This window comes from Leucopleurus acutus (assembly GCF_964270905.1).
Source record: "Leucopleurus acutus genome assembly, chromosome: 16".
In the NCBI taxonomy this organism is placed as follows: domain Eukaryota; kingdom Metazoa; phylum Chordata; class Mammalia; order Artiodactyla; family Delphinidae; genus Leucopleurus; species Leucopleurus acutus.
Window position 1 is genome coordinate 38,201,766 of NC_139158.1, and position 71,161 is coordinate 38,272,926.

The 71,161-nt window shown below is 53.1% G+C and overlaps 1 protein-coding gene across 1 annotated transcript; it reads left to right on the forward strand.

Moving 5' to 3' along the window:
* Positions 1-5,449: 5,449 nt before the first annotated feature.
* LOC309972637 (lipase maturation factor 1) lies at positions 5,450-41,568 on the forward strand. Its single transcript, XM_082856420.1, has 8 exons — positions 5,450-5,570; positions 23,563-23,628; positions 26,421-26,588; positions 39,219-39,402; positions 39,722-39,875; positions 40,027-40,210; positions 40,855-40,967; positions 41,352-41,568. The coding sequence occupies exons 1-8, from the start codon at positions 5,559-5,561 to the stop codon at positions 41,524-41,526; spliced, it is 1,056 nt and encodes a 351-aa protein (XP_082712546.1). The 5' UTR covers positions 5,450-5,558; the 3' UTR covers positions 41,527-41,568.
* The last annotated feature ends 29,593 nt before the right edge of the window (positions 41,569-71,161 follow it).

The window sequence follows — 71,161 nt, forward strand, 5'->3', positions numbered from 1 at the left end:
GGCAAGGGCAGCTCTGCCAGGTGGTTCTTATGGCCGGAAGGGGTTGGTGCACCTGGGCAAGGCCCCGTGCACCGTGGTGACTGCAGGAGGGGGTGTGAGGTGGATGTAAGGTGTGAGCAGGCTGGGCGGGGCTCTTGACCTCGCTGGACAGGTGCACACAATCACCAGGCGCCCCGTCCAGATGGGGAACAGAGAGAGAGGCATGTTCCCCGTGACGTGCTGGACAGCGGGCGGCTATTTCTAAACACCAGCAAGAGTTTTCCTTCAAGTTTTGTTGTAGCCTCCCTTGTGTTTTTTACCTGATCTCATTTTATATTGTGTCTCAACAAAAGAGGAAAGTGTGTTAGCCAGTCATTGGGCAGGGCGTGCTGGTCTGGACTGCAGTGTTTGCAGCAGTCACCAGCAGCATGCAGCTCTCCCTAGTCCCTTCTGGGTGACGGGCGGGCAGACGGTTCAGGGACAGTGTCAGTGGAACCTCCCCCCGATTTCCCGGCTGCCATGCAGCCCCCACTCCCCAAGGCCCGACACCACACAGTGAGGCCTGCCCTTTGCTCAATACCCCGTGGCTCCACTCTGGTGAGCATCGGGGCTCCAGCTGGCCCACAAGAGCCCATGCAACACAGGAGTTCCTCTGCCTGCACCTGGCTGGCACTCTGCCCTCAAAACACCAAATCCCTCCAGTGGAGTCTGCGTCACACATGCCAAGCAGCCATGATAAAAACTCGCAAGCATGGCTTTGCAGATCAGAAATGTGGAGGAGAACACAGGAGTTCAGCCCCGGGCGGCCTGGACCCCTGGGCCGCCTCTGACACTCTGCTGAGAAGAGGGGCTTTTTCTCCACCTGCCGCTCAGGCCATTCCAGGGTTGCCCACTTCTGTGAAACTCGTACTTTGCAGGCGTTGAGCACGGAAGTCACCAGAGTCAAAGACGCAGGGAGGAGTGGGGTCTGCAGACTGTGCTCCTGGACCACGCCAGCTGGACATGTCCCATGACTCAGGCCCCATGTTCTGGACACAGGCCCGGGTGGCCCTCTAGCTTATTAGCCTCAGAGTCTGAGCACCTCTCCTGCTGCCTGAGGTCAGCGAGGGGGCCCAGGGCACGTGGCAAGCAGCAGCCAGTGTCACAGCAAATGGATTCGGGGCTGCCCACTTTGTCCTGCCACCTTTCCGACCATGGTCTCTGCCTGGGCCACCCCCCACCCAGGAGCCACTGTGCCTATTGCGAGGCCCCCAGTAGGGCTGTGAGCGAGACCCAGAGCTACCCCCACCAATGCCAAAGTGACATCCTCCCACCGGATGGGGCCAAGGACAGTGGACCAGGCACTCCCCCAGCTGGCCCGTCACCCTATGTCTCGAGCTTTGGCCTCTGAACCCCACCTGCCCATCACAGTGGGCTCTGACTGCACTTGTAGGAGGCATGGGGCTCTGTGGCAGAGCGAGCATTGGCACCTGGGGGGACAGGGTGGCCCCAGAACTGTCCCCAAGGTGTAAAAACAGCCCTTCTTTGCCGTCAGAAGCTGCAGAACGGGCTACTGTGCCCGTGAAGACTGGGAGTGACTTACAGCTCCGAGTGCTCCCAGGGTGGGCGGCTCAGGCAGGAGTGACAGCCCGTCAGGAGGGAAGCGCTTTCCCCTTCTCCCGCTTTTAACCATGAAGCTAATGGGTTTCCTACTCATAACGTGGATGGTGCTGTCATCTTTGAAGGATCCATGCCTGCGACATTTAATTACTCTAAGTAACTGTAATAGTTTCGAGGAGGTTGTGAGGCCTCAGTTGCTTTCAGAGCCATCGGGTGGCCTCTGCCACTGAAACCTTGCTTTAGGCCACATTTCCTTTCTGGTTGGTGGCTTAGCCTGTGCCATCCTGACCTTGACTCTGGGTGACCACAGTGCCTGGCGAGCCCCCTCTGAGCCCCCTTGACGGTCAGCAAGAATCCCCCACGAGGAGCCGCCCGGCCCCATCCTCATCCATCCTGGAGTGCCATGCCCACTCTGCGGTGGCCGTGTGTTCTGCATCACCAGGCCCATGCCAGGCTGCCCAGTGGTGGATTATCCAGTCTTCGATAGAAGAGCATCTTTGCTCTTCACAGGCCCAAGAGGACAAAGCCAGAAGTCAGCACCACATCCACATCGGAGCTGTTTGGGGAGCAGGTGCCCCATGTGGCGAAGGAGTGAGGGACCCACGGGTCACAGGTCAGGCCAGGAGACTGAGGGGCCGGATTTAACATTTGTAGGCCTTCCTCAGACTCGTGTGCAGCTCTGGCAGACATGGGCTGGGTGATTCAGAAGCACAAGTCGGGAGGAGGGGAGCATGGAGAGCATCAACTTCCTCTGACCACCAGTCAGGCTGCAGCCGGTCCAGCCCACAGGCGCCCAGACTGCCCAGAGCCTGCAAGGCAAGGGGCTGTGTCTGCTCTCAGACCTGGAGGCCACCGACTACGGCTGGCCCTGAGCTCTGGTCAGGACAGGGCTGGACGACCCTGCAAGTCCCTGTCAGAGCCGTCCCCAGAGACAGTGGGCAAGCGGCTCCTTGGGAAGGCCACCGCCACCACACCTCACCCAGCATGGAGGGTGGGCGCCGACCCTCAGTCTCATGAGGATGCCTCCCAAACGTGGCTGGACGCTGCGCCGCATTCCTGGAAACCAGCCAGTAGCTGCCGAGGTGAAAGTTCTAGCAGCAGGTGGTGCAGCCCACGGAGACTCCCCTGGTCACTTGCTCACTGTCACCCCAAAGCCACTGGTGGGATGTCCCATGCTGTGGGCAAAACCTTCCAGGCCCCCATGAAGGGGCTGTCGCCTTGCCCTCCTGAGGGGTCTGCGCATAGGCTGGGGTGCACATCTGGGAGGAGGGCTTGTCTTTCTGGGGCCACGGAGAACAGTGGTGTTCCTTGTGCCAGCAGCATAGCTGCTGACCACCGGCGGGACCCCAGCAAAGGAAGCGGAGCAGGTGGGTGTAGGCCACCCTCTCCTCCTAGCGGTGCCAGTGAGCACTAATGGCTGGAGTGGCGGCCAGCGAGCAGGCAGCCTCAGCTTCGGCCTGGAAAATGGCTATGCCGAGATGGGGGGCGGGGGTGGCCCCACGCACCCAGCAGGATGAGGGAGGTTCCGAGTTCAGGAGGAGGCAGGAGGGCCAGGTGACACGTACATCCCTAGGGTGATAGCGGGTCCCCGTCACCTGCTTCCTGGCACTTAGGAGGGTCTCTGGGCTCTGCCATTTGCATTTCGCTTTGATTGGTGTCACTCAAACTGCACATTAAAATTCCGTTCGTCGCGTCTGTGCAGAGCGAGGTGACAGAGAAGGCAGACCCGGGCTCTGGGGACCGCTCTGCCCGCCCACGTGAGGTCTGCAAGCTGCTGAGGGGCTTCCAGGGAGCATGAGCAAGGCCGGGTCCCCACTCCTGGGCGGGTACATGGGCTGTTCCAGCCGTGCTTCCTCTGGGGCCTGCCCAGCTCAGCCTGGAACACCGTGTCCGCCTGCCCTGCTTGCGGGGCCACATTGAGGAGGGGTGGGGACAGTGTCCTTTGAGGTCCCTTCTCAGATCTGAAGCGTCTGCAGATAAGTCCTCCCAGAGCCGTGTCATCACTCCCATGTTCTGCCGTCATAAAACCACACGTTTTAAAATGCCCCCATGTGGAAGGAGTCCAAGCTTAATAAAAACGACTTCTCAAGATAAAACCAGAGAAGGTGTCGCATAAGGAACAGAGTCCGCTGCTTCCTGTTGAGACAAGAAGGGGGTTTGAAGCACATTGTGAAGCAGAGGTCATCATGTCCACGAGCAGAAGGACGAGACCTGCACCCAAAATGAGCGACGCTCAGTGTCCGGAACCTCGTAGAGCAGATGAGCACGAGGGCTTCCTGCTTTCTTCCTTTGAGGCATCTGGGGGAAGCCGGGTGTGTGCCCTGGAGGCCAGCTCAGCCCACGTGGGCATCCCACACACTGGGTCCCCAGAGGAGGGTGGCACCGATGTCCCCATCTCGGCCTTGGCCAGAGCGCCCTGTGCTCTGCCTTCCTCTTCCGTCGGTGACAGCTGTGCCGACAGGCCCACCGTCTCCATTGGTCATGGCCTGGCCACAGCCTGGTGGCGCTCTGGGCTCCAGTCGCCTGCCTCACTCGGCTCCCTCCCCCGGGCACCCCTCCCCAGCACTGTCCAGGCTTCTTTCTGCTTCTGGAATCATCTCCAGACAGTGCAGGGCGCATGCTGGTGGCCCCAGATCCCCCAGCACAGGTGGCTCAGCCGATGCAGTGAGCCCACAGAGACCCTAGGCAGTGACGGCCCACCCGTCGGTGCCGCCCTGGTGTTGGCACTGCTGCCTTTGGGCAAACTCACCTGTTTGTCTTCCAGAGAAGAACCGATGTGGAACTGAGCTTCAGAAATCCAGAGCATATGAGAGTCAGTGGGATTTCTCCCTCCACATTTTACTATGAAAAATTTCAAGCCACAGAAAGTTTCAAACAGTTGTACAGTAAAAACCCTCAAACCCACCACCTACATTTGGCCGTGGCTGGTCCTTGGCTCTATTGGCATCATCACACATCTGTTCATGCCTCATCTTAACGTTCAGTGTGTTTCAGAGTGGGGTTCAAAATTCATTTAGGTTTGTCTGTTTTTTTGAGAAGTTTACAAACATTGAAAGGCACAGACCTTAAGGTGCTTTTGGTAAGTCTTGGCCAGTGCACCACCATGACCAGCACTCCCACCCCCAGGGCGCAGACCCCCCAGGCAGCCAGGTTCTAATTTCTCTCACCTGCATGGGGGCAGCTTGTTCTGGAACCTACATCAGTGGAACTGTAGAGTGTTTGCCCTTGTCTGAAGCGTCTCTGACGCAGCAGAATGTTTTTGAGGTTCATCAGTGTGGGGTGAAAGGGAAATCGTGCAGCCCACAAAGCGCAGCGCAGGCTCCTTTTGATGCAGCCCAAGACCAGCTCCATGTTGCGGGTGTCCCGGAGACGCAGTGTGAGGGGCCGTCTCCACGATAGGAGCGAGAACTCAGGTGTGCTGCTCACACCTGCATTTCTCACATGGGCTCCCCAGCAGGAAGAATGACTGATGCCCCCCATCCAGCGGTGCCAGGCTGAGCCACGCAGGGCCTGTACTTGCTACTCCCCTGGCTCCGTCCCTCACCTGGGCAGATGGGAGCACAGTCTGCTCCGCATTTAGCAACTCACTTCCAGGTCGTCCAGCCTGCTCGGTGCCTGTGTCCACCCTGGTGACTCCTCAGGGGCTGCGCCGTGTCTGTGGGTGCCCTGCGAAGGGCAGGAGCCATGGCCTGAGCAGCTAGGCTCAGCCAGGAGCTGTGTCTCGGTTGCTCTTTGTCCTGTTTGAAGGACTGTCTGGGTTAAGCCGGGTTTGGTGCAGTTGCTTCCTCGGAAAGTGTCCACTGCTGCTTACTCGTCCTTTGTGTTCTGTTGCCCTCATTTCAGGATGGGAGTCCCAGCTTCTGGAGACGGGCTTCCTGGGGATTTTCCTGTGCCCTCTCTGGACTCTGTCTCCATTGCCCAGGGGGACCCCCACGTCCCGGATCGTCCTGTGGGGCTATCGGTGGCTGATTTTCAGAATCATGCTCGGAGCGGTAAGTAGAACTTTTATTTGTTATACTTGGAAGGAAACGTACTAAAAACGAGTGGCTGCCTAGCTGCTTTCCCGCCGGCCAGGCCAGCCGTGCCCCTTCCACCACTTTCCATGATGTCCGAGGCCTGTTTCTGAGCACTCGATGCTCCACTGGCCCCTCTGGCATGGCCATTTTCTATGGGAAACAACCAGGACTTGAGTCATTCCACGGGGACACTCAGGGGAGGGCCCCCTGCTCACCCCTTCACCCCCAGTCTTCCTGGTGTGTATGGAGCATCTGAAATGTCGGGAAACGTGTTAGCGGGTCACACGACATTGTCTGTGACCCCGGCCTCACGCCCTCCTGTCTCTCTGCCGGTGGAGCCCCTTCTCCCAATGCCTCCCCGTGTGGTTGCGGTGGTGCTCAGCTATCCCGCTTCCCTGCCACGTCCTCTCCGCCTCACGCCCTCCTGCTGCGCCCTGGGACCAGGCTCCTCGACTCCCACCTGCCATGCAGCTGTGGAAAGTGCACGTCTCAGTTTTAATTACACCTTCGAGTTTTCAGAAACTTAAAATCAGGAGTAAGGTGGTTCACCAGGCAGAAGTCTGGGCGACTTCGTGTACTTTCCCTTCCGCCTCTGCCCTGCTTGTTAACGCTAAAATGTAAAATACCCATTTCTTTGACATCGTCCAGACAGTCTAGTGTCTGTTTGCTCTAAGTTGTTCCTCGTGGGGGAAAATACAAGCCTGCAGTCGGGTGGGGGCCGGCGCTGGTTCTCCTGCAAAGTCGCTGTCCTCCACTGCACCATGCTGCCCCTTCCTTGTCAAATGTTCGGTTTACTCATGGGCTTCTTACGTGAGGGGGGCCACGTCCCCCAGGCAGCACAGCGCCACCTTGCCCTATGCGGCTCTCTGTATTTGAAGCCCCCGTCGCCCCACGTCCTGACTGGTGCCACAGTCTGCTGGGAAGACTGAACTAGCAAGTGATGGCATCTGCTGTCTAGGGGGACGGGCCAGTCCTCAAGCAGGACCGTGGGTTCCCGCTCCCACAGGCTCCCCTCCTGGACTCCCAGGGTGTTGGCCGTCACGCCGTGGTGGTTCAGGTAGCTGCCACGTCTGCACCGTCTGGCCAGGCTCCGGGGGCACTGCAGGCAGCTGGGTGCAGAGGGATGAGCTCTGTGGCAGGGGGGTGGGGGTGGGGGGTGGGAGACAGGCCAGGGTGGTTGGCCGGTTCCCGACCCAGCGGGGTATGAGCAGCTACAGACACTTGGAAACACCGTGTTGGGTGATTGTGTGGGTCCAGATTCCACGGCAAAGTGTGATGCTTTCCCTAAACTCATTTTTCCATTTAATTAGAAAGATGAGCATGGTTTTCATAGGTCCCTTTGATGAAACACGAAACCGTGAGCGGTCTCGCCACCGCACAGGTGTTCTTAGCCTCAAGGCTGCTGTTCCTTGTCCGTCTAGGACTCAATTGTAGATTCTCTCTCAGCTGGCTTTAAAAAGCATAAAAACATATGCATTGTTTCTAAGGACTTTATCAGGACCCTCCTGGGACAGTAGCTTCGGCTGCAGAGCTCTGGGTGGCGGAGCTGTCAGGTTGCTCTGAGCACGGTTCGCGGCTGCACAAACTCCCACGATGCCTCACAGGGGCGGCGAGTCATTAGCATGTTGTAAAGCACCTTTTATGGCATTTTGATTGACTGTTAGCACCAGCTGGATAAAAAATTATCAGGTGCACTAAAAGGTGTAATTACTTGATTCCGTCTGTACGTTGGATATTATTAACCTCCCTTCGTAGGAAAGCAGAACGACAGAGTTGACTTGATAAAAAGGAGTGACAGCAGCAAGTTGTCCAGTCCGTAGGAGCTGAGCAGACGCTGCCCGGGATGAGCCCGGCCCCGATTTTCTGCTGCTCGATCAGAACTGGCGACTGTCCCGGACGCTCAGACCCGCTTGTGGTTCTGTAGTCTGGCCATGCTTCACATGCCCCAGAGGACAGATTGGTCCTTTCAGAGCTCAGCCTCAGAGGGGACCCCAAGTCGTGTGGGTGGGGGTGTCCGAGCAGAAGGAAGGAAACCTCTCTGCCCGCTGATGGCCTGGTCCCCCCAGGTGCCCGGGGTGCAGTCGGTGCGGCCACTCCATCCTTGGGTGTCTGGAGAGGTGGCACCAGGCTGCCCTTCTCTGGAAGCAGCTGGAAACTGGACACATGGTGACACAAATGTTTTCACACCCGACGATAGCCAGGTGGGCCGGGGTCCAGAGGGAAACTCTCGAGCCGAGCCCTTAACTGCCTGGCTCTTCGGGGAGGCCGGGGTCCTTGCCGCGGGGAGGCAGTGATGGCCGGAGGGCTTCCTGCTGGAGGCAGCGGCCAGGGCACAGAGGGGAGGAATCTGTGCAGAGGATGCAGCTCCAAGGACAAAGCATCAATTCTGTCCAAAATGCATCCTCTGATCTAACCATGAGGAAGCATCAGACATGCCCCAACTGCGGGACGTTCTGCACAGCTTCTGACCAGCATCTCAAGTATCCAAGTCATACCTTAATTAAAGTCTAAGGAGCCGTCAGCCAGGACGTTAGTGGGAAGCTGGTGAAACTCAAGTAGGGTTGAAGTAGTAGTGACACGTGTACAGAGTCTCCTTGTCATTTTTACAGCTTTTCTGAAGTCTAAGATCTTCTTCAAAATAAAAGGTTAAAGAGAAGTAGTATGGGCAACTTTATGCACGTGAAGTGGGCAGTTAGAGGACATAGAGGCAGGTAGGTTTCTGACACTGACACAAGAGGGTCAGCACAGCTGAATCATTTTATAAACTGAGTCATTAAACATACAAAAGGTACCTCCCACAGAAAACTCCAGGCCCAGACGACTCCACTGATGAGATTTATCAAATATTTAAGGAAGAAGTGATAGCAAATCTACACACACTCATTCAGAAAACGGGAGAGGGGACCCTTCCCAGCTCACTCTCCTGAGGCCGGTGAAGACAAGGACATTTCAAAAAGGGAAGTTACAGAATACTGTTCTTCAAGAGCACAAACAAAAATTATCAAGGAATTATTCGCAAATGAATCCAGAGTACATAAAGGTGTCAAGTCCACGTGGGATTTTCCCCAGAATGCAAGGCTGGTAGGACATGAATAAATAGATGTAATTCACCAAGTTACCAGATATAAGGAAGAAAGAGATCAAATGATATGTTCATCTCATTCTAGGTACAAAAAGCATTAGACAATGTTAAACACTTATTCACAATAACCAAAAAAATTCTCAGCAAACTAGAAATAGAAGGAAACTTCTTCAACCTGATAAAAGATAACTATACAAACTACCTACAGCTAACATCATACTAAATGGTGAAAGACTGAACACTTTTCCTCTAAGACTGGGAACAGGGCAGTGGTGGCCAACCTCCTCATGGCTAGTCAACAGTGTGTTGAAGATCTTAGCTTGTGCATTAAAGCAAGAAAAAGTGGTGAAGGCCCTGAAGATTGGAACAGAGGAAGTAAAATTATCTCTGTTCATCACGTATGTGGAAGATCACAAGGGCCGTAGAACTAGGGATTGAAGTCGACCAGTGTGCAGGACTCAGGGCCAGTATTTCCATGAGCTGGCAAAAACTGTCAAAAACATGAAAGTGTAAAATATACCCCTAACATCCACAACCATAAAATACTTAGGAAGTTTTCACAGAAGTGCAACACTTGTGCTCTGAAAACCACCAAACGTCACTGAGAGGAGACTTGGGCAAGTAGGTCTTCCACGTTTGTGGTCAGAAGGCTCGTTACCAGCCAAGGGTCAGTTGTCCCCAAACTGGTCGATAGATTTCGTGCAGCCCCAAACATAATCCTAGAAGGGTTTTCTTTTTAGAAATTAACGAACCGAGTCTTAGGTGTGTGTGGAAATGCGCAGGACCTAGTCTTGAATGAGAGCAAAGTTGTCGGCATCACACTGCTTGTGGGTTCAGGCCTTCCCAGAGGATGTGGCCCTCGAGGCGCCAGGGGAGGTGAGAGGCCAAGAGCCGTATTGACGGGGTTGGTCAGTCTGGAAGTAGTCCCACACTGAAGTCACGGTCAAGTGACCTCTGGACAAGACAGCAAGTCAGTTCAGCTGAGAAAGAAAAGTGTCTCCCCCGCCAGTGCTGGGTATCCACACGGGCACACGGACCCCACCCCCCACCACACCACACATGACAGTCAGTTCGAGGCGGACGCAAACATAAAACCAAGACACTCCTCGCAGATAACTTAGAATGTTCACAGTCTCGGAGAGGCAAAGATTGCTTACAGCACAGAAACCATTAACCATAAGAGAAAAAAATGGGTAAACTCTACGTCAAAACGATGAAAATCTTGGGTTCTTCAAAAGATACCATGAAAAAACGGCAAGCCACAGGTTGCAGGGAGCACTCACAACACACACCTGGCAGAACCTCCGTGTGGAGTATGTGAAGAACTCATGCATGTCACTAACGGACAGTTCACTCTGAAAAAGGGAGAGGTCTCGTCAGGCACGCGCGTGGCCGTCCCAGCACTTGCACGAAACACACATGGATGGACACTGAGGTCCCACCCCCGCAAGAGGACAGAACTTAGCAGCTGACCAAACCAAATACTGGCTCACTCAAGTTGCTGTAACAAAACACCACAGCCCAGGTGGCTTAAACCACATTTATTTTCTCACAGTTCTGGAGGCTGGAAGTCCGGGGTCAGTGTTGCAGCCAATTCTGTTCCCAGCGAGGACTCTTCCTGGCTTGCAGATGCCACCCTCACACTGTGTCCTCACCTGTTGGGTCAGCTGTCCCCCCCCACATGACCTCCTTGACCCTGCGTGACTCCCTTGGTCCAGACGCAGCCACACTGGGGGTCAGGGCCTCGATATACGAATGTTGAGGGGCGCGAGCAAGAGGGACTCCCTGCGTGCTCTCCTGTGGGCGTGTAAAACAGTGCAGCCACTTGGGGAGGCAGTTTGGCATTTACTTTCTGAGTTGACCCCACGCCCACCCTGTCCCCCAGAGTTTCCACTCGATACGTAACCCAGGAGAAGTGGAAACGTGGTCACAGAGGCCTTTTACACAAACACTCGCGGCAGCATTATCCACACGCACCAAGAACTAGAAACCAACCACAGTCCACCAGCAGGAGGATGGGGGCAAACTGGCCCAAATCCCCCAAAGGCAAACCACCCAGCCGGACAGGGACCCAATGCCGAGCCCACAGGCATCATGTGGCTGAAAGCACTAGCCAGGAAGGGGTCCCGCGTGAGTCCTTGTGAAGGTTCTGGAATCGGCGGAGCCAGCAGGCGGCCACAGACCCAGAGGCTCTGTCACATCTGGGATGTGGGGTGGGGATTGATGGGCGTGCAGGAACTCTCGGGGCAATGGGGTGAGGCTCCACGGGCATGCACATCCACACAAGCCCCTCAGCTGCAGCTTCAGGACAGGACATAAGTCATTTCCTGCAACCTAACAAGAGGTCACCGTAAGGGGAGCCTCGGGAGGTGGTCCATCAGCCCCACAAAGAGCAGAGTTGTGCACATCCATCCGAGCAGGGTTTTCCTGGGCTGAGCACCAGTTGACACAACATGCCTTCAAGCCCTGGAAAGACCATCAGCCCCGCCAGGCACTGCACCTCGAGACAGGCTCCGAGACGCTGCTTCCTACCTGTTGCCCAAGCCAACCGCGGGCCTGGCCTGTGCGGCATGAGTTCTCGTTATTCGTTCCCGCTGATACAGAGGTGACTTGACGGCCCCAAACTGTCGCCACACGGGCCGGGGGGGCAGGGTGGCCACCCCACGTTGGTGTGATTGGAACTGGAATTCAGGCCGTCCCACGCTGGGGCTTCACAGCTGTGCGGCAGTTCTGTGCGTTGGCATCCTGGGGCCAGACCGAAGCAGCGAGGAGCTGCCAGTTCCTCACAGGAGAGGGCAGACCAGGCCCAGATGCACTCCTTCCTTTTCCGTCCTCAGAGCAAAGAGTGGAGACTCTCTCACCTGCAGGAAATGGTAGATGGTGTAGATGTTCAAGTCACTGTGGTTAAGCCCTTTAATTATGCTTTAAAGATAAAGGTTTTCACTTTTGGACTTCCCTGGTGGCACACTGGTTAAGAATCCACCTGCCAATGCAGAGGACACGGGTTCGAACCCTGGTCTGGGAAGATCCCACATGCCGCAGAGCAACTAAGCCCGTGTGCCACAACTAGTGAGCCTGTGCTCTAGAGTCCCAGAGCCACAACTACTGAAGCCCACGCGCCTAGAGCCCGTGCTCCACAACAAGAGAAGTCACCGCAATGAGAAGCCCTCGCGCTGCAATGAAGAGTAGCCCCCACTCGCCGCAACTAGAGAAAGCTGCCGTACAGCAACGAAGACCCAACAAGCCAAAAACTAAATAAGTAAACAAACAAAAAACCATTTAAAAAATTTTTTTTCACTTTTATGTCAATCTGTTTTTGTAGCTGAGTTCATACTGGCCGAAGTTTTCAGCTGGGCCATGTTAAACACCTGTCGTGGAAGCCAGAGCCCTTGGCTCCTGGTCCCTGTGCTTATTCCATGGGAAGTGGGCGGGGATGTTCCACACGGGCGTCCTCAATGGTTCCAGCCCGTGCTGGGCCCGAGAACCGTGCTCACTCGATGGCTGACATTCTGGAAACTGAGCCAGTATCCGTGCTACTGGGAGTTCTCATACCTGGACAACGCCAAGGGGATACCAGTTGGGTCAGTCTGACCCCCGGGAAGTCGAAGAATGAAACCTGTCTCTTTTCTGCACCTCCCTCCCTGCAGCCTGGCCCCCGGGGGTGTGTACACGTGGCCGTCGGGTGGCAGTGGCTGGCATCTCCCTCTTCCCATAGGAGCCTTGCTTGGTGTGAGGGCTGCCTCACAGGGGTGTCCTGGGCCCACGGGGAGAGTGGCAGTGAGAAGAGGCGGTGCCCGGATGTTCAGAGTCATCAAACAAGGGAAGTAGGAACCTGTCCTGCTGCTAGATGTCTGGCAGTGGGGGGAACCCATCCTGCTGCTGGATGTCTGGAGTGGGTAAACCGGTCTGGCTGCTGGATGTCTAGGTGGGTGGGGAAGGCTGTCCTGCTACTGGATGTCTGGAGCGGGGGTGGGGGGACCCGTCCTGCTGCTGGATGTCTGGGGGTGGTGGGGGTAAATGTCTCCTGGACGGCTGCTTCCACTTGCATTAACTAGGCTGTTAGCGTGGCTTTTATTTTCCTGTATATTCTCTCTACAGTTCTTCCAATGTCTTTTACTACCTTTCTCCTGATACTAAATTGTTTTTACTTTATTGCTTCACATTTTGAGTTAAGAACTTAATTCCCTAAGATGACATGATACTATACATAGAGAATCCTAAAGATGCTACCAGAAAACTACTAGAGCTAATCAATGAATTGGGTAAAGTAGCAGGATACAAAATTAATGCACAGAAATCTCTGGCATTCCTATACACTAATGATGAAAAACCTGAAAGTGAAATTAAGGAAACACTCCCATTTACCATTGCAACAAAAAGAATAAAATACCTAGGAATAAACCTACCTAAGGAGGCAAAAGACCTGTATGCAGAAAACTGTAAGACACTGATGAAAGAAATTAAAGATGATACAAATAGGTGGAGAGATATACCATGTTCTTGGATTGGAAGAATCAACATTGTGAAAATGACTCTACTACCCAAAGCAATCTACAGATTCAATGCAATACCTAACAAACTACCACTGGCATTTTTCACAGAACTAGAACAAAAAATTTCACAATTTGTGTGGAAACACAAAAGACCCCGAATAGCCAAAGCAATCTTGAGAACGAAAAACGGAGCTGGAGGAATCAGGCTCCCTGATTTCAGACTATACTACAAAGCTACGGTAATCAAGACAGTATGGTACTGGCACAAAAACAGAAAGATAGATCAATGGAACAGGATAGAAAGCCCAGAGATAAACCCATGCACATATGGTCACCTTATTTTTGATAAAGGAGGCAAGAATATACAACAGAGAAAAGACAGCCTCTTCAATAAGTGGTGCTGGGAAAACAGGACAGGTACATGTAAAAGAATGAAATTAGAACACTCCCTAACACCATACACAAAAATAAACTCAAAATGGATTAAAGACCTAAATGTAAGGCCAGACACTATAAAACTCATAGAGGAAAACATAGGCGGAACAGTATGACATAAATCACAGCAAGATTCTTTTGATCCACCTCCTAGAGAAATGGAAATAAAAACAAAAATAAACAAATGGGACCTAATGAAACTTAAAAGCTTTTGCACAGCAAAGGAAACCATAAACAAGACGAAAAGACAACCCTCAGAATGGGAGAAAATATTTGCAAATGAAGCAACAGACAAAGGATTAATCTCCAAAATTTACAAGCAGCTCTTGCAGCTCAATATAAAAAAAAAAAAAAACCCAGTCCAAAAATGGGCAGAAGACCTAAATAGACGTTTCTCCAAAGAAGATATACAGACTGCCAACAAACACATGAAAGGATGCTCAACATCACTAATCATTAGAGAAATGCAAATCAGAACTACAATGAGGTATCACCTCACGCCAGTCAGAATGGCCATCATCAAAAAGTCTACAAACAATAAATGCTGGAGAGGGTGTGGAGAAAAGGGAACCCTCTTGCACTGTTGGTGGGAATGTAAATTGATACAGCCACTATGGAGAACAGTATGGAGGTTCCTTAAAAAACTAAATATAGAACTACCATACAACCCAGCAATCCCACTACTGGGCATATACCCTGAGAAAACCATAATTCAAAAAGAGTCATGTACCACAATGTTCATTGCAGCTCTGTTTACAATAGCCAGGACATGGAAGCAACCTAAATGCTCATCCACAGATGAATGGACACAGAAGATGTGGCAATATATACAATGGAATATTACTCAGCCATAAAAAGGAACAAAATTGAGTTATTTGTAGTGAGGTGGATGGACCTAGAGTCTGTCATACAGAGTGAAGTAAGTCAGAGAAAAACAAATACCGTGTGCTAACACATATATATGGAATCTAAAGGAAAAAAAATGGTTCTGAAGAACCTAGGGGCAGGACAGGAATAAAGATGCAGACGTAGAGAATGGACTTGAGGACATGGGGATGAGGAAGGGTAAGCTGGGACGAAGTGAGAGAGTGGCATGGACATATATACACTACCAAATGTAAAATAGATAGCTAGTGGGAAGCAGCCGCATAGCACAGGGAGATCAGCTCGGTACTTTGTGACCACCTAGAGGGGTGGGATAGGAAGGGAGGGAGGGAGATGTAAGAGGGAGAAGATATGGGGATATACGTATATGTATAGCTGATTCACTTTGTTATAAAGCAGAAACTAACACACCATAGTAAAGCAGTTATACTCCAATAAAGATGTTTTAAAAAAAGAAAACTTAATACTGTAACTTTTCATTGAGCAGAATTGCAGCTAAAATCAGCAGTTTTCATTGAGATTTGCATCTTGGCTATGGCTGGGGCAGGTCTTTTTCACTTTTTTTTTTTTTTTTTTTTGGCTGCTCCATGCAGCTTGTGGGATTTTAGCTCCCCAACCAGGGACTGGACCCAGGCCCTCAGCAGTGAAAGCACCAAGTCCTAACCACTGGACCACCAGGGAATTCCTTGGAGCAGGTTGTTTTTATGTGAAATGGAGGGGATGCAACATAAAAGGAGGTTCTGGAGAACCTGGGCATAAAGAGGAGCCTCTGGGCCCTCAGAGGTGGCACGAGGATGTGCTTTCCAGTCCGTACCTGGGCAACCGCCATGTAACCCGCAGGCTACAGACAGTGGCCTCAAGTCCCTTCTCGCTATTCAGAAGGGGCTCGGTTGCTAACCACCTGTGCTGCCCACAGCTCTGTGCTCACACCTGCTGCACACCCCATGGGGCCCCGATGCTCCTTGTGTGCAGACTGTCCCTGTCTTGTTAACACACAAAAAAGCTATATCTAAGATGGAGAAAATAGAGGCCCACAGGACCTACCGTTTCGGGGTCAGAATTCAGCAGGGCCGGGAGCCACAGCCATGCTGTGATTGAAGGACACCATGAGAAAACACTGTCTTCACCTAACTGGCAGTTTTGTCTGAGATCCTGCCGTAAAGTCACCTGGAATATTATGAAAGCTTCGGGCCAATAAATTTGACAACATAAGTGAAATGGAGAAATTCCTTGACAAGTGCAGCTTACCAAAACTGAGACAGAAGGAAACAGGAAATCGAAAGGGCTCTATATCTGGTAAATAAATTGAATCTGTAATCAAAAACCATTCCAGAAAGAAAGTAGGCACAGTGAAATCAAACATTTGAAATAAAACATTTGAAACACCAGTGAAATCAAACATTTAAAGAGGAAATGATAGCAATCCTACACAAACTCTTGGAAAATAGCAGAGGCAGGGACACTTCCCAAATTGTTTTCTGTGACCAGCATAAGAGTGATACCAAAACCTGATGAGGACAGGACAAAAAGGAAAATAGAAACCAGTGTCCCTCACAAAGACACAGAAACCCTTAGCAAAATATTGGCAAACCAAACTCGGCAATAAAAGAGGCATGGTTTATCTCAGGAATGCAAGATTGGTTTAATATTTGAAAATCAACTAATGAAATTCACTATACAACAGAATAAAACTGAGGAATGATTTTTTTCTCCTCAACAGATGTAAAAAGTACACGATACAATGCAGTACCCACTCAAGGGCGTGTTAGACGGGGCTTCCTCAGTGGTGATAGAATGAGAGCATTCATGTGTGATTAGAAACAGGCCTGTTGTCTGTTTTTGCTGCTGCTCTTCATCACTGTATTGGAAGTCCTAGTGCAATAAAATAAGAAAAAGAAAGCCATAAAGATTCCCAAAAAAGAAATGAAACTTATTCACAGACATGGTTGTACATGTACAAAACCCAGTGGAATCTTAAAAAGCAACTACTAAAGTGAATACATTAATTTAGCAAGGTTGCAGGATACAAGGTCAATGTGAAAAATAAACTGTACATTATATACTATTACAAAGTCATTAGAGGGGACTTCCCTGGTGACGCAGTGGTTAAGAATCCACCTGCTAATGCAGGGGACACGGGTTTGATCCCTGGTCTGGGAAGATCCCACATGCCACAGAGCAACTAAGCCAGCGTGCCACAACTACTGAGCCTGCTCTCTAGAGCCCGCGAGCCACAACTACTGAACCCACGTGCCACAACTACTGAAGCCCGCGTGCCTAGAGCCTGCGCAGCAACGAAGAGTAGCCCCTGCTCGCCACAGGTAGAGAAGGCCCGTGCACAGCAACAAAGACCCAACACAGCCATAAATAAATAAATAAATAAATACGTCGTTTTTCACCCAGGTTTATATGTAGACTCAAGGTAATTCCTGTAAAATTCCCAGTGGGCTTTTTGGGAAAAGTGACATGTTGATTCTAAAACTTACATAGAAATAAAAAGAAATTTGAAAAAGAACAAAGTTGGAGGACTTATACTTCCTGATTTTAGAGCTTAATTTAAAACTGAAGTATGGGGACTTCCCTGGTGGTCCAGTGGATAAAAACTCCGTGCTCCCAATGTAGGGGGCCCTGGTTCAATCCCTGGTCAGGGAACTAGATCCCACATGCTACAACTAAGGAGCCTGCGTGCCTCAACTAAGGATCTGGCGAGCCACAACTGAAGAGCCCACCTGCCACAAGTAAGACCTGTGCAACCAAATAAATATTAAAAATAAGTAAATAAAACTGGGTTTCCCTGGTGGCGCAGTGGTTGAGAGTCCGCCTGCCGATGCAGGGGACACGGGTTTGTGCCCCGGTCCAGGAAGATCCCACATGCCACAGAGCGGCTGGGCCCGTGAGCCATGGCCGCTGAGCCTGCGCATCCGGAGCCTGTGCTCCACAACGGGAGAGGCCACAACAGTGAGAGGCCCGCGTACCACAAAAAAATAAATAAATGAATGAATGAATGAAACTGAAGTATGGTATTGATCTAAACTGGAAAAATAGATCAGTAGAAGAGAAGAGAGTCCAGAGATAGTCCCACACCTCTGCTGTCAGCTGATATTCACCCAAGGTACCAAGTCAAGTCAATGGGAAAATGAAAATCATTTTTTACAAATAGTGCTAAAATAATTGGAAATCTGTATAGAAGAGTAAAATGAGCTTTGAGTGCTCTTTCATCTGTACCAAACTCTAATTTGAAGTAAATCATGGACCTAAACATAAAAGCAAAACCAAAAAGTTCTTAGAAGAAAACATAAAAGAATATCTCCCAGAAACAGACCCACACAGATGCAGTTGATTTATTTTCAACCAAGGCAATAAGCCAAATCAGTGGGGCAAGAAAAAATAATTTTTTTTAACAAACATAAAAGGTAGAATCATAAAATTTTTTGAAGATAGCATAGACAGTTACCTTGGGGTACACAGAGATTTCTTGGACAGGGCACAAAAAGCACTAACCATTAAAGAAAAATATTGATAAATTATACTTCACTGATATTAAATTTCTCCATCTTCAAAATACACCATTACGAAAATGAATAGGCAAGCCCCGCCTGGGAAACACCTGCAGTGTACAAGTCCAGCTGAAATCTAACATTCGGAACCTGCAGATCACAGTAGGAAGGTGGGTGCAGGACCTGAACATACTTCACCCTCGAAGGGATGGGAACGGCGACGAGGACGTGAAAACTGTGGGGCGGCATTTTGCACCCAGGAGGGGCTGGGTGTAAAGCACTAGCAGCGCCCCAGGTCGGAGGGTCTGTGGGCCATGGGATTCCTGGTGGGAGCGTCACTTGGCTCGTAGGGGGTGCGGTGGTGCAGCCTTGCTCAGCAGCTGTAGGCCGGTTTCCTACAAGGCAAGACATGGCCCCGCCTGTGAGCCCACCTTCCGCTGCCGGGAAAGAAAACCTGTCCACACATGTCTACAGCAGCCCTGCTCATCATGACCGCAGACCTAGGCACCAGCCCAGTGTCCATCGACGGATGGGCAGCCTGTGGTGCATCCACACAAGGGACAGCGCTCAGCTGGGAGAGGGAACCAACCCCCCGAGGCAGTGATGCAGACAGACCCAAAGTCCCTGGAGGAGCTCGGCCAGCCTGAGCCCAGGGCCACGGGCCACCAGCCCCTATAAGTGTGAAACCCCGGGGGCAGGTGGAGGCGGAGGTGGCCCCCTGGCCAGTGCGTGTGGAATTGCCTGGAAAGTGGTCACGAAGAATGTTCTGTGGGATGGAAACCTGTGTCGTGTTTTGGGTGGATTCCTGATTGTGTACAATTGTCAGACACATTGAACTGGACATTTCATCTGTGTGCGTTCTGTTTCATGTGAATTGTAGCTCAACCCTTTGACTTAAGAATCCGTGTGAGTTTGCTTTTTCACGCAAGGATCCCTGTGAGATGCAACCCCATTAAAGCCACAGACCTTGGAGATTAGGGGGTCACAGCTTACTGCAGCCCTTGGGCCTCACCCCAGAGCCCGCCATCGGAAGTGAGCCACGCCCCTTTCCATCCAGACGGCACACATTTCTGCCTGAGCTTGCTGGCAGCGATTCCAGGTGTGGTGATGGCCCTCTGTGTCCTCCTCCGAGCAACGCTGTCGCTGCTGTAGCATCTGCGCTGGGCCCACAGCTCCCGCTTCCCTCGCTGGCTGGAGAAGGAGGATTCCTGGAACCCAGCAAGTCTGCACTTGGGTCTGTGCACTTTCCCTGGAGGCTGGAGGCCCAGGACTGCTCTGAGTGGGTGAAGCAGGTCATCTGAAGCAGTTTCCGCGTTGCCGTTTGGGGTCCCAGAGATGCTCCGGCCCCACAGTGGCAGCAGCGGCGCTGAAAGGTGAGCGAGCGAGACAAGACACCAGACCCGTTAGTAAATAAGAGCAGGAGCTCGGTAGGAAAGAGCCTTCAGGTCGGGGCCTCTCTGGGAGTCAGTTCCTACAGTAAAATCTTATTAACATAATGAAATAAATGTTGGAATGTGACTCACCCCCAAGACCAAGTCAAGCGGGTATCACTGCCACTTCCTTGACGAGCCTGCCGGGTCCTGGGATCACCACTCCAAAATGAGAGCGGTTATTCTAATTTGCTTTATTGCATCAGTGTGGGCTGCTCTGTCCTCCTTCCCATGGTGCCGTCGGTGGAGGCGTCCTGGGAACCTCTGGGGAGCGCCGTCCACGGGCTCTGACCTCTGCCCAGCTGCACGCCCCTCACATCAGCCCCCTGCCCAGTGGCTCAGTGCCCTCTCTGTGCTGTCTCTCTGCCACTTGTCTCAAACCAGCCTCGGCGGGAGGACAGTCATACCCAGCCCTGCAGTAGCTGTGAGGACCCGAGACTGTCCCCTCCACCCGCTCCACAGACCCTGCAGGTCTGGGCAGTTTTCACAAGCTCTCAGGGTTCAGGGAGGGGGCACAACAAGACCCCCCACCAACAGCATCCACGATTTCTCTCTCTCCCTGCACATTCGGCTCAGAGGTTCCCCTGTAGCTGATGCAGTGCCTGCTATCTGCGTAGATGCACTGCACTGGTAAATTCAGAGGGTGGATTTCCATCTGATCATACCCTGGAGTCTGAAAGTGTAGACACTGCCCCAGCCCTGGAGAGAAGGGGCTAGGTGGAAACCCTGTGTAGTCTGGGGCCCCTTCAGATGTGGAGACAGGTCAGTCCTGAGAGACCCCAGGCCAGCCTGTGCACATTCAGGTGAGATCTGGGCGCTAAGCCATGAGCCTCACGCTGCGGTCGTCCACCTGCTCACAGAGCATGTGGGGTCCCGTGGGTCCAGCTCAGCTCCCAGGGGAGATGCAGAGTGCTGCCGGGTCTGAGCAGAACCGAGGCGTCCCGACCCCCACCCCCTGTGGCTGTGAGCACGTCCCAGACCAGCAGGCCTGCTCCAGGGAGGGAACAGCCCCTCTTCCCGTACCTACAAACCCAGGTTGATGATGCTTCTCCTTTGTGGGAAAGGAGCAGGTGTAGGACTGATCACCCGTGTCTGCAGATGGAGAAAAGGGTTTCCAGAGAGACAGACTCTGACGGTGAGAGAACGGGGTGCAGTGTACGTGCAAAATGGGGGCACTGCCGAGGGAGCTCTCGGTGCTGGCTCGGACCCGAGGGCTCTCTCCCCTCCCCCAGCTGCAGGCCTGGGAGCCCCCCACCCAGTTAGGTGTGATGGGACTTGTGCAGCGTCACAGAAATTGATGTTCTTTCTGTGGCAAAAGGCCTTGCTTTTTCCCATTTCCAAATGGGAGATTTTAAGGAGCATGTTCTTGGACCCGTGAGCTTTAGAGAGAAGCCCCTGTGCATCCCCCGGGCACCTGCCCCCACCCGCTGCCCATAAGGCCTGAGGTCTCCTCGGTCGCCCCAGAATATTCTAGCATCCTGGCACTCACCCTTTCCCCAGGGAGAGCAGAGGTTGTATGGACAGCTGGAGGTCACTCGGTGTGTTCCTGGTCTGTCTGTGCCATTTTTTTGGAATTAATTTTGGGCTGAAAAAGGCTCAAAGAAGGCTTTGTTCCTTTGACACTTACTCTGGAAGAAAAAAAAATCCGTGGAAAATCTGACATCTGCATTGTAGAGAGAAATCAATAGATGGGGAGGAATATAATTATCCTCCACTCCCAAAAGAATGTTTCAGATTTTTAAGTGTCTCATACCAGCTTAGAATTTGAATGACATTTTAATTATTTTGTTTTTTTTCTTCTTTGCCTGGTTTGAATCTCCAAAGAGTGCCTCTTGGATTCCAAGGGATGTAGGGAGCAGAGCCTGCACTCACGGGGAGTGAAGTGTGACAGTGGCTGTGTTTTCCAGCCCAACGAGCAGGCACGTTGCCACAGAAACCAGCGGTTCATCCGCGCCGGCAGGACACGATAGGCTTTCTGTTTCTGTACAGATGCGACCGTGTATGGCAGAGTTCACACTGGAAGTTGTCTCCGGCACTTCTGTGACCTAAGCAAACCCAGTTTCCAGAGACTTGACTAACCGCTTCTCAAGGTGACTAGTTCTGTGAGTCTGTAGACAGAGCAGGCGGGTCCTCGGAGTGCGGCTCCACGTCCGCTACACAAGCTCCCCTGACATGGGATTGGCCCCACTGCAGGGCACCAGGCCCCAGAGAGGTGGGTGCGGAACAGCCACCGGGTGTGAACGGCACCCAGGACAGCTGAGTATTGTGGCCTCTGTGGGACATATTTGTAAACTCTGCTGGGCCGCACAGCTAGCTCATGCCTGGCCCATGTGCTCGGCCAGGACACAGTCACTCAGTCTCACTGTGGAAGCTGCCAGCATGGCCGCCACGTGGGCTCTAGCTTCCTTGTTGTTTCTTGTCCCTGCTCCTTCGGGTTTCGCTGCGTCTGTGCCACCCACAGGGGCCCAGGCCAGGTGTCAGCTGCCCCCTCGGCCCATCCTGTGGGCTCCACGGTCCAGGCAAGTCCAGGGTGGGCAGTCTTACACCCTGGGCAGCCATCCTGCCTTGCTGGCAGTGTGGCCGTCAGAGGACCTGTCGACTCACACTGTCCTGCCCCCGGCTTAGAGCCCTCAACTGCCCCAAAGTTCTTCCCCTATGGGAAGGTCAGTTTTATGTGCGAGTCTGGCTGGGCTGCCACCCCAGGTATTCAACCAAACCCCAGTTCGACGTGGCTTCCAGGCTGTTTTGCAGACGTGATTGAAGTCCATGGTGGGTTGGCTCCAGTGAGGAAGGGTGCCCGGGACAGGCTGGGCAGGTGCGAGGATGGGCTGAGGAGACTCGCCCCCGAGCAGCTGCAGCTGCAGAGACCACCAGCCAAGAGAGCCAGGCCGCCATCCAGGCTGCTTTCTTGGCGACACAGTTTCTCACCTTCCAGACCAGCTGTCATGTGAGACAGACGTTAGGGCTGAATCTGTGCATCCAGCAACAGTTTTATTCCCGTTGGTGAGCAGTTTGCTTCTGACCATGAAGGGATCGCGTGGAGCTGTGATTCCCAAGGGCAAGTGAACAGGGGAGTGCGGCAGGCAGTGAGCTGACTGTCCTCCTGGCCACTGTGGACCGGCCATGCTGGCCACTGCCCGGCAGGGAGACTGGCAGGGCTGCAGACAAGCCCGCCCACAGGCTTCACAGCGGAGGCCCTCTCTCCACAGTCACTGTCCCGGTGGACTGGGCAGCACAGGAGTTCCCTGGAGCCCCTCCCGAGCCTGAGCACCGGGGTCTCCCACGTGCTGTGGCCTGAGCACTGGGGTCTCCCATGTGCTGTGGCCTGAGTACCGGGTTCTCCCTTGTACTGTGGCCTAAGCACAGGGTCTCCTGCATGCTGTGGTGGGTGGATATTCTCACTGAGGCCACCAGAGCTCCTGAATCATCATCACCTTAGCAGTTGGGACATCGTCCCTCCCACGTCTTCCTTGGCATCTAAGTCAGGTTGTGCTCATATGCTTTGCGAATTTGCCCTTTTCTAAAGCCTCACAGGTGCATTACTATGGTGATGCTCAGAGTCTAAAAGCTGGGTTTTAAAGAAACACAGGAGGAACTGATTTTATAAAAAGGAAAGAGTGGGATTTCCCTGGTGGCGCAGTGATTAAGAATCCGCCTGCCAATGCAGGGGGACACGGGTTCGAGCCCTGGTCCAGGAAGATCCCACATGCCACAGAGCAACTAAGCCCGTGCACCACAGCTACTGAGCCTGCGCTCTAGAGCCCGCAAGCCACAGCTACTGAGCCCACATGCCACAACTACTGAAGCCCACGCACCTAGAGCCTGTTCTCCGCAACAAGAGAAGCCGCTACAATGAGAAGCCTGCGCACCACAATGAAGAGTAGCCCCTGCTCGCCACAACTAGAGAAAGCCCACTCACAGCAACAAAGGCCCAACACAGCCAAAAATAAATAATCAATCAATTTTTTTTAAAAGCGTTTCTTTTTCCCTGTGTTTGCTACTTTTAGTCCTCAGAAACCCTAAACATGTCTTTCCTGGACTTCGTTCAGATTTTCCCTTTCATGTCGCTTCAGGCATCACATGAGGTCCGTCACTCCCACAGGTCCATCCGGAGGTGGCTCACATTCCTCTCTGTCTCCTCGGCAGGGCCTGATCAAGATCCGGGGGGACCAGTGCTGGCGGAACCTCACCTGCATGGACTTCCACTACGAGGTGAGCGGTGCGGCTGTGCGGCAATGTGGGGGCACAGGTGCAGGCTGGGATCGTTTCCCTGTGAATCACCCCGAGGGTGTTTGGCGGCGTGGTGTCAGCTCATCCACATTTGCCCCGCGTGCCTGTCACTACCTGTTTTCCTCACGTGGGGCCCTGCGTTCCTGCTGGGTCTGGGGCACCACCTGTCAAGCAGGATGTCTTCCTCGTTTCCTTCCCCGGGGCAGCGGGCAGCAGTCTCCTCCCTCCTGGGATCTCACTTGGGCTCCTGGAGAGGCCCTGCGGGAAGGAGGGCCCCTTGCAGACACTTCTCTCCTGCCTGTGTCCTGAACCCGCCGGGAGCCGGAGCGAGGAGGCCAACGCTGCACCCCGACAACTGCCTCAGCCACCCCGTCACATCAGCACCAGGCAGCCCTGCCCCTTGCCTGCCTCATCCACTTGCCTGTGTCGGCCACTTCTGGGTCAAGGGTGGAGGTCTGGGGACTCAGCCCAGCAGAAATCCCAGGAGGGGCAAAACAAGGGCCAAAGGTCTCATGGGCAGGAGACCCCACCCATCCCTGGCCACTGGGGTCCCAACCCACTGGTGCCTGGCTCTTCCACCTGGGCGTCTCCAGGACTGGGGGTCGGTGGGGGGGCAGGGGGACGAACAGGAGAGCCTTCAGGAGTGCTTCAGCTCTGAGTCTACGTTCCCTGCTGGCTGCCAGCCAGGCCCTCTCAGCCCCAGGGGAGCGAAGAAGGTCCCCCGGTGGGTGGGGAACCTCAGCTGGTCTGTGAAGGGGTGGGAACAGAGAAGGAAGGTCTAGCTGGCTCGCCTCCCACCTGGAACGGCTGGTGGGCATGCAGTGGATGCAGTGGGCACACATCCCGCCTGCCTCTGGCGGGGGGCAGTGCAGGGGATCCCAGGCTCCCCTTTCCCTCTGTCTGGTGGGCGTAACCTGTGTTGATGAGAGGCAACGTCGGGGGCAGGCGGGGGTGGCTCCCCTTGAGGCCTCGCTCCCCCCAGCTGCCTGTGGCTGTAGGTAACGGGGGGCCTTCAGCCCTGAAGAGCATGCAGGGTCACATGTCCCTCTGCTGCCCGAGGCTGGGCCGCCTCCTGAGCTGGGTCCTGAGATGTGGCAGAGGGGCTGCTCCTGTGCTCCGTCACCGTTCCCAGTGCTGCCCACGGTGTGGCCCATCCACAGCACGCACCTGTCCAGGGGCCACGGCGCCTTCCGGCAGCCTTGCTCTCACGTGCACACATCCACATACACTCGCATACACATGCGTGTACACACCGTATCCAGGAAACGCTCTGTTGTTTAAAAAAGCTGAAACATTTGGAACTGATTTGATGCTGCCTTTTTGTGTTGTTAGTGAAATTGCTGCTAACCACCAGAATATCTCCAGTTTTAGGACTATGGTGGTTTCATTCCACTCAGGCGTTAACCGTCATGTGGTGAATCTGGCGTCAGGAAACGCAGGCCTTTGAGCAGAAAGGGCCCCGACAGTTCTGCTCCCCCAACCCCGTGTCTCCCAGGGCCCTGCCCCCACTGAGCCCCCCACCCCCCAGCCCTGCACGGCCTTCCCCAAAGGGGCTGCCTCTCTGTGTCTGATCTGCCCTCCACGTTCACAAGGGGGGAACCTCTGCAGCCGAGACAGAGTAAGAAAACAGTTAAACGCAGTTTTATGAGCCAGGCCAGCAGGAATGCGGGGCAGGGAGACAGCAATGCCCAGACCGGGTTTCTAACACCCGTCTCCACCTAGAGGGACCAGGCTCCTGGAGAAGCGGCTGCCCCCAGGCTGGAGCAGGAAGGGGCTCAGGTGACCCTGAGCATCTTTAGAGCCGAATAACAGGGAGACGCTCAGGGTGGTTACAGCCCAGCGAGTACGACAGCCCACGTGTCCACACCCACGTGGGTGCGAGTGGAAAGGAGTGACCCTGTCCTCACAGCAGACGCGGCGCCCTTCACGGACTCACTCTCCACAGACGGCAGAGGCACATTTAGCCTTATGGTGGGTGCTGCGGGTCCACCGGGTCTGGGGCTGCCGCGGCCTGGTGTCCCACCCCAGCCAGCTCAGCATGGAGGGCCACCTGCACACAGTACCCATCACCGATGCTGGATGTCCACACCGGGGCCACCCCAACCCCACACAGTGTCAGCACAGCTGGCCCTTTTGAGCATGGACGGCCGCGTGAGCGGGGAGGACAGGGCCTGTGGTTGGAGGCGCAGGGCCCATCAGCTGGGCCCTAGGCGGCCAGCACCACGGCTGAGTCAACACGTGGGCCTCGGGGACCTGCTGTGCCCTCCCACCCCGCACACGTGTGGAGGCTGTTCCCAGGAACACACACGTGGGGCCAGGACCCGCTCCCCCAGCCTCCACTGTCCTCCAAGAGGAAATCCACCATGTGTGAGCATCCTACGGTCCTGCCTCTGCACCTGTGCCCTGTCCCCTCGCGGGGGGCATGCCGGTGCCCATGCTGCTCAGGGCTCTGACCACAGACTCTTCCCCAGCATCTGAGCTCCTGCGTTACCAGGGCCCTCAGGGTCCCCTTGAAGGGGTCAGTGTCAGAATTACAGGAAGCCAGGCGAATAGAGAAGGTCGGGACCCATGGCCCCCCACCATTCCCCATCCTGGTGACGTGTGAGCTGCTGGAGGGTGGGCCACGCCGCCGGTCTTCCCCGCACCTCTCCCGGCCAGGGTGGCCCATGCACCCCACTTCCCCAAAAGGCCACCAGTGGGCACCACAGAGCAGGGCCAGGGAGGGCAGGTTCCCACCTCCAGGCACAGCTCATGGGCCTCCTTTCATCCCACAGACGCAGCCGGTGCCCAACCCCATGGCCTACTTCCTGCACCACTCCCCATGGTGGTTCCACCGCTTCGAGACCCTCAGCAACCACTTCCTGGAGCTCGTGGTGCCCTTCTTCATCTTCCTCGGACGGCAGATGTGCATCCTCCATGGGGCCCTACAGATCCTGTTCCAGGTGAGCAGCCGCTTGTCAGTTCCCAAGGAAAACCTGAAATTTTCACGTCCTGTTCACCTCGTTTATGGAGGTTTGACCTACAGCGTATTCGTTGCTCTGCTAGTTTTGCCTCCATCTTTCTGTTCCTCGGTGTCCAGGGGCCCGTGTGCTGTGCCGCCCCAGATGATGGGTGTGGCAGCAGCAGGAGTGGGGCATCTCACACCTGGGGGAGCCACCTGTGGCTTGCTTGGTTGGTTGTTTATTGTGGCCATATCTACCAAGTTCTCTTGTTTCTTCTTTACTAGGAAGTTCTGTGGGTTTTGTTTGGGGTACTTTTAGTCATGAATGGGTATTGAAGTTTAGCAAATCGTTTTTTCTCCACCAGTTGTGAGAAGATCACTTTTTTGCCCTTAATTTGTTAGCATGAATTACATTACCACTGCTAAAATGGAACCAATTTTACCTTGCTAGGATAAATCAACTCAGTCGTGCTGTGTATACTGTAACATGTTAGTGGGTATAACTTGGTACCATTTTGTTTGGGTTTTTCATGTTGTCAGTGAGTGAAGTTTGTGGTTTTCCATCCACACTGGCCTTGTCTGATTCTGCTCCAGGTTTTACTCTCACCCTCGTAGACAAGACAGAGTTGGTTCTCCTACATCACTGCCTGGCCGAGGGGGAGGGGGGGTGGTCTTTGTGGACACTGACAACCCTTTTGTGGCTGCCAGACAGGCAGAGTCTCTGTTTTTTTCTGGAGGCAGTTGTGTTTTGTTTTGTTTAATATTTATTTATTTGTTTATTTTGGCTGTACCAGGTCTTAGTTGCAGCATGCGGGACCTTTTAGTTGCGGCATGCAGGCTTCTAAGTCACGGCATGCGGACTTCTTAGTTGTGGCTTGCGGACTCTTAGTTGTGGCATGCGGACTTCTTAGTTGCGGCTTGCAGACTCTTAGTTGCGGCTTGTGGACTCTTAGTTGCGGCTTGCGGACTTAGTTGCAGCATGCATGCAGGATCTAGTTCCCCGACCAGGGATCAAACCCGGGCCCCATGCATTGGGAGTGCAGAGTCTTACCCACTGGACCACCAGAGAAGTCCCTGGAGGCAATTTTAATGGCAGACATTTTCCTGGGAATTTGTCCATTTCATCAGTTTTCAAATGTGTTGGCCAAGGATCAAGTCATAGTAATCTCCTGTTTTGCAGAGTCTGGATTTGTGTTCTGTTCTTCGGTGTTGCCTCTGTGACAGCACAGAGCAGGATTCTTTTTCCAAAGAGGCTCATGCTCTTTAAGTATCACGTATCTCAGCTGGTACATTTGCATTTTATTTCCACATCTTTGTGTATTCTTTTTGCCCTTTTTAAAAAGCTTTCTTTGGAGGTTTTTCTCGTTCCATTATTCCCCCTTTCCTAATTAGCAAGTTATACACTCTGTTTCTTTCAGGTAAGTACACAGTTAACTAACTGAAAGTCTAAATTTAATCCCCGTCCTTGCCGCCCTTATGGCCCTGTGGCCTCGAAATGCTGTGATTGTCTCCCCCTACCTGCTCACCTGCTTTTTTTTTTTTTTGCGGTACGCGGGCCTCTCACTGTTGTGGCCTCTCCCGTTGCGGAGCACAGGCTCTGGACGCGCAGGCTCAGTGGCCATGGCTCACGGGCCCAGCCGCTCCATGGCATGTGGGATCTTCCCAGACCGGGGCACGAACCCGTGTCTCCTGCAACGGCAGGCGGACTCTCAACCACTGCGCCACCAGGGAAGCCCTGCTCACCTGCTTTTGCTGCCAGTATTTTAAGTTGTATTTTGTTTTGTTTTTAATTAATAGACTTCTAAAGAACAATTTTAGATTCACAGAAAAACTGAGCAGAGAGAGTATAGAGTTCCCATATCCACCACCACCCCCACAGTTTCCCCATCAGGAACATCTTGCATTGGTTAGTGTGATACATTTATTATAACTAAGGAACCAATATTGATACTTTATTGTTAACTAAAGTCCACAGCTTACATTGGGGTTCACTCTTGGTGTTGTGCATTCTGTGGGTTTGGACAAATGTAAAATTACATGTATCCATCATAATATCATACAGACTCATTTCACTACCCTAAAAATCCTCTGTGCTCCCTGGATTCATCCTTTTCCCACCCCTAACCCCTGGCAACCACTGATCCTTTCACTGTCTCCATAGTTTTGCCTTTTCCAGAATGTCATATAGTTGGAATCATCCAGGATATAGCCTTTTCAGACTGGCTTTTTTCCTTAGTAATATGCATTTGAGGTTCCTCGTGTCGTTCCGTGGGTTGAGAGCGCGTTTTTTATTGCTGAATGATATTCCACTGTCTGGATGCACCACAGTTTATCCGTAAACTATCCGGACTTGGCTGGAGGGCAAAATCCTGGCTGGTGGGTGACCCTTGCTCCCAACAGTCTCCAGTGAGGGACACCCCCAGGAGGCCAGGAGTTCTCTGCACTGTCCCTTCCCTGTGCATACTTCAGCCCAGTGGCTCCATCATCCTGAGCTGCAGGAGGAAGCTCCAAACAGAGGCTCAAGCATCCTTGTGAGTGTCCACTAGCATGGACACTGCCTCATGCTGGACCTTCCTCCATTGTCAAAGGATGCCCAGCCATAGGCTCCCACCTTCCTCTGCTGATGGAGAACATGGGTCCAGTCCCCAAGGCAACTTGGAGGACCTGCCTGGCACACAGTCTCAGCAGGAATCTGGGTCTGCTTAGGCTGTGTGGTCACCATGGTGACCAAGAATCACTCTCAAGGCTGCAGTGCGTTAATTAGTTGCTGCTTCAGCCACTTTTACAAGCCTGGGACCACTGGGACCCTTTCAGGGCTGTAAACTCTACTGAGCCTATAGGGACCCTCCAGACATCCCTCAGGCTGTACTGACCACCTACCACTTTCTGTCCAAATAATCTGAAGCCCACCTTTGGCAAGCAGTGAAGAAAAGCAAATTGTCATATCACTTAAAAAACACATTTGAAGGAAGTTTGATTTACTAGTCCAGGTGAAAGGGTTCAGCTACTTGAAAATAGGATTTGGGAAGATATTTACATTGACCTTTGACCCAGCAGCGTCGAAATGTTCTTGTTTATTCACTTGGCATGAGTCTCATGGTGCTTCAGGATGAGGACCCGCTAACTGGACCCAGCCCAGCTGAGTCTGTGTCCCAGCCTGGGGCACCGGCGCCTCCACCATGGGGGACTGTGCAGACCGGGGGCAGGTGGGGGGGACTCAGGTATAGACGGCTCCCAGCAGCTCAGGCCACATGACTGAGTCTCCACCTGATTCTGGGTCTGGTGCCCGGGTGGACAGCGGTGGCACAGGGACACTGGGCGGGGTAGGGCCAGAACAGGACCTTGAAAGGCCTTGCTGCCAACCTGCGGCCCTGGACGTTATTCCCAAAGGCAGGCCATGCACTCGCCTTCTGTCCCCCAAGGCCTTGGGAGCCTCAGTCCAGGTGTGTCCCGAGCATCATCCTCCCCCACCCACACCATGCCCAGGACAAGGTGGGACATGGCCCAGGGCTGTGGCTCTTCTCCGAGGCCTGGTCGACAAATGGCCCCCTGGCCCAGCTGCACGTGTCCAGCCTCGCAGGCAGCGTGGGGCATGCAGGGCAGCCTCATGGGGGCGCGTGGCCCTCTGCAGGCCACAGTGCTGGCCACCCGTGGACTTGAACGTTGCTCCCGTCTCTGCGCCCGCGATCCCGAGGGTCCCCGGTTCTGTTTGTTTCCGTTCGTTACCCGGGAGAGGGTTGAGGATGTGAGCACACACGCACCTCCTCCCACTCTCAGTTTGCACAGCTGTTCCGGAAGGTTCTGCAAGGCCTCCAGAGACAGCCTGTTGTCTACTTGGAGAGGCGCACCACCCCTGCCTCAGACCCCCACTCTAATGCCAAGGAGAGATTCTGGAGGGGCAGTGCTCGGCTTCCACTGTAGGCCAGGCTGGACCTCCCATCCTGGCGTGGAGCGGGCACTCACCAGGCTAGTGGCTCCTAGTCAGTGCAAAGACGCATCTCAGATCCCAGACTCTCCTCCCCAACCTCCCACCATGTCCTGCTCTTTCTAATCTCTGTAACGTCGGCCACAGACCAGGGGACATCACTGTGGGGAACATCACTACGGCTTTGGGCGCAGAGAGCTGCCCCCACCAGCCCCTGAGTGACCCACCCGGAGCTGGGGTCACAGCATAACTGTCCTGGGGCTCCTGGCTGCAGAACACCATCTGCGAGCACACATGTCCTCTGCTAGGCCCTGGGACCCCAGAGCCCAACAGGGGAGTCCCAGACACCCAGCCCCTTCCTTCAGGGGCGTCTCCTGGGCCCGGGGTCCCACTTCCCAGCTCGTCTTCCCACCCAGCCCCCACCGTGGGGTCACAGCCAGTGTGTGCCAGACAAGGGCACGAAGACGGCATTATGAATCCTCAGGCCTCCTGCTGCTTTATTAGAAACAGGGTTCCATCTCCAAAACTGCTCTGGTGAACCCTAGTTTCTGAGTCAGAGCCCCCTAGCTGGTCTCAGGGTGGAGTGACTGGGGAGGGGTGTCTTTGGGCCCCAATGGACCAGGGTGGTGGAGGGAAGCCGGGCATCACTCAGAGGTCATAAGGACCCCACGGCCACTTGGTGGCCTTTAGACAAAGCCTCCTGAGTTCTCACCAGGATAGAGAATCCTGTTGTGCCAGAGAGAGAATCCTGTTGTACCAGAACATTCCGGGTCATGGCGTGTGGACCAGGCATCAGGGGCTTCAGCCCCATCCCAATGTGAGCTCTTCCTGCCACATGCAGGGGTCAGGGCCGCTCGGGTGGCCGTGCCAGGAGGATACGTCCTCAGCTCGAAAGTGGGGGAGCCCGAGCCAGGAGCTAGAGAACAGTGCCAAGGGCATCCTGGCTAGACGCTGACCCGCAGTGGGGGCAGCTCATGAGCCTGGCCCTCCTGTAGCTGTTTGGAGAAATGATTTTCCCTGGGGCTGGCCCCACGCTGCTCCTGCACCTGAATCTGCAGCCAGGGCTGAAGGTCACGGGGTCACTGGGCAAAAGGCTGAGGCCGCACCAGCACAGCCTCCTCAGGAAGCAGAACTCAAAGCCCCCGCCCGCCAAAGTCATCGTGCTAAGTGGACAGCATCGCGCCCGACCTCAGAAGGTTGACTCAGGCTGTGCCGTGTCCTCGCTCACGTGGCCCCAGGGCTACAGGGTGATGGTCTCTCTCCGGTGCTCACACGCAGGGTGGGGGCGGGTGCTGCTTTTTCCAGTTTTCCTTTACAGAGGTGGAGACGCTGCCCTCTCAGGAAGGCACAGGTCTCTGAGCTGACTGCGCAGCCCTGACAGTGCTGAGCCACTGGGCTCCTCCCCTGGGGCTCTTCCTCGGCCCCCAGTAGCCCCATCAGGTCTGCCGCCCCGTTCGCTGTGGGTGGGTAGGCGGGATTGTGGTCCACCAGGGGTGGCCTGGGCGTCTGTCCCTCCAGGAGGGCTTGGACTACAGCCAGCAGGACGACAGGGTCCCAAACCAATGCCAGGGGAAGCCTGTGCAGCATCACCGCTGTGGGAGCCACGCTGGCCAAGGCCTTGCACCCGCACCCCTGGGGTGTGGCCCTCACGGGTCCAGAGGCACCAAGAGTCCCCCCAATGGCACTCATTTTGAATGGAAAATAACTATGGTTTGGAACAGAAACAAGGGAAGGAAAGGACCCCCACGGGTCCCTGCTGGTCACGTGTGGGGTCTTCCCTCCACGAGAGCATGTGCCCAGCCACAACCACGTATTCTCACTCACTGTTAAATCTTTGCAGCCATCATTCCAACAATTGCAACCACGACGTGTGACTTTTCATTTAAACAGCTGGTTGTCTGTGTTTAAAAATCGCCCACGGGCTTACAATGTCCAGCCCCCTGCCCTCCTGTGTGTGCAACCTGGTTATTTTTCTTCTGCCTGAGGGATGTTTCATTTGGTTTTTTAATATTTCTTCGCAGAAGCTGCTGGTGGATGTCTTCCCTTCAGCTGTCCATGGTCTCTGCCCACAGCGTCTCTGCTGGGGAGTCTGCAGGACACCCTTAGCCCCACTCCTCTGTCTGCGACTTTTCCCCTCTGACTGCTTCTACGATTTTTCCCTTTTTCACAGTTTTTCAGCAATTTGGTTTGATGTGCCTTAGGTGTGGCTTTCTTTGAGTTTATCCTCTTTGAGATTTCTTAGGCTTCTGTGACCTGTGCGTTTATAGTTCTCTTCAATGAGGAGAATTTTCTTCACGTTGTGTCTGCCCCCTTCCCTTCCTGGGGCTTAAATCACACGTCTGTCAGGCCAGTGGGTGCTGTCCCCTAGGCCCTGAGGGGCTGCCCAGGCTCTGCTCAGCTTTGCTTCTCCTTGTGCTTCACTTTGCAAAGTTCCTGTTGTTCTGGGCTCATATTCACTGACTTTTTCCTTTACAGTGTCAGTTTTGTCAAAAGCCTAGCCAGTAAATTATCTGTTTTGTATTCAGTAAGTCCCCTACATACAAACAAGTTCCGTTTTAGGAGCACGTTCATAAGTCCAATTTGTAAGTCCAACAAAGTTAGCCTAGGTACCCAACTACCACAATCGGCTATATAGTACTGTACTGTAATAGGTTTATAATACTTTTCACACAAATAATACTTAAAAAACAAACACAAAAAATAAAACAATTTTAATCTTACAGTACCTTGAAAAGTACAGTAGTACAGTACAACAGCTGGCATACAGGGGTTGGCATCTAGTGAACAGGCAAGAAGAGTTACTGACTGGAGGAGGGAGAGGAGGTGGGAGATGGTAGAGCTGAAGGATCATCAGCAATAGGAGACGAGGGCAAGCTGCAGTTTCACTCTCGCCTGACGTTGATGGCACAGGTTCTGGTTCCTGGCTGGATTCAATTCTACCTACCCTCTTGAAAAAACGATCCCGTGATGTCTGGGTAGTAGCTCTTTTTTTCTCATCATAGATGACATGGTAGCACTGGATTGCATTCTGAACGGCTGCTGCAACCTTCATATACCATTCTACATTCAGGTCCTGTGCCTCAAAAACTAACAGTGCCTCCTCAAATAAAGAAAATCCCCTTGCCATTTTCTGCATCGTCCGTGAATCTCTTCGGTTCTTCAGTTACTTCTTCTTCCTCTTGTCTCTCTTCGTCCTTTCTTGGCGCTTGGTGCTTCTTAGCAGTACCAGCTACATCAACACTTTTACGCTTGCTTCCAGACATCCTGGGCTTGAAATAAAGCTACTGTAATACTGTACTCTATACAGCACTGTACAGTAAAGTACACAGAAGCATACCACTTGTAGAGGATGCACGCACATGACAGTGTATGCCAGACACGTGAACTAACTTATGTGATTGGACTTGTGAATACATGTTCGCATCTTTGAAAGTTCACAACTTGAAGGTTCATATGTAGGGGACTGACAGTATTACCTTTTTTTTTTTTTTTTAGCTGCGTTGGGTCTTCGTTGCTGCGCACGGGCTTCCTCTAGTTACAGTGAGCAGGGGCCATTCTTCGTTGCGGTGCACGGGCTTCTCATTGCAGTGGCTTCTCTTGTTGCGAACCATGGGCTCTATGTGCACGGGCTTCAGTAGTTGCAGCACGTGGGCTCAGTAGTTGAGGCATATGGGCCCTAGAGTGCGCAGGCTTCAGTAGTTGTGGCTCTTGGGCTCTAGAGCACAGGCTCAGTAGTTGTGGCGCACAGACTTAGTTGTTCCATGGCATGTGGGATCTTCCCAGACCGGGGATCGAACCTGTAATCCCAGGCATTGGCAGGTGGATTCTTAACCACTGTACCACCAGGGAAGTCCCTGTATTACCTTTTAAACTCTCAAATTATCATCTGGTTATTCTTTGGCATTTTCATATTTCTCTTATGACTATGTTCTCTTTTAAACCCCTTAATTTTTTTTTTCTTTTTGTTTTGCGGTACACGGGCCTCTCACTGTTGTGGCCTCTCCCGTTGCGGAGCACAGGCTCCGGACGTGCAGGCTCAGCGGCCATGGCTCACGGGCCCAGCCGCTCCGCGGCATGTGGGATCTTCCCGGACTGGGGCACGAACCCGTGTCCCCTGCATCGGCAGGTGGACTCTCAACCACTGCGCCACCAGGGAAGCCCTAAACCCCTTAATTTTTGACAGTAGCTGTTTTCACATTCTTATCTACTGGCTTCAGGCCATCTCTGGTTTCTGACTCTGCTCCCAGCCTGTTTTGTCTCTGCTAGTGCCTTGCAGGCTACTAACTACCAACTTGGAGTCTGTTAACTTTTGATTGGGTGCTGGACACTGGTGTTGTTGATTCTCTCCTGACAGCAGCTAATTGACTTGCAAATCAGTTTCAGAGCCTCCTGGGCAGGTCTGAATGTGCCTTCCCTGTAGGGCCAGCCTAGTTCCACAGGACAGGGCCTCGGCCTGGCTCTCCACGTCTCTCCACACGGGTTCGCAGGACTGGAAGGTCCTCTAGACCCACATGAGCTCAGCGATGGCAACAGCCTTGGTCGTATGCTTTCCTTGTCCTCACGGAGTCTCCACCCTGCGAGCTCAGCAGCCGCGGGGACCCAGGCAGGACCCACAGCTCCTGGCTGCTGCGCCCATGTGGCATGTGGCAAGCCAGCCCCTCGAGCTCCCCCAGCCTCAGGCTCTGCCCCCTGCCCTGCCCTCCCTCAGTGCCCAGGCCTGCATCTCAGACAGTCGCTTTGAGGGTTCAGCACCGCTACCTCCCTTTTGGCCTAAAGCAGGAGTCGCTGGTGGAGTTTTAGCCTTGAAGTCAACGTGAGGCCACTGAGCGATGAGGCAGGACGGACGTGGACCTGGGTTCCGAGGGGTAGCCCTGCTTCTCCAGGGTAAAGGAGGCGGCGGTGGGGGCAGGTTGGGTCTTGGGAAAGTCAGCTCAGTGGAGCAAGAGGAAGTGCACGCCTGGGAGGGGGAGACGCAGGAGGAAATGGGCGGCTGGCAGGTTGTCCTTGGGCCTTGTCCTCGGTCAGGGCAGTGGGTCCTAGGGTGACACCAGGCCTTGTGCTCAGCTCTCAGTTGGGGCCAGGCCCAGCAGCTGCATTCTGGTCGTCCTTTATGTTCCCACTGCTGCCCGCCTACTTCTCTTGTTCATGGAGGTGAGTGGCGACTACTTCAAGGGTCCCACCTCCTTGGGCCACCTTCCTCACTTTTCTTTCCTTTTCTTCTCATTGTTTATATTTTTCAGTCTAAATGCTTATACTGTTTTACTTATGATTCATCCTTGGAAACGAGAAATGGCCAGAACATGTGTGGGCCCAGGTCCTGCTCCGGTAACTGGTCCTGCACCCCTCATCCCCTGAGGCCCAGGCCTCCTTCCGCCTCGAGAGTGCCGAGTCTATTTTTACATCATTCTCATCCGGGAAAGTCAATTGTGTAGCCATTGACTCTGCTGAATCTGTAGTTTCCCTCAAAGGTTCTCCCATTTCTGCACCACATTCTGGAAGGATTTCTCAAATCAATCTTCTAAATCACTAATTCAGACTTCAGCATCATTCATTCTGCTTTTCACCTGTTAGGGTTTTAACGTTGTGCGTGTTACACATGAGGGTGTAGACGAATAGATGCCGTTTACTGATCACGGTCCTTCAAATTAGCAGTGTCTTGTCTGGGTTTCTCTGGACGCCTCTGGGGTCTCGGGAGCCCCGAGTGGCCACAAAGCGAGGCTGTGCCTCAGCGAGGGTGTAGGCTGCACCAGCTACACCTGGAGAGGTTGGTGAGTAGGCCGTCTGGGGTGAACTCGGGCAAGTAGGCCCCCCAGGAAGCCCGCGGCTGCCCTGCTTTGCAGCATTATGGTGGCCATGTTTCCCAGCAGTTTGAGTGTCAGTGGAGAGGTGGGTGCTGATGGCTTGGGCTGGTGGCTGCAGAGGACACAGCTGCCCATCAGTTGCCTGCCAGGTTTGAGTGTGGACCAGCCCTGAGGGGCGATGTGATGGGCGAACAAGGCGGGCTGTTCCCCGCATGCCTTCCCAAGGGCCGTGGGACATAGGCAGGAGCCCCCAGGCCAGGTGCGGAGGTGTCTTCTAGCTGGAGGCTGCCATGCGCCAGGTGCTTCTCCCAGCTTTGGCCGCCGTCTCATCCGAGAATTAGGCAGTAGAGGGCTCTTGTCACCCATGTGGCCCCGACAGCTGCACCAGGATGGCAGGCCCTCGGGGAAGTGGCCTGTTCTCACCCTTGATCACCACTCCTGGTGGCCTTAGCTGCACAGCTGAGCCATGGAGAAAAGGGGACCCCCATGCAGCTGACCATCCCACCCCAAAGCAAAACGCATTTGTCAGGAGGTGTCAGGAGGGGCACAGGGACCGTTCCCCTTAAGCCCCTTGCTGACGCAGTGGAGGAGCTAGTGGAGCATCTGAGGTCTCGCTGGTCTGGGAGATGAGAATTGAAGGTCGGGCCCCCCCAGTGCTGTCCACGGGGAAGCTGGGCCCAGGCCACGGGACCCCCGCTGTCCCCCGCAGTGGAAGAGGGCCTGGCGGCACCACAAACCCAGACTGTCGGGAGCCAGCAGTTTTCAGGAAACTCCAGGGCGAAGCCCAGTCGGCCCGAAGCAGCTCGAGACCAGAGGCCCAGGGACCCCGACGGGCCAGGCAGGGCTGCAGGAGAGACCACCAGCCCAGGGCGGGCACATTTTGGGCACAGGGGTTTGTTAACATCCTAGACAGTGAAGAATAAGAAATAATTAGTTTGGGCCTCAGAACCAGGAAAACTGGTTTTCCAAATTAATCCAGGAAGAGCTGTGAATCCACACCATCTCCTGCCACACACTGTAAGACCCTATCGTGATCCATAAAACTGACCTATTGAAAGCCTAGCTCCTCTCTCTCCAGACCCTTTTGAGGCCGGCATCTGTGACCTCACGTTCTCCCCAGTCACTAGGATCAAGACCCAGCTTTAATTACAAATCAGAAATTGAGGAGCTGGGTGTCAGCTGAGTCTCATCCGGCCGTGGGGCCCCCGGCCTGGGTCTTTGGTCTCACCTCCTTCCTCGATGCCCCCACGTGGCTCCGACCCGTCGGCTCCTGTGCAGGGAGGCCCGCAGGGCCCCGGCAGATGCGCGTGAGTGACCTGGACAGGGACATGGCCGTTCTGCTACTCAGGGGCTGTCTGCTCGTTCAGGTCTTATTTTTTGCAGAAATGTGTCCATTTGGTTGGACAGTTGAAAATCTCCTTATTTCTCCTGTCACTGTGGCGACTGTACCATTTTCATTGTGGGTTTATTTGCTGGTGGTGCTGGTCCCCATTTCCTTCTACTTTGCTGACCTGTGGCTCCTAGTGTCTTGTTTCCCCTTTTCTGAGGCACGTGCTTGAGGCAGTTTGTCTCCCTTTACACACGTCCGCTATGGACCCGTGTGCTCTCACCTCCCAGCACCTAACACCCCGGTCATCCCAGAGGCCCTGGTTCCTCCCAAGTCTTACCCCCACCTCCCCAGCCAGGGGCAGAGCCTGGACCAGAGCAGAGCCGGCTGGTGTGAACCTTACATCACACCTTTCATAAAAAACTAATTCAAAATGGATCCAAGACCTAAACATAATAGCCAGACCTAAACTTTTAGATCTTTACATCTTTGGAGGAGGAAAATATTTCTTAGATGGGACACAAAAAGCAGAATTGTAAAGTTTTTTTTAATTGATAACTTGGACTTCCTAAAAACGTAAACTTCGCCTCTTTGAAAACTGTGTAATGAAAAGGCCACAGCTGGCAGTCATACATCTGACGGAGGACTGGCTCCGGGTTCTGCTAGGACTTCCAGCTTAGGGAGTCATGGGGGTGTCCTGGGCTGCACCCCAGAAGCCCTCGGCTCTGCCTCTTGCCCTCCCCAGCCTCCAGCCTGCCCTCCCACTGTGGTCACCTGGAATCTCCTCACCCGCGTTTGTGCAGCCCACAGGAAGCTCTGCGTGCAGCTGGCACTGGGGTCCCTGGGGCTCCACAATCAGAGGCGTCTGCCTGGGGGGCAAGCGGGGCTGCTCTGTTCCACCTTTGCTCTAGGAGAGCCTGGCACCTGGTAGGGAGGGCGGGATGTGAACCCTGCAGCCTCTCCTCCCCTCAAGTGAAGACCACCCACTCCCTATTCCCACCCGCATCCTTGACAACAGGGTCAAAATCAGGCAGGAAGGTGCCATTTTCAAGTCACTAAAACAACTTACAAGCCTGTCCTAAGCACCCCCCACCCCTGTGAGGGGCACGTACCACAGGTGCGTGGGGCTGGTCCTGGCCCCGACACCTGGGTGGACCACTGAGCAGCCAGCTGGAGTCCTGGGGCTACCCAGGGCCTGTTGATTAACAGTCACGGTGACAGTTGCCACAAACACAAACTTGTCACCTCCCAGTTGTGTAACTTCAGTGGCCTCCAAGCAGGGTCAGAGGCCGGAATCACAGTGTTGGTAGGTGGGGTCCTCACCAGAGGCACTGGGTAGCGTCTGCCTCTGAGATCATTTAGGATGTAGACATTGTGGGGTTGGTCTGAGGGAGGCGGGGCAAGTGGCCTGTCGGGGGCTTGGGGCCTGGGCCATGGCCTCCTGGGCACCTGGGGGTCAGCACATTGCTGCTGGGAAGGACAGGACCCCCAGCCCCCATGCCTCTGGTGTGGACTCCATGCATCACCATGGAGCACATGAAATGCAGTGGCTGGAGGGATCTCTCTCTCCACCCCCAGATGGTCCTCATCATCAGCGGGAATCTGAGCTTCCTGAACTGGCTGACCATCGTGCCCAGCCTCGCCTGCTTCGATGACGCCACTCTGGGCTTCCTGTTTCCCTCGGGGCCCGGCTGCCTCAAGGACCAAGTCCTGAGGATGCAGGAGGAGGAAGCTCGAGGGGCCAGGGCCCCATGGACACACGGTGGGTGACACCTGAAGGCGGATGTGGCTGGGCAGCCGGGGTGGTCTCGAGTTGATGGCACCTAGCCCTGTGCCCACACCAGTGCCCTGGGAGACAGGGCAGCATCTCCATGCCTGGACAGGGTCACTCCTGTCTGCTTGGTATGGACATTGTGTCCTGGTCCTCAGGAAGGGAGGCCCAGTGACCTCAGCTGGGGGGCCTAAGAGGGAGCTGCTGTGGTGGGGGCAGCAGCACCTCCCTCGGCTTCTGTGGGCCCAAGGGGCCGAACAGAGGCCAGGCCTAGGGGCAAGAGCCCACCCACTATTCCCCCTCCCGGCAGGCAGCGTGGCACGGCACACAGTCAACCTGGCGCTGGGCGTCCTGGTCGCCTGGCTCAGCATCCCTGTGGTCCTCAACTTGCTGAGCCCCCGGCAGGTCATGAACAGCTCCTTCAACCCTCTCCGGATCGTCAACACATATGGGGCCTTTGGCAGGTACCTCGGGGCCACCATGACCCCAGGGGGGAGACGTGAGGGTGAGGCCAGCCCTGACCTGCAGCCCCCCAGCCTCGCCCTCATCTGGTCAGGTCAGGGGTTGGGGTCAGGGTGGGGAGGTGCAGCCCTGACTGGTCTCCCCCCTACCCAGCATCACCAAGGAACGCACGGAGGTCATCCTGCAGGGCACCGCCAGCCCCAATGCCAGCGCGCCAGACGCCAAGTGGGAGGACTACGAGTTCAAGTGCAAGCCCGGTGACCTGAAGCGGCGGCCATGCCTCATCTCCCCGTACCACCACCGCCTGGACTGGCTTATGTGGTTCGCCGCCTTCCAGGTGAGGCCCTCGGTGGGGAGGCCCCGCTGACACGGCGAGGCCCGGGAATCCTGTGCTGGGGCACAGCCCGTGGGGAACCTTCCCAGGCTCCTGGCACAGCCCTCGCACGAGGATCTGTGGGTGCCCAGGGCTGGGCCTCACAGCCGGCTTCTCAGAGCGCTTCCACCAGAGGGGCCGAGGCATGCGTGGCCAACGCTGGGGCAGCCAGTGTCCACAGAGGCTGCAGCACTGTCGCCATCCCTTCTTGCCCAGGAAGATAGCCTCCAGCAGGCTCGGTCACTTGCCCGAAATCCCTGGCCCAGCAGGTGACAAAGCTGACAGGTGAACTGGGAACAGCCCCGCTCCATCCAGGTCCCTGCGGACAGCACAGTGGTGGCGGCGCCCAGGAGAGCGAGCAGGACTGGGGGCCCTGCAAGAACAGGAAGGAGGTGGTCCCAAACCAAAGAACTGCAGCATAGGCCCCCAGGGCAGCCCCCCCTCAAGAGAGGCTGGCCACCAGCCACACTGGCATCAGGTGCCCCCAGGACAACAGACTGAAGGCCGGGTGACCGTCAAGAGGGAGCACACATCCACGGGGCTCTCCAAGGGCCCGGTGGCAGTGCAGGCACCCAGCTATCTGCGCCCTGTCCTCTTCTCACCCCCAGACCTACGAGCACAATGAGTGGATCATCCACCTGGCAGGCAAGCTCCTGGCCAACGACGCCCAGGCCCTATCCCTGCTGGCCCTTAACCCCTTCGCAGGCAGGGCACCGCCCAGGTAAGATTCCCCTCCCAGACAGGAACACACACCCCACCCCACCCCCGCCAACTGCAGCCTCAGCTGCCTTTCAGGGCTTCTCCCCAAATGCAGGGTCTGCTCTGGGGGCTGGGCCCACCTCCTGGAAACATGCCCAGACACAATGGTCTGCGAACCTCAGGTACCACTCACCTGCTGAAAGGATGCAGGGCTCAGCCCGATTGGCTCTGAGCACTCGGCCCTCCCGGTTCCAGAGCCCCGCCCGCCCCGCCATCATCTAGTCAGGGGCCTGGTTGTGCCAGGGGCTCCTTGGGGCTCTCTGGCTTCCCCTGGGTGGCCTCTCCCTCTGAGGACTCCAGGCCTGTCTTGGGGGCGGAGGCTGACTGTGCTGCCCTTGCTCTGCAGGTGGGTCCGGGGAGAGCACTACAGGTACAAGTTCAGCCGCCCCGGGGGCGCACACGCCGCTGAGGGCAAGTGGTGGATCCGGAAGAGGCTCGGCCCCTACTTCCCCCCACTCAGCTTTCAGGACCTGAAGGGTTACTTCAGGTCACGGGAGTGGCCGTACCCCAAACCCGAATAGAGGTGGCCCAGGGCTTGTGCCCCAAGAAATAAAGTGGGAAGACCACGGGCTGGCTGCTCTGAGTGGGGTCTCCACAAGGACATCCAGGGAAGCTGACCCGGAGAGGAGGGGCTGCCAGGGTCCTGGGTGGTCGTCTGTGCTTTCTTATCTCCCCACAGTCAGTCCCTGTGGTTCCCAAGTCTCTTCACTTTGGGTTCGTCAGAGGAATCCCCAGAAAGCCCCCAGCCCCGCTCCACCCAGATCGCACCCCTTGTCACCAGGCACCCCCCGCCCCAGACACCAGCATCCCAGTGTTGCACCCAGCTATGGTCTGTCCCAGGACCACCTGCCCATGCGGCCAAGAAGAAAGCCTGCCTCTCCTCTCTGCTCCCCCAAGTGGGTCCCCACCACGTCCAGGAGTGTCCTGCGCGAGGAAGTAGTCAGGGCTCCCTCTCAGAACCCACATGCGCCCACATGTGCTCTCCACAGTGACCAGCACCTGAAGGTGTGGACAGAGGGCCTCTGTCCTCCTTGGGTGGGCCACCCCCACCAGCCCTGAGTGATGTGCCTCCTCCCCTCCTTTGTGACCACGTTGCCCAGTCTCACACCTGGAGCCTCCGGCTCCCTGACCTAGGGTGGGAGGACGGGACAGCAGGGCGGTCAGCCCCAGCGCTGGGGTCCCCAGGGCAGCGATTCTGAGGCCCGGTCACTGCAGGTTGAACTGGATTAATGGTGTGTTGCTTGGCAACCCTACTGGTCTGTGGCCCAGAACCTCTACAGCCTGATGTCAGTGGTGAGTGGACACCCACCTGCCCCCCACCATCCGGGGCGCCTGCCGCACTTTGGAGGGTCCCAGCGGGAATGAGGTGGTTCAGGCTAGGAGGCCAGGCTGAGGTGGGCACAAGTGTGGATCTGTGTGGAGGCCTCCCGCCTGCCTGGGGGCCTGGCCGGCCCAGGTGCCAACAAGAGAGGCTGTGTTCCTGCTCGCAGGCAAACAGGCGCCCTGTGTCTGTCGCAGGACAGACAGGGCCTCAGACAAGGAGCCTGGAGCCAGCAAGTCTGCCTGCAGCAGCCGCGTAAAACTACCACCAGCCTGCTGGAATGGGCAGCCCTTACCGGGGGGCTGTCCTTGGGACCCTGCCAATGGGTAGGAGCACCAGGGGTGCCCCTGTGGGGCCCGGGGTGGGTAGGGGGCCTGAGGAGATGCTGTGTCTTGGCTCGGGGTGGCCCTGCAGCCCCAGAACCACAGGTGGCCTCCCTGCCAGAAGCCATGGTGGGTCCCTGCTCTGCCAGCCCTTCCCGCCACACTCTGGGCTCGCTGCCACCCAGGGCTCGGGCAGGGGAGGCCCCCAGCACTCCTTGGTGTGGGCTCCTCTCTGAGCCTTGGTCCAGCTGTGCCCCCCAAGGCTCCTGGGACAGCCCCCCAGTTATACATAGGAGGCTGTGCTTAGACCTGTGGGCTGGGTGGGGCCGGGGCTGGAGCCGGTGGCAGGAGTGACACAGGAGGCCCTGAGCCCATCCGGGGGGCGGTGCGGGGGGGGGGGCAAGAACTAAATGGCCCCACCCCTCCTGGGACAGGGCAGCATCCTCTCACCCCGGGGGACGTCCCAGGTGATCCCTGGTCAGGGTGGGCACATGGCCCTCTAACAAAGCAAAGACTCTGCCAGACCTGCACACCCTTCCAGAGGCTCTGGTTCCCCCAGGGCCCACCCATCTGCCAGAAAGGGTGCCAGCCCCACCTTCAGAGCCTGTCCTGAGACCACACCCTCCCATCAAGGACAGCCAGACTGCACCTCTCCTCCACTCAGAGCCCTCCCAGGGCCCCCACCTCACTAAGCATGAACCTGGGGTCCCTGCCTATCACCTCCGCCCACTCCCCTGCATCCTCTCCATTCCACATGCCCACCAGCCGTGTTGGGCCCCAGGGCCTTTGCACTGGTAGCTCGTGGTGCTCACCTCTCCCAGGGACTCCTCTCCTGCCTCTGCTGGACTCCAGGCTGCTCCTGGTCACACACGGGTTGGCGGGGGGCTCATCCTGGCCCCCCAGTGCTGGATACACTGTTGACCTGATGAAAGAGAAAGGCCCAGACACTTAACGTCTGCTCCACCTGATGCTGCCTCAGTCCAGCTTCAGGACAGTCAGCTGTTTCGGGGGCAGGGCAGGGGGCTGAGTGCAGGGCAGGGACACAAGGTGGGGCCTTGGCTCGCCCCTCCCGGCAGCTGTGTCCCCATGAATCATCCACCTGGCAGCAGGGGATGCTTGCAGGTGAGGGTCCGCCTCAGGTGAGGTCAACAGGAGGCTCAGATGCATGTTGGAAACTGAATTTCACCTTCTAAAACCAGGAGTCAGCCTGAGGCTCCTGGGGAGGTGGCAGCAGGAGTCTTCTCAGACCACAGGAGGGGCGGCCTGCTTGCGGGAGGGGCTGCCCTGGAGAGGGGTGAGCAGGGCATGACCAGAGCACCCTGACTTCCAGAGGGACTGGGAATTTCAGATCTGTTCTTCCCACCTGCTCTCTTGAGCCGACGCCCCCTGGAAACCACTGCCTGACAAGCTGGCCCTCGCTGAGACCCCCACCCAATCTGAGGGTGTCTCCCCCTGCAGAGCACTCTGCCCCATGGCTCTCACACATCTGAATGGGGTCTGTCCGGTGCTGGCAGCAACGCCCAGGCCCAGCCGGGACCCCGTAGGCTGCAGAGTGTGCCCAGCCCCCCACCCCCCACCCCCAGCTCTCCAACTGGAGGGCGCTGTGCTCAGCCCTCTTGCTCCAGGATGGGACGTGGGACTCAGGATTCCAGTCACAGGGCAGTGGCTGAGCTCAGGTGATCCGCTGAACCTGGCTGTCGGCCCATCCAAAGCTGTGGGCTCAGCCAGGGGCCTGTCTCAGGGAGGACCCACTGTCTCCCTCTTGCTCCAGGACAGGGCGAGGGGTTCGGGTGCAGGTCCCGTCCCCACGAGGAGGGTGTGTACCAGCCTCCCTCTGTCAGAGGGCCTCTGGGCATCTTCCCCTTCACCAAGAGGTTTTCACTCAGAGGTGATCAGTGCATCTTGGGTGCCTGCTGAGGCCAAGCCCACCCTCTGTGCAGCCTAGTTCAGATCAGAGCCCTCCCATGGGGCATCCCTGGGCAGGGTTCACAAGCCCTCCTCTCCCTGGGCTTCTGCATCTGCACGGGCATGGCCTGACGCTTTGCGCTCTTAGGCCACCAGCTCTGGAGGGACAGGGTCAGCAAACTCCCAGCCTGGTGGCTTTGTGGGAGCAGGAAGATCTCCACATCAATGCGTGTTGATTTCAAGCATGTTAACCTGAGATGTCGTGGAGCGCTTCGCTGCCTTCCTCCATTGTCCCCAGCATTCCCCACAACCTCTGGGCCCCACGTGGAGTGAGGCTTCTCCCTCCTGATGTTCATTCAGGGCTTCTCTCTTGTCTCCTCATCAGTCTTCTCACAGCCCAGCTTTGGCTTCTTCAGTCAACTGTCCTCTTCCACTTTCTGTTTCACATACATACGTTGTTATTTCCTTCCACCTTTTTCAGGCTTGCCTTCCGTCATCTCCTCGAGTTGCAGACTTTATTTCTTTCTAACCCTCCTTCTGATTTCTAGGAAACACAGCTAAGGACCACACACACACAAGTGGCTGCACCCACAGGCTCTGTTGACCACTGTGGGCTTTGTCTGTGAATTCTAGAGACTGTGATGTCCTCTTAACACATCAAATAATAGAGGTGGGGATTTAAATGTTCAAACGAATGGATTTGGGAGGCAGTCTTTTACCTTGAATTTTATCACCGTGTTTGCCACTCCCAGCACCCCTCACCCCCCCATGCCTCCAGCACCCTGGATTAATGCCCCTTTCACAAGTGAACAAATTCTGGTGGAAAGGGTACCTCCAATTCTGAGACAGCTACTTGCATCCCTCTGCTGAGGGGTTCCCTAGTTCAGTTAGCATCATGACAACCTGTCCCCTGGATCCATCCCTGCCCTGTATCCCACAGCCTGAGGATACCATGGACCTTTGTCCCCAGGGATTCAGTTCCAAAGCCACTGGGTAAGGTGGAACTCACATGTCAGCAAACTGACCTTTAAAGCTCCTAAAGTAATCAGCAAAATTGATAGAACTGTAGCTTGACTGACAAAAAGAAGATACAAATAACTAAAATCAAAGTTAAGTGGGGACATTACTACCATCATTACAGACATAAAAAGGATTACAAGAGAACAGTATGAACAACTGTAGGCAACAAATTAGGTAACCTAGACAGTGGACAAATTTCTAAAGACACACAAAATGCTAGAAGTGACTCAGGAAGAAATAGGAAATTTGAAGAGATCTATAGCAAGTAAGGAGATTGAATCAGTAATCAAAACCTCCAGCAGAGAAAATTACTGCATCAGATGGCTTTGTTACTGAATTCTCCCAAGAATTAAAGAAAAATTAACACCAATCCTTCCAAAACTTTTTCCAAAGAATTAGAAAAGGAGGTAGGACTTCCCTGGTGGTGCAGTACTTAAGAATCCACCTGCCAATGCAGGGGACACAGGTTTGAGCCCTGGTCCAGGAAGATCCACATGCCTCAGAGCAACTAAGCTTATGTGCCACAACTACTGAAGCCCGTGCTCTGCAACAAGAGAAGCCACCGCAACGAGAAGCCTGTGCACTGCAGCAAAAGATAGACCCCGCTCGCCGCAACTAGAGAAAGCCCATGCACAGCAACGAAGACCCAACACAGCCAAAATTTAATTAATTAATTAATTTTAAAAGAGGAGGGAACACTTCCTAACTCATCCTGTGGAGGCCAATATGACCCCGGTAACAAGGCCAGACAAAGACACCAGTATCCTTCGTGAATAGAGATACAAAAATGCTCAACAAAATACTAGCAAAACAAATCTATCAGCATATTAAGAGGATTATATGCCATGACCAAGTGGTATTTATCCTAGGAATGCCAGAGTGGTTCAACATAAGAAAATCAATCAATGTAATACACCACATTAACAGAATACAGGAGCAGAAAGAAAAACATGATCATCTCAAGTGATGCAGAAAAATCATTTGAAAAAAATCCAACGCACTCTCATGATACAAACCACTCAGGGGCTTCCCTGGTGGCGCAGTGGTTGAGAGTCCGCCTGCCGATGCAGGGGACACAGGTTCGTGCCCCGGTCCAGTAAGATCCCACATGCCGCAGAGTGACTGGGCCCATGAGCCATGGCCACTGAGCCTGCGCGTCCAGAGCCTGTGCTCCGCAACAGGAGAGGCCACAACAGTGAGAGGCCCGCGTACCACAAAAAAAAAAAAAAAAAAACAGAAAACTAGGAATAGAAGGGAACTTCCTCAACGTAATAAAAGGCATGTATGAAAACTCCACAGTTAATATCATACTCAATGGTGAAAGACTGAAAACTTTCCCTCTATGACCAAGACCAAGACAAGGATGCCCCTTTTCACCACTGCTATTCAACACTGTACTGGAGGTCTAGCCAGAGCAATTAGTCAAGAAAAATAATTTAAAGGCTTTGAATTGGAGAGGAAGAAGTAAAACTATATTAACAGATGATATAATCCTATAATATAGAAAATTCCAGCAATCCACAAAAATATTACGGGAGCTAATAAACTAATTCAGCAAAGTTGCAGGGTATAAGATCAACACACAAAAATCAGATGTGTTTCTGTACCTGCAATGAACAGTCTGAAAAAGAAACTAAGGAAACAATACCACTTATAATAGCATCCAAAAGAATAAAATACCCAAGAATAAATTTAACCAAGGAGGTAAATGACTTGTACACTGAAAAGTACAAAACATTGCTGAAAGAAATCAAGGAAAACATAAATACAGTGGAAAGGCATCCATATCCATGGATTTGATGACTTAATACTGTTAAGATGACAATACTAACAAAGTGTCTACAGAGTTGAAAAAATTCCAATGGCCTTTTTTATAAAAATATAAAGACCAATCCTCGAATCCATATGGAATTGTAAGAGGCCCTAAATAATGAAAACAATCTTGAAAAAAGAATAAAGCTGACAAACTCACACTTCTGATTTTAAAACAGTACAAAGTAATCAAAACTGCTCATGGCACAAGGATAGACACACAGACCAACAGAATAGAATGCTGAGCCTAGAGAAAAACCCTTGCATGTATGGCCAAATGGCCTTTGACAAGGGTGCCAAGACCAATGGAAAAAGGATAGTCTTTTCAACTGATGCTGGGAAAAATGGATCTACATGCTAAAGAGTGAGCTTGGGTCCTTACCCCACACCATACTCAAAAATTAACTCAAAATGGATGAAATACCTAAATGTAAGAGCTAACACTATTACAACTCTTGAAAGAAAACATGGTTACTCTTCATGACCTTGGATTTGGCAGTGGATTCTTAGGTATGATGCCAAAAGCAAGAGCAACAATAACCCAAGATAAATTGGACTTCATCAAATTTAAAACTTTTATGCATCTAAAGACACTATCAAGATGTGGGACATATATACAATGGAATATTATTCAGCCATAAAAAGAAACGAAATTGAGCTTTTGTAGTGAGGTGGGTGGACCTAGAGTCTGTCATACAGAGTGAAGTAAGTCAGAAAGAGAAAAACAAATACCATATGCTACCAAATATATATGGAATCTTTTTTAAAAAATGGTTATGAAGAACCTAGGGGCAGGACGGGAATAAAGACACAGACCTACTAGAGAATGGACTTGAGGACACGGGGAGGGGGAAGGGTAAGCTGGGACAAAGAGAGTGGCATGGACATATGTACACTACCAAATGTAAAATAGATAGCTAGTGGGAAGCAGCCTCATAGCACAGGGAGATCAGCTTGGTGCTCTGTGACCACCTAGAGGGGTGGGATAGGGAGGGTGGGAGGGAAGGAGACGCAAGAGGGAAGAGATCTGGGGATATATGTATATGTATAGCTGATTCACTTTGTTATAAAGCAGAAACCAACACACCATTGTAAAGCAATTATACTCCAATAAAGATGTTTAAAAAATAAAGACACTATCAAGTTTGGGGTTAGCAGATGCAAACTATTACATATAGAATGGATAAACAATAAAGTCCTTCTGTATAGCACAGGGAACTATTTTCAATACCTGAGATAAACCATAATGGAAAAGAATATAAAAAAAGAACATATATATGTATAAATGAATCACTTTGCTGTACAGCAGAAACACAGCATTGTAAATCAACTATACTTCAATTAAAAAAAATAAAGACGCCATAGAGTGAAAAGATGACCCACAGAATGAGAGAAAATATCTTCAAGTCGTATATCTCATAAGACTCTACTATCCAGAATATATAAATAACTCTTACAACTAAGCAACAAAAAGACAAACATCCCAATTCCAAATTATTTGGATGGACATTTCTCCAAGGAAGACATACAAATGGCCAACAAGCACATGAAAAGATGCTCAAAATCCTTAATCATAGAAATGCACATGAAAATGCACACAATGAGATACCACTTCACACCCATGAGGGTGGCTATGATTTTTTTTAATGGAAAAAAACAAGTGTTGGCAAGGATGTAGAAAAATTGGAAACTTCGTACATTGCAATTGGTAATGCAAAACGGTGCAGCTGCTATGGAAAAGTCTAACAGTTCCTCAAAAAGTTAAACATTGGGTCAATTACCATATGAACCAGCAATTCTACTTCTAGGTATATATCCAAAAGAACTGAAATCAGGGACTTAAACAGATACTTGTATGCCAATGTTCACAGCATCATTATCCACAATAGCCAAAAGGTGGAAACAACACAAATGTCCACCAACAGGTGAATGGATAAACAAAGCATACAAGGGAATACTATTTAGCCACAAAAAGGAATAAAGTATCAGCACACACTACAGTGTGGATAAATCTTGAAAACATTATGCCCAGTAAAATAAGCCAGACACAAAAGGTCACCTGTAATATGATTCCATTTATAGAAATATCTAAAACAGGTAAATCTATAAAAATAGAGAGCTGACTAGTGGTTGCCAGAGGCTGGGGGGAGGGGAGAATGGGGAGTGACTGCTAATGGTACAGGGTTTCCTTTTGACATGATAAAATATTTTGGAACTAGATAGAGGTGATAATTGCACAACACGGTGATATATTAAATGCCACTGACTGTTTACTGTAAAATGGTTAATGTCAATTTCTTATTTCTTTAAAAATAAGCCTTCTGAGTGTCCTGAGACCCTGCCCCAGGGGGCTGGGAGACCTCACACTGCCAAGATCTAGTGAGAACAGTTGGGATGGGGGAGGGGTGGTGAGACAGATAAAGTGCTTCATCCCTTTTTTGCTAAGCGCATAGGGCTGGATTCACTTAAGGCTAAAACATGAGGCTCTGATTAGCCAGTGGGATGGAAGGTGGGCTTCCAGAGCCAGCATGTGACACATGGGCACTCTTTTAACTGATGGTCTTGGAAAGACAGTCACACATGCAACTACCAATTAGACGAGGAAAACTCGAGCAAGTGAAAGGGCAGCCGTGGCTACGTGATGTGGGTGATTCTTTTTTTTTTTTTTTTTTGCGGTACGCAGGCCTCTCACTGTTGTGGCCTCTCCCGTTGCGGAGCACAGGCTCCGGACGCGCAGGCTCAGCGGCCATGGCTCACGGGCCCAGCCGCTCCACAGCACATGGGATCTTCCCAGACCGGGGCACGAACCTGTGTCCCCTGCATCGGCAGGCGGACTCTCAACCACTGCGCCACCAGGGAAGCTCAATGTGGGTGACTCTTAAACCTACATCTGGAGGGCTTTCTGCCTGAGGCCGCCTGCCCCACCCTCACCCAGATAAGATTCTTAGCAAGGCCCTGGGACATAGTTGGGGTCCTGACCCCTCTCCCCACAGGTGTGTGACCACCTCATCCACCAGGACTGACCTCACTGGGTGGACAGCAGCTGACCCTGCCTCTGGGCAGTGTGGCTCACTGTTCTAGGGGTCATACCTGTCTAGCTGTTCCGCATGGTCCACACTGTTACAGCTTTATCATCGATCCCGGTACCTCACGGTCTCAGCCCCCACTTCTCATAACTGCCTTGACTATCTCTGGCCCATTGCTCAAAACAAGCTGAAGTTTCTTGTTAGTTCTAATACAGGCAGACCTCATTTTATTGCACTTCACAGAAATCAGTGTTTTTTACAAATTGAAGCAACCCTGCATCAAGTCTGTGGTGCCATTTTTCAACAGCATTTTCTAACATCAGGTCTCTGTGTCACATTCTAGTAATTCTCTTAAAAATAATGAAAATGTTTGAAATATTGCATTTGTGATGGTGCTATGTGATCAGTGATCTTTGATGCCACTATTGTAATCATTTTGGGCACCATGAACTGTACCCATGTAAGACCATGAACTGAATGGATAAATGTGTGTGTTCTGACTGCTCTACCAACCAGCCGTTCCCCCCATCTGTCTCCCTCTCCTCAGGCCTCCCTGTTCCCTAAGACACAGCAAGATTGAAATTAGGCCAATTAATAACCCTACAGTGGCCTCTAAGTGTTCAAGTGAAAGGAAGAGTTGCATGTCTCTCACTTTAAATCAAAAGCTGAAGATGATTAAATTTAGTGAGGAAGGCATGTCAAAAGTCAAGGTAGGCCAAAAGCCAGGCCTCTTGCACCAAACAGCCAAGCTGTGAATGCAAAGGAAAAGTTCTTCAAAGAAATTAAAAGTGCCACTCCAGTGAACACATGAATGATAAAGTGAAACAGCCTTATTGCTGATATGGAGAAAGTTTTAGTCTAGATTGAAGATCTAACTAGCCACAACATTCCCTTAAACCAAAGTCTAATTCAGAACAAGGGTAACTCTCTTCAATTCTGTGAAGGCTGAGAGAGACAAGGAAGCTGCAGAAGAAAAGCCTGAAGCTGGCAGAGGTTGGTTCGTGAGGCTGAAGGAAAGAAGCCATCTCCATAAAATAAAAGTTCAAGGTGAAGCAGCAAATGCTGATGTAGAAGCTGCAGCAAGTTATCCAGAATATCTAGCTGAGATCATTAATGAAGGTGGCTGCACCAAACAACGTATTCAATGTAGACGAGACAGCCTTCTATCAGAACAAGAGGCCATCTAGGACTTTCACAGCTAGAGAGGAGAAGTCAGTGCCTGGCTTCAAAGCATCAAAGGACAAGCTGACTCTCTTGTTAGGGGCTAATGCAGCTGGTGACTTTAAGTTGAAGCCAATGCTTATTTACCATTCTGAAAATCCTAGAGTCCTTAAGAATTATGTTAAATCTACTCTCCTATGCTCAATAAATGGAACCACAAAACCTGGATGACACATCTGTTTACAACATGGCTTACTGAATATTATAAGCCCACTGTTGACACCTACTGCTCAGGAAAAAAAAAAAAGATTTAAAATATCACTACTCATTGACAATGCACCTGGTCACCCAAGAGGTCTGGTGGAGGTGTACAATGAGATTAATGCTATTTCCCTGTCTGCTAGCACAGCATCCATTCTGTAGCCCATGGATCAAAGAGTAATTTTTGATTTTGAAGCCTTATTATTTAAGAAATGCATATCATAAGGCTATAGCTGCCATAGATAGTGATTCCTCTGATGGATCTGGGCAATGTCAACTGAAAATCTTCTGAAAAGGATTCACCATCCTAGATGCCATTATGAACTTTTATGATTCATGGGAAGAGGTCAAATTATCAACATTAACAGGAGTTTGGAAGAAGTTGACTCAAACCTTCATGGATGATTTTGAGGGGTTCAAGACTTCAGTGGAGGAAGTAATTGCAGATGTGGTAGAAATAGCAAGAGAACTAGAATTAGAAGTGGAGCCTAAAGATGTAACTGAGTTGCTTCAATCTCATGACAAAACTTTTAATGAATGAGGAGTTGCCTCTCACGGATGAGCAATAAAGTGGTTTCTTGAGATGGAATCAACTTCAGTGAAGGTGCTGTGAAGACTGTTGAAATGGCAACAAAGAATTTTAAATATTACATGAACTTAGTTGATAAAGCAGCAGCAGGGTTTGAGAGGATTGACTCCAATTTTGAAAGAAGTTCTACTATGGGTACAACGCTATCAAACATCATTGCATGCTACAGAGAAATCATTCATGAAAGGAAGAGTCAATCAATGTGGCGAACTTCATTATCTTATTTTAAGAAATTGTCACAGCCACCTCAACCTTCAGTAACCACCACCCTGATCAGTTAGCAGATATCAACATCAAGGCAGGACTCTCTACCAGGAAAAAGACTACAACTCACTAAGGCTCAGATGATGATTAGCATTTTTTAATTAAGGTATGTATGTAACATTACTCTTTTAGACATAATGCTATTGCACACTTAATAGACAACACTACAGTGTAAAGGTAACTTTTATATGCTCTGGGAAACCAAAAAATCATGTGATTTGCTTTATTGCGATGTTTTGGAACCAAAACCCATGGCATCTCCGAGTTGTGCCTGTAGTTTATGTGCAAATAGTGGACAGTATCGTTTCTCTTCTTCCTACCTGAGGTTCTTTGCCTTTTTGGTTTTTTGAGGGTTTGGGGTTTTTTTTTTTTCGGCCACACCACATGGCTTGCAGGATTTTAGTTCCCTGACCAGGGATCGAACCTGGGCCCTCAGCAGTGACAGCACAGAATCCTAACCACTGGACCACCAAGGAATTCCCTCTTTCTTGTCTTCTTGTGCTAGCTTCCAGGTTGAGGCCCACCATCTCTTACGACGTCTTGTCTTTTTTCTAACCTAGAAGTTGTCCCTTTAAAAAATCTCACCACAGTGAGCTAGTCTACTGCAAAAACCCTTTGGCTGAAACCATGTAAAAATGCTGGGGAAAAAAATAAATTTTGTTTCTGAACTCACAAAAAAATATATAATGCAGTGCAAGAAGAGAAGCTGAAAGCCAGAACAGTGCACCGCAGGCTGCAGGAAGAGGCACCTTGTCCTGATGACATGGGGACTCCCAACAAAGACCTTTCCATAAAACTAGAACCCTTTCAGGGCCAAAACATTAGACAACAAAATCAATGAAACCCAATTTGGTTCTTTGAAAATATCAGTAAAAGGGATAAACTAGCTACAAGGATCAGACAAAAAGGAGACAGAACACAAATTACAACATCAAGAAGGAAAAAGGGGACATCACTATAGATCCTATAGACATTGAAAGGACAATAAGAGAATATTGTGGACATTATTCTAATAGACTTGACATCCTAGTTGAAGTGAAAAAGAATTCCATGAAATATACACATTACTAAAAGTGACTCACAAAGAAAGAGAAAACCCAAACAGCCCCATCACAATTAAAGAAATTGAATTCATAATTTAAAATCTCACAAAGAAAACTTCAGACCGAGATGGCCTGATTGGTAAGTTCTATCAACATTTAATGAAGAAATGATGTCATTCTATACAAACTTTCAGAAAACAGAGGAGGAGGAAACGCACACTACTGATCAGAATATAAAAAGGTATGGGACTTCCCTCGTGGCTCAGTGGATAAGACTCCGTGCTCCCAATGCAGGGGGGCCAGGTTCAATCCCTGGTCAGGGAGTTAGATCCCACATGCATGCTGCAACTAAGAGTTTGCATGCCACAACTAAGGAGCCAGCGAGCTGCAACTAAGGAGCCCACGTCCCACAACTAAGGAACTAGCGCAACCAAAGAAAGAAAGACTATAAAAAGGTACAATCACATGAAAAACAGTTTGCCATTTTGAAAACATTAAACATGTACTACCATATGACCCAGCCATTCCTCTCCTAGGTATGAAAACACAGAGACCTTTAAGCACTGTTCTTAGCCGACTTATTCATAATAACCAAAGAGCTGGGAGCAGCCCAGGGGTCCATCAGTAGGCGAGTGGATGAACCCATTGTGATGTAAACATGCAAGTATTTGCATGTAAACATGCAAATAATTCTTAGCAATAAACAGATCAAATTATTGCTACACATTTGAACCTCAAAAACATGCTGAGCTAACAAATCCAGGAACAAAAGAATATACACCATATGATTCCATTTATATAGGACTCTAGGGAGGAAAAAAGTCCCAGTCAATCCCTCCCCAACTCCGCCCTGGCTAACCATTGACCTGTTCTCTGTCCCTGGGAAGTGGAACAAGGGAGTATCTGCAGGGGCTGGAAATGTTCCATATCTTAATTGTGTGGTAGGTACCTCAGTGTACACATTTGTCAAAAACCAGCAAGCTGTACACTTAAAATAGGTGCATTTTGTTTCATGTAAAGTACGACTGACTCTCTGCATAAAGCCCTGATTTGTAGTATTTTTTAATTTCCATGATCTAGACACTCCCACCACATCACTCAGCACAGAGCTGGGAAGGGGTGTGCATGGTCAGTCTTGTGCGGCGGTACAAGCCAGCTCTGGCACAATACCACTTGTCCCTCAGTCAAGTTGGTCTTGAAAAGAAAACAAAGAAACCCTGAAATATCATTACGGCAGGCTAAAATAAATAAGACTTTCAATACCAAGTGTTGATGAAGACACAGAGCAGTGGAAATGCTGGTAAAAGCATAGATTGGCGATATCTATTAAAAGTAGACACTTGGGAAGGGCTTCCCTGGTGGCGCAGTGGTTGAGAATCCACCTGCCGATGCAGGGGACACGGGTTCGTGCCCCGGTCCGGGAAGATCCCACATGCCGCGGAGCAGCTGGGTCCGTGACCCATGGCCGCTGAGCCTGTGCGTCCGGAGCCTGTGCTCTGCAACGGGAGAGGCCACAACAGTGAGAGGCCCGCGTACCACAAAAAAAAAAAAAAAAGTAGACACTTGGGCTTCCCTGGTGGCGCAGTGGTTGAGAGTCCGCCTGCCGATGCAGGGGACATGGGTTCGTGCCCCGGTCCGGGAAGATCCCACATGCCGCGGAGTGGCTGGGCCCGTGAGCCATGGCCGCTGAGCCTGCATGTCCGGAGCCTGTGCTCCGCAACGGGAGAGGCCACAACAGTGAGAGGCCCACGTACAGAAAAAAAAAAAAGTTGACGCTGTACATACCCAGGACCCAGCTGCGCCATGCCTGGGGCGTCCACAACAGAAGTGTGCACTACAGGTCACAGCAGCACTGTTCACTAAAGACCAAACACCCATCAGGAGTGAAGAGGTGGACGGGGGTCGTGCACTCACACTACGGGACACTTTACTGCACTCGGATACACGCCTCGTGACTTCACTTACAATACGATGCTCACAGGCAAGCGGTGCTAAGTGCAGGGTTGTGGTCACGTTGGGGGACACCGACCTTCAGCCTCTGAACATTTTCTGAGCTCATATTTTGTGGACTTTTGTATGTGTTCCAATTCACAATTAAAACGTTTTTGACAGAAAAATCTGTTTTCATCGTTGAGTGTCAGACCCTTTACACTGTATTTATTATATGAGCCCAGAGCTGGGTGTTTGTCTTTTCATAGACACGCGTAAGAAGGTGCTGTGCCCACTTGACTCCGGGTGGGGTTCCTGCGCATCTTGTCTTGCGCTGTGACTGACACACTTTCCCTTTGCTGGTTGCCCATCGTGGAAGGGCTTTCTGTTCCCTGAGTTTGTAAACCTGCTGGATGAGACTCAAAAGCTTCAGACAGCCCTCCCTCCCGCCCAGGGCAGTTTGGTTCTTTTCTAAAGTCAACGCTTGAACGCTGAGGGACCAGAGCAAGTTCACAAAGCCTCCCGAGATAGAGCTGGCGGCGCCCGGTTGGCCCACGCCTACCTGCAAGGACACCTTGCTCTGGGGCTGAAAGTCAGGAAAGCGGTGACATGAAGCCGGCAGAACCAGATGACTCCTCTTACCTGCCTTTCCTCCTGCACGGGGTCCACGGTTCCATTTGTCCTGGGAGGGTCATCTGCGTCGCTGCCCCCGCTGGCGCTGGCTCGGTAGGGCTGCACCTGGGGCGAGGGCCTCAGCGCCAGCCAGCAGCTGCGCTCCCCGCGGGCACACATTTGCATCTCAATAACCGGGGCTGAAGCTGAAGGAGCCAGCTGTCAGAGCCTCGGGAGAAACGCGCCTTGTTCCTTTAAGGGGTGGGCTCAAGGCTCTTCATCAAGTGGCCTCCATCTCCCCGCTGGTCTTCACACTCACACAATTCTTCTAGACGAAAAAAATATGAAGCACCATTAGCGAGCGAGTTATCAGGGGCCAACTGTGTCCCCATCAATGCCCCTCAGTCCATTGTGGCCGTCGTGCAGCTGCAGGGCTGGCGCCGAGCAAGCCGCCGGCTGGGCTGTCCCTCCATCCCGTCTGACCATCCCCACTGGGCACTGAGGCCATCAAGCCCTTTCACTGTCGTGTCCAGTGGAAGTGGATGGCACGTTCAGAGCTCATGCACTGTCCTGGGGGGACCAGGCCCAGCCAACGCCCCCCAGACGATGGCTCAGCCCCAGTGGATCCCATCCTCCCCTCACCCGCCGGCTGTTCTTGTCGACCCAGTGCCATGAGCCCACCCCTTGCTGACCAATGCCCCTGGCTGCCCACTGACCCAGGGTCTCGGCACACAGGTCTGCCCCAGAGGCCTTCCCTGGCCCATCCCAACGCGTCCCTCACTAGGAGTCTCGGAACAGGTGTCCCTGGGCCTGGTGTTCCATACTCCTCAGTCCCCACACAAGGGCATCACCTCCACCAGTGAGGGCCTGCAGGTCAGCGGTGGTGGGTTGAATACTGTCCCCCAAAGTTCATATCCACCCAGAACCGCAGAACATGACCTTAGAAATAGGGTATTTACAGATGTGATCAGTTAAGAGGAGGTGATGCTGGGTTAGGCTGGGACTAAACCAATGTCCAGCGTCCTCACACCAGGAAGAGACACAGACACAGGGGAGGCCATGTGACTGCATGTGACTGGCCCCTATGCTGCAAGGACCCCCAGAGACCCACACACTGGAGGAGGAGGCAGCGCCTCTGGACTCAGGAGAGCCTTGCATGCCCAGATCTGGCCGTGCAGAGCATGGGGCCCAGGGTGGCCCCCACAGCCACCCTCCTCGATGACCTGGGGGCAGGTGGGCAACCACCTCCCCGGGCAGCAGCCCCACCCAAAAGGGTCTGGGATGCAGGGCAGTGAGATGGACGGTTCTGCTCTGGGGACTGGCTCCACCCCATCAGCTCATGCAGGGCCCCCACGCATCTGTGCCCTTGACCCCACCTGCCCCTCTGAGCCCTTTGCACCCAGCCAGGAGCCACTGGGACCCCTCGCCCCTGCCCAGGGGGCACATTGCCCTGGATACAGGCAAATTTTGGTATGAGTCCCTAGGGGAGCGGGACACTGGGCATTCACGGGCGACACCTAGGGAGGACAGGGGCCAAATTCCTCCCTAGATGGTGAGGCAGGTGCCCAGGTGGCCATGCCGGGAGGTACCAGCAGGCCCGCAGCCCAGGGCGGGGCTCTTTGAGCTCCTCCTGCCCAATGCAGAGGGGAGGCGCTGTGGGTGGCACCCACTTTCCATCACTAGCAGCTCTAGGCAGGAATACACTGGGAACTGACATAACAGGCACCATGGAACCACAGGCCCCTTGCTGGGAGGAAGAACCATAAGGACAGGCCAGGGGGAAACAGACCAAGAGGCTCCCTTCTGCTCTGAAGGGGAAGAGCCCCACCTGGGAGGGGACCCACCCCAATGCTCTGCCCTTCCCTGCCAACCTTGTCTGTCACCCTCCCCTGGGGTGCTGGATGGGCCAACCCCATGAGGAGCCGAGGACACAGGTCACCTGGTCCCTCATCTGTGACCCTCAGGGCCAGCTTGGGGGTTCAGAGGGAATCAGGTGCGGCCACAGGGCCTGAACAGTCTAGGCATCAACATCAACACTCCAGGTTTCCACAGGGACCGGGAGAACCAGACAGAAACAGGGCAGGTGGACTGACCGCAGGTTCTTGCCAAACATCTAAGAGACATTTGGGGTTTGGAATCACAGATCAGGGCTGTGGGCGGCATCCTATTCCATAGACTTTTCTGGGGAGGAGAGACTCTCACCCTAAGAGAGAAAGAGGGGCCAGCAGAGTCGGCAAGGCCTACCTCAGATGCTGGTGGAGCCCCCGCACACACGTGTGCACACAGGCAGGACCACATATGTACACGTGCAGGCACACTGGCACAGGGGTGCTTCTTAAGTACACAGTTGTGTATATGACATTTCATACTAATATCACAGTTACATAAATTGTGTGACTAGCTAGATATTTTGGAAATAGGAGTGACCACCAGACCTGACCCTCCACCCTGTGGGCCACAGCAGAGGCGGCCACGCTGGGCCTGCCTGGACTGACCTCCAAGCAGGTGGAAATAAGCTCCTGGCAAGCGCAGAACACACGGGTTCAGATGCCTCTTCCAAAGGAAGGTCCAGCATCCCGGGGTTGGGGGCACCTCGGCTGTCTGGCGCCCACACGTGCGGTCTCGCTTGCCTGTCCCCACCCCCTCCCCGAGGACACCCAGCAGCACGGCTGCTCTGAGGAGCCAAGATGACACCAGGAGGACACCATCTGGCTGCAGGACCCCCGGCCCGCTGCCCAGAGCTGTGGCGGGTCCTGCCAGAGCCCCCAGCCCAGTCTGGGGCTGCACTGACTGACCCACCCAGGGCAGCTGTGGCAGCAATGAGCCAGGGTACGAGCCCCCAGTGCACACAGCCAACCAGCTCCTTCCACGTTTGCTGGTGTCACAGGGTCTTGGCTGGTGGGACACAGTTATCAAGGGGGTTCCCTTCTATCATCCCTGAGTGCTGGGGCAGGAATGGCTGCAAAGCCCAGAGGGGGCTTCCAGGTGGAGGCAGAAGCTAGAGGCCCTGACGCGGCTCTGCCCGCTGACCCCACCGAGACTCAGCACCTAATTACTCCTGCTCCTGTCCCAGGGCTGGCAGAGGATGCCCTGGAGGGGCTACCAGCCAGGCCATGCTCTAAGGGTCAGGGGGACAGCTGCCCGGAGAGGAGGGGACGACACCTGAGACCACAGGCACCTCCTTTGCCTCAAAAAGGAAGACGCCAGGATCCCTGGACGCAGAGGCATCTGTCTTCCCCGGGTCAGGTTAGCAGGGAGATGGCAGAGTCAGGAAAACCCGGCACACAGCTGCCTCTTCACAGGATAAGAGGGGCAATGCCCCACCCGAGGCTGGGGGGACAGCTGGCCCGCCACTGTTGGGGCTCAGGCACCACAGCTGCACAGGCAGCCGAACCCCACTCAGACCCAGGAAGCAGAGTGCATACTGCCCGGAACTCCTATCTGTGCCGCGCAGCTGGCAAGGGCCAGAGGCAGCTCACGGCGGGAGCGGGGGGGGGGGGGGGGGGCGGGTTGGGGCTGGCGTCGTCCACCCTTGGTCAGGGTGCCCACAGGTCCCTAAACAAGGTGGGGCGCTGAGCCCAGGTCCCTGCAAGCAGCACAGGGTACAGCGGCCCATCCCTTCCCGGACGGGCGCCCAGGGCCAGTGCTGAGCCATCCTTACCAGCCTGCAAGGTGGGAACCCACATGCACCTCACAGCTCAGGGACAGAAGCCGAGGGGCTTTGTGGAAAGACTTGCCCACCCTGATGATCCCGCAGCCCCAGCCTCTGAGCTGAAACCGGCGAGTCTCTCGCAGCCTTCTCAGGACCAGTGGGTCCAAGCTGGGGCCAGGAAAGGAAGGCACCCTTGCACCGACAGGAGCAGGGCACACCCCACACCTGGGGCCACACCAGAGAGCAGCCCACAGGGCCGGGCAGCAGGGGAGGCCGCTGCCAGGGCCCCATCATCCTGCCTTACCGGGATAGGCCCCAAATCCAATGAGAGTGTCCTTACAGGAGACAGAAGAGGACAGACACAGACTGAGAAAAAGTTACGTGAAGATGGAGATGGGAGCCCCCAGAAGCTGGAAGAGGCTGGAAGGATCCTCCCATGGAGCCTCTGCCTTGGTCTGACTTCTGGCCTCCAGACTGTGAGAGGATGAGGGTCTGCTGTTCTCACCACCCAGGTTGTGGTGATTTGATCTGGCAGCCCCAGGACACTAGCACACCCACCATCCCACTCTAGTGTGGATGTGATGGGGGCAGCCCCCTCCCCAGGCTTCTTCCGACTTCTCTGGTCAGCCCTGGGGGCACACCCTTGGCCCCGGCTTCAATGGACACACCCAAGTCAGAAGCAGAAACGCCCCTCCTTTGATAACTTAGATGAAATGGACCAATTCCCCCCAAATCACAAACAACCAAACTCACCCAAAATGTAATAGATACTGAATAGTACTATAATTGTCAAAGACGTTGAATTTGCAGTTAAAACTATGGAAGAGAAATGTCCAGGCCCAGGTGGTTTTACTGGTGAATTCTACCAAACATTTAAAGAAAAAGTAACACCAATTCTACCCGATCCCTTCCAGAGAGTAGAAAAGGAGGGAACAATTCCGAGGTCAGCATTACCCAAATCAAAGCCAGAAAGGACAAACAAGAAAACCACAGACCAACATCACTCATGAAATAGAAAATGAGCCAGCAACCAAGTGGGCTCAGCTTCAAAATTTGAAATCAAAAGACCAAATAAGAAACACCATATAATCATATCAACAGATGAAGAAAAAACATTAGACAAAATTCAATATCTATTCATGATAAACAACCACCACCACCTCTCAGCAAATCAGAACAAGAACTTCCTGAACCTGACAAAGGGCATCTACACACCCACAGCCGCCCCTCTCCCCCATGCCCCCTCCTCAGTGGAGAAAACCATACAGCGGTCTGGCTGGGAACCGACCCCTCTGTTCTGAGGAGCTGGGCAAGAGCGGGGAGGGGACAGACAGTCCAGAAAAGGCAGGACGCCACCACTGTCAGATGGGAGAAGCTGGCAGACAAGCTCCATGTCTCAGCCAGAGCATCACACAAAGGCCACCTCCCCCAGGGCAGGGGCCCCGGCCCAGGAGACACCCCTGTGTCCCAGGGTCTAGTGCTGAACCATGATCAGGCCCAGGGTGGGCCTGCAGACGCCCCCGCCCCCTGGGGTCCTCAGAGGCTGGGTCTGAAGGGGCTGCACCCCTGGTGTGGTTGCCCTCAGGTCCAGGCTCAGCCCGGGTGTGCCCTCCCAGCGGCTCTCAGGTGGGGGACCCTGAAGGGGCATCAACACGTCAGCAGGACCCCTAGGGACTGCCATAGGCGACAGCTGGAGGTGAGAGGCTGGAGGTAGGCCTCAAACTTGCAGGTTCACAGCTCACAGCGTCTAGGCCAGGCGGCCTCCCCACGCATCATTCCAACATGTCAATAACTTCATGGGGATTTTCGTCCTCCTGAGGTGAGAGCTTGACAAGGCCTGTGTATCGGCCGCAGGGCATCCCCCAGAGCCAGGCCCTCCAAGAAGGGCCTTGACTGGCCTGTGGCTTCGGACCCTGGCCTCACTCGGACTGACGTCCAGTGCCCGCGGGCAGCGCTCAAGGACAGAGCTGGGCCGAGGGACGCCGGCCTCCCAGCTCACAGCCCAACGTAGTGCAAACATTTGGTAGAATCGCAGTGAAGCGGCCTAGGCATTCCTCCAGGGAGGTTTTTAAACCACTAACCTAATCTATTTCTTACAGGTCTTAGCTTCTGACAGTGAGAAAAGGCAAAGGGAAAAATAACAAATAACGAAAAGCACACAGATGTGAGTCTCCTGGTCTTCCTCACACAGGAGAGAAGGAACCCGCCTCCTTCCTGGCTGTTTCCCGACCAAATGTGATTCAAACATCACCTCTCCTGATGACGCCGTTCCTGACAGTTGTGGCAGCGGGGACCCTTGTCTCCAGGTCTCTGTCCCGTGGAGACGCCTCCAAACAGGAAAGCGGCAAATCCCCTGACGGTCCCACGGTCAGGATTCGGCCCCTGCAGGTGACCCGGCCTGCTCGGAGTCTGCACCTGGCCCCAGCCTGACCCCACACAAACGACCGAGGAGACCCCAGACACACCCAGGCTCCCTACCCGGGCACATCAAGCTGACGGCGACCCCCACACGTCACGTCCAACACCTGACCCTCACCCTGCTTCCCTGCCCCCTGCTCCCTACCCCAGCCCCACGCCTTCCCCCCACAGCCCCCCTCCCCGCCGTTGCCTCCACCCCACCCAAAGCGCGCCCCCCACCTCAGCTCCACCTGCCCAGCCTGAGCCCCTCCCTCATCCACTCACAAGCCCCCACCTCCCCATGGCCCCACATACGCTGTCATCCCCGGGGGACCAGCCTGACAGCGGGTCAGCGCAGCGCAAATCAACCCGGACCCCGTCCCTTGAACGTACCCACCAGCTCACTCGATTTCTCTTCCCTCATCTCTGAACGGACGCTGGAGACCTCGTGCACAATCAGCAGGAAAGCAAGCCCACCACCTGCGGACAATCATACTCAGGCCTCCGCCTCCGAACCGCTCACCTTTCTGCTCAGGGCGCACGCAGGTGGGGAGGGGGCGCAGGGTGGGGGTCCCAGCGGAGAGAGGACGAGCCCCACTGACCACAGCCCAGGCCCAAGCGGGGCCCAGACCCTACTGTGACCAGGGCCCTGAATGCGGGTGGGGCCTGCCACAGGACTTGAAAAAGGTGCTGGGACTCCTGTGATTACCCTCGCCAAGGGCTTCACGCCACCCACCTGAGCCTCGTTGAGACGCCCACACACAAAGACTGCAGCCTCCACCTGTACTGCCCTAGTGGGGCTAGCTGGGCGGGGCCTCACACCCACGGACCTGAGAGATGATGGTAAACAGGTGTGGCTCAAGCCGTGGAATTGTGGAAATCTGTTACACGGCCACAGAAATCTAATTCAGTCACAAAGGAAGCATCAGCGAGTTCCATGAAGTAGAAATGTTACAGAACTGATCATGATGCAATAAGACCACAAGTTGTTAACAGTGTCAAAAAGCAGACAGAAAAAGACTTTCATGTGGAAAAATTTTTTTAAACTATTAACTCTTGGATGAGTGGGGAAATACAACCAAAAGTATAGAATTTCTAAAAAAAATAATGACGTGAAAACACTACACATCAGAATCTATGAAATACATTTAAAGCACTAATCATAGAGCCATTCACAATATTAAACATTTTTATTTAAAAAGATGAAAACAAGTTAAATTCCCAACCCAAACAAAGCTTAGAAAAAGAACTAAGTAAATCAATAGAGAGCATAAGAGAGGAAATAATAAAAATGAGAAGAGGCATTACAGGGTAAAGAACAGGAAAAACACAATTATGATTAGTAAACCAAAATCCTAATTTTTAAATTGACAGAATAGGTCATCCATTAGTTAACTTAATTGAGAAAATAGAAGAAAACCAAAAAAAAAAAAAGAAATAATAAGAGGAGGACTTCCTTGGTGGCACAGTGGTTAAGAATCCACCTTCCAGGGCTTCCCTGGTGGCGCAGTGGTTGAGAGTCCACCTGCTGATGCAGGGGACACAGGTTCGTGCCCCAGTCCGGGAAGATCCCACATGCCGCAGAGCGGCTGGGCCCGTGAGCCATGGCAGCTGAGCCTGCGCGTCCGGAGCCTGTGCGCCACAACGGGAGAGGCCGCAACAGTGAGAGGCCCGTGTACCGCAAAAAAAAAAAAAAAAAGAATCCACCTGCCAATGCAGGGGACACAGGTTCGAGCCCTGGTCCGGGAAGATCCCACCTGCCGTGGAGCAACTAAGCCTGTGTGCCACAACTACTGAGCCTGCGCTCTAAAGCCCGCGAGCCACAACTACTGAACCCACATGCCACAACTACTGAAGCCCACGCACCTAGAGCTCATGCTCCATAGCAAGAGAAGCCACCGCAATGAAAAGCCCACACGCCGCAATGAAGAGTAGCCCCCGCTCACCGCAACTAGAGAAAGCCTGCACACAGCAATGAAGACCCAACGCAGCCAAAAATAAAAATAAAAATAAATTAATTAATTAATTTAAAAAAAACTGGCCCTGTTAGAGATGGAAAACTTAGACCCATTTCCATGGAAGAAATAAAGTTACCAGGAAACACTCAGCCCCCTGTCCCCCCAAAAAGGCAATAGGCACAGGTAATTTCATAGATAAATTCTACCAAATCTTTAAGGACCAGATGGTCTTTTTTTTTTTTATTTGGAGTACAGTTGCTTTACAATGTTGTGTTAGTTTCTGCTGTACAGCAAAGTGAATCGGCTATACATATACATATATCCCCTCTTTTTTGGATTTCCTTCCTATTTAGGTCACCACAGAGCAAGGGACCAGATGGTCTTAAAGCTTTACAAATTATCCCACAGCATTGAAGATGAGGGGAAAACTTTTATATTCTTTTTCTAAAGCAAGAAGAACATTGGTAACCTAACTATAATAAAGACAGTATGAAAGAAGACATTTACAAGCCAATATCACTTATGAATATTGATGCAAAAGCACCAACTAAAACATTGCCCATCAGAATACAACCCCATACAAGGAAAATAAGACACCACAGCCAAGGGGGATTTATCCCAAGACTCCAAAGTTGCTTCACTATCAGACATTCCAGACATAAAATTCACTATATTGACAGATTTCAGGTGAAAAATCATGATTCTCTCCATAGGTGCAAAAAAAGCCCTGACAAAATTTAATGTCCGTTCCTGATAAAAATATAAACAGTAAGGAAAATAGATATTGATAGATAGATACTTTCTTCACAAAACAAAATATATATACCATTTCCTAAACCCATCACCCCCCTGAACAAGAGATGCTACTGTCAGCACTGTACAGAGGCATTAGCCATTGTAATCAGACAAGAAAAATCAGTGAGGATCATAAGAACTGGAAAAGAAATTAAACTTTCTCTATTTGCAGAGGCTATGATCGTCTACCTGGAAAAGCTTAGAGCAATGCTGTGCAATTAAACTTTTTGTGATGATGGAATGTTCCACATCCTCCATGTCCAAAACAGGACCCACCAGCCACATGCAGCTATTGAGCTTTGAAATAGGGCTCCTGTGACTGAGGAACCGAGTGTTTGGTTTCATTTCATTTTATTTTATGTGCATACATTTATTTATTTATTTATTTATTTATCTTGGTTGCGTTGGGTCTTCGTTGCTGTTCGCGGGCTTCCTCTAGTTGCAGCGAGCGGGGGCTACTCTTCACTGTGGTGCATGGGCTTCTCACTGCAGTGGTTTCTCTTGTTGTGGAGCATGGGCTCTAGGTGCATGGGCTTCAGTAGTTGTGGCATGTGGGCTCAGTAGTTGTGGCTCGCGGGTTCTAGAGCACAGGCTCAGTAGTTGTGGCGCACGGCCTTAGTTGCTCCACAGCATGTGGGATCTTCCCAGACCAGGGCTCAAACCCGTGTCCCCTGCATTGGCAGGTGGGTTCTTAACCACTGTGCCACCAGGGAAGTCCCTGCACATATATTTTTATCAGCAATGGGCATTAAATTTTGTCAGGGCTTTTTTTGCACCTATGGAGAGAATCATGTGATTTTTCTCCTGAAATCTGTCTATATAGTGAATTTTATGTATAGAATTTCTGATAGTGAAGCAACTTCGGAGTCTTGGGATAAATCCCCCTTGGTTGTGGTGCTTTATTTTCCTTATATAGGGTTGTATTCTGATGGCCAATGTTTTGGTTAGTGCTTTTGCATCAGTATTCAACAGCTACAAGTGACTATCACATTGGACAGCAGGTCTGGCCATAGAGAATCAATGGGGAAAATTGACTCAAACAATAAGCGAGTTCACAAAGGCATGAAATTATCACACAGAAATCCAGAGCTTCATGTCCACACAAAATAACTCCCATCAACGTCAGACACCAAGAAGATGAAACACTTTGGAATTAACCTAACAAGTGTGCAAAAGTCATTATTGGGACAATTAAAGAAATGTCAGTACAAATTGCAGATTAGAGCACACCTAGTATTGTATCGAGGTTAACATCCCGATTTTGACTTATGCTTTGGTCATAGGAGAATGAACGCCCATGTTTAGGAAACACACCCCTGGAATATTTAGGGTTGAGGGGGGCACCATTATGCAACTTAATCTCTGAAGACAAACATAGGAAACATTGACTTTTGGGTGATCTGGGAGAAAGGAATGCAGGATTCACTGACCTATTTTTGCAACTTTTCTCTAAATGTGAGATCATTTCACAATAAAAAGTTAAAGAAGTGAATTATAAATGCCACGCTCTATGACCTGGCACTTCCTTGCAGGAACTTGGGTCACACTTGTGCCTGTGAGAACATCTTCTACGAAGAGCTTCTCTGTTATGTCCAATACTTTCTACTACATTCTAACATCACTAAATTATGTGCGTCCTAACACGGCGGCTCCTTACATCCACCAAAGAAGGGCCGGGCAGATGGAGACAACCCCCCACACACAGACCACAGAAGGTGCAGAAGGGTGTGTGTGTGGAGGGCTGTGGAGGGTTCTGTGCACACAGAATGTCCCCAGGACACCGAGAAACGCGGGGTGCCATCTCTCGGGGAGGAACTCGGAGCACTGGGGTGGGGAAAAAATTCATGTTTCAGTACATATCCCTAAAAATTAAATATTTTAAAACTTAAATAATTTTGATACTGTCAAATACAAGATGGTACAGCCGGAACCCTGCTATGGGCTGAATTGTGTCCCCAAAAATAGATGTTGACATCCTGACCCACAACATCTCAGAATGGGACCTTGTCTGGAAACAGGGTCTTTGCAGATGTAGTTAGTTAAGATGAGGTCTTACTGGAGCAGGGCGGCCCTAATCCGCTAAGACTGGTGGCCTTCTAGGAGGAGGAGGCAAGACACAGCCGTATGAAGACGGAGACGGATGGGGGATACGTCCAAAGGCCAGGACGCCAAGGGTTGCACGCAGCACTAGAAGCTGGAAGAGGCAGGAGAAGCCTCCCCTGGAGCCTCAGAGGGAGCGGCCTGATCTGACTTCTGGCCTCCAGACAGTTAGGGGACGCACTTCTGTGGTTTGAAGCCCCAGCCTGTGTGTTAGGCAGCCCTGGGAAAAGTAACACAGACCCTGAAAGCAAACAGGCCTGAGCCCAAGGTGCAAACATCAGCCCATCAGCCAGCCTGCAAGCTCCGGCCCAGGAGCAAGGACACCCCCTCCCTGGTCGGTCCCTGTCACAGGATGTAGACTTGGCCCCACTGCTGTAGCCAGAAACCACCTCCGGTTTGTCAAGTCCAAACGTGGGCTCTTTCAAATGCTAATTGGGATGCATAGGGGGCTCCCCAAAGGAAAAGAAATAATGGGCAAAGCAGGGCCCTAAAGGAGCTGTGAGGGGAGAGAAGGGACGAGAGGCAGACAGGAAGCAAGGACACGCAGACAGGGGGTCTGCACACACTGTGCCACGTCTGTGCGCTGCCCGAGGGGGTGGGGTCCAGACCAGAGAGCGGCGGGGACGGCGACAAAGAGCCCAGCAGAAAGTCTAGTGACGGCAGTGTCCAGCACCAGGTAGGAACTCAGCCGCACCGACGTTTGCAGGGCGACTCCAGGTGACCAGCCCTGCTAAGCAGAGTTGTGTCCACCAAGAGAGGACTTTGTCAGCCCCGGGTGTCACTGGGGTCGTCCACTCACCGGAGGAGCCAGGCAGGGCCCCGCTTCACACGCAGATGCAGGAGCAGGTGCCGCAGCCAACACGCCTCACCCTGGTTCCACACATTAGTGTCTTAGCTGTGCCGACATGCTCACACACATACACACATGTGCACACGCACACCCCAGCTTTGAGGAGCCCTTCTGCCTCCTTATTCACTTACTCCCAGACCAGCTTTGCCCTTTCTAGATGGGTCGGAACAAGGCAGGCATCCTTACCAGGGACAGGAGCCACAGAGCAGGCGTCCACAGCCGCAGGGCTGGGAGTGGTTACGCTGGAGGACCGAGAACAGAGACAAGTGCTCTGACCAGCAGGACTAGGGTTCCGCTGTTGAGGTAGCGAGTCACTCACACACACAGGCAGAAATTCGAGGGAGGCTGTGGAGTTGGGTGGAATCGGGAGGCATATGGGTGTGAACTCAGTTTCAATCCAAGTGGCTACAGACCAAAGTGCACAAACGTGTGTGTGCACGTTCACGTGTTCCTTAGCTCCGTCCAAGAGCATCTAGAGTACTTTCCAAATCCTCTCACTGAAGGCACCAGGCTCTGCAGAGTGGCCACGACCAGGGCTGGGCGGGGACAGAAGAGCCTGAACACCTTCAGTCCAGAGAGTAAGGATAGACCCACAAAGAGGGGCTCCCACCGGCCAAGGCCCAGACTCTGGGGCAGGAGCATGAAATAGGACATTGAATGAATGAATGAATGGATGGAGAGTCCAACAAGAAGCAAGACCTTTGGAGTTCTAAGGTTACGGCGGGGGAAAGAGGCATGGCGGACACGGTGCTGATGGACCATCACAGTGAACACTGCCAGAAACAAGCCACATGGAAATCACGCCCTCCCAATCCTGCTTAGGTGAACACGTGTGAACCCCCTGTCCTGAAGCAACATTAGACACACCCAAACTGAGGTCCCCACGAGGCCATAGTCCCCGCTCTTCAAAAGCTTAAGGTCACCAAGTCCAGACAGAGGGGACGGAGATGTTCGCATGCTGGCCTGTCCTCCAGGCCCACCATGCACCATGACTGACACAGGGTCCACCCAGGTGGGCTTGGGGCGTGCTGACTTGTCATAGCGCCTTCCCTTCCCAAAAGACCCTACAGCACAGATTAGCTTTTATGTTGAATTTGCTTTGGCTTTTCCCTAAGAACTTGGTGACCCTCCCTCAGCACAGAGACCTCCCAGAATCCAGGGGGCAGGACCCAGAGGGAAGACCTCAAGGATATTTTGCTCCAGGCAAGACCTCTGCTCTCAGAGGGCGGGCGCGGGAGGTCTGCCTTCGGAGCAAGTTCCTCCCTCCCAGGGGTGCAGGCAGAGCCACAGCTCTGGGCCAGGGCCAGGGTCAGCTCTGGGCCAGGGCCAGTGTCAGCTCTGGGCCAGGGCCAGGGTCAGCTCTCAGAGAGAAGACCCTTCCTTTCTTCCCAGCCATCTGACCTACCCCAAATGGGCACCCCTCACAGTGTTTTCTAGGAAGCCATTTCTCCATCCTCTGGTCCCCTGCGGCATCGAATGGGACCCCTGAGGCACTGTCACCCTCACTATGGCCAGGGCGGGGGCGCGGCGGGGGGGTGGGGGGGACAAGGAACCTGGTGTGCTTTCCGGGCCGGTGACAATGAAAGCAGACTTCCCCTAAACCCGACAGCCCGCTCGGCCCCTCTGCCTGTGGGGACTCACCCCGCGTGGCCCAGGCTGGGGCTCCAGGCAGCAGCGCCAGCTGGTGGAGCCACAGCTCCTCCTCCAGAGTGTGCCCCCCAAGCCCATCCTGCCTGCTCCCCACAGCTGCCTGGGGCAAGCTCGCTGCTTCTCTTCTCTGTGTGTATTTTCTCTGGAGCCCGACCCATGGGCTTTTCTGCATTCTCTTTGAGATAAAAATCAAAAACAAATCTTTAAAGACCATCTCCAAAAACCACAGAATGGCTGGAATTAAATAAAAATAAAGCTTGTGGTTTTCCTTTCAGGAACTTCCTGCTTATCTGAAATGCACAGAGTCAGCAGCACCTCGGAGCCCGGATGGAGGTTCCCGGGGCCTCAGCCTTGGGATGGGGGTCATCCCAGCAGGTGACTGGCCACCCTGTCCCGGTGTGCATCACGGGAGGGGGACAGTAGCCAGACCTGCTGGCCTAATGCCAATGTACACGTGTGTGCAGTCCACGTGGGGGCTGACGAGTGTCCCCAAATATCCACATCCACCCTGATCTGTGCCCAGACTGTTGTGTTCTTATGAGACGGTCGGACATGTGTGGGCACAGAAGAATAGCTCGGGAAGACAAAGTTTATTAGACTCAGGGGTCCTAGAGATGAGGCCACACATGCAGGGCCATGGGGAAACACCCGAGTGGAAGCAGGAGTCAGGGGGAGGCCTAGGAGAGCCTTTATCAGTTCCGGGGGCGCTGGGGTTGTCCCCAGCTGTCTGGTCCCTCTTCCTGGGTGATTAAGGGCAAGGGGGAATGTTGGCACCGTGTGTGAGAGGTGGATAAAGAGGTGGTGTGGGGTCTGGAAGCAAAAGGTTTCTTAAGATGTCAAGACATCACAAGGTACAGAAAATTGTAAAACATGATGAATACAACCTGAATATCAGGTTATGACATTATTTGGAAACGGGGTCATTGCAGACGTAATAAAGTGAAGGATCTTTAAGATGAGATCATCCTGGATCAGGGCGGCCCTCAATCCAACGACTGGAGTCCTGACAGAGGAGAAACCACGCAAAGATGGAGGTAGAGGCTGGAGTGACGTGGCCACAGCCCAGGGACACCTGGTGCCCCAGAGGCTGGACCCTCCCCCTTCCAGCCCCCGAGAGCCTCCACAGGCAGCGCAGCCCTGAGACACCTGAATCTCTGATTCAGGCTCCAGACTGCAAGAGAACCAGTGTTGTCTCGGGCCCCCAGTTGGTGGTGATTTGTTGTTCCCTGAATCCGCGGTCCCAGAAACATTCCAAGGGATTTCGGCATCATCTTGAAACAGCCTTGAGAAACCAATAAAACTGTCCATTAAACTTTCCTTTCAGCTGCCATGAGAGCACCTTTGGGACGACATTAAAATTTGGGGGCAGGAGGACGGAAAGGATGCTTTTTGGTGGGTGCTGTTAGTCTGCCAAAACTGGCACCACAGAAGGATAATCGGGAGGTTTTCACCTGGAAAGCCTGTCGTTTATGACCAGGTCCTTCTGAC

What these genes read in the sequence shown, in the direction of transcription:
- LOC309972637 (XM_082856420.1), top strand. An exon ending in CAGGGCCCCATGGACACACG is followed by an intron (nt 39,403 to 39,721) that starts GTGGGTGACACC and finishes CCCTCCCGGCAG; the next exon opens with GCAGCGTGGCACGGCACACA. An exon ending in ACATATGGGGCCTTTGGCAG is followed by an intron (nt 39,876 to 40,026) that starts GTACCTCGGGGC and finishes CCCCCTACCCAG; the next exon opens with CATCACCAAGGAACGCACGG.